The sequence below is a fragment of the Arachis stenosperma genome, chromosome 3 (genome assembly GCF_014773155.1).
Source record: "Arachis stenosperma cultivar V10309 chromosome 3, arast.V10309.gnm1.PFL2, whole genome shotgun sequence".
NCBI classification, from domain to species: Eukaryota; Viridiplantae; Streptophyta; class Magnoliopsida; order Fabales; family Fabaceae; genus Arachis; species Arachis stenosperma.
Genome location: NC_080379.1, coordinates 142,523,459 through 142,595,547, shown reverse-complemented (window position 1 = coordinate 142,595,547; position 72,089 = coordinate 142,523,459). Strand labels below are relative to the sequence as shown.

At 34.6% G+C, this 72,089-nt stretch overlaps 6 protein-coding genes and 2 non-coding genes across 9 annotated transcripts; 6 read left to right on the top strand and 2 right to left on the bottom strand.

Moving 5' to 3' along the window:
* The first annotated feature begins 272 nt into the window (after positions 1 to 272).
* Positions 273 to 3,284, top strand: LOC130969351 (patellin-3-like). Its single transcript, XM_057895025.1, has 4 exons — positions 273 to 1,465; positions 1,542 to 1,666; positions 1,783 to 1,918; positions 2,873 to 3,284. The coding sequence occupies exons 1-4, from the start codon at positions 386 to 388 to the stop codon at positions 3,128 to 3,130; spliced, it is 1,599 nt and encodes a 532-aa protein (XP_057751008.1). The 5' UTR covers positions 273 to 385; the 3' UTR covers positions 3,131 to 3,284.
* Positions 3,285 to 6,566: 3,282 nt separating this feature from the next.
* LOC130969352 (defensin Ec-AMP-D2-like) lies at positions 6,567 to 6,957 on the top strand. The gene is made up of 2 exons (XM_057895026.1): positions 6,567 to 6,621; positions 6,696 to 6,957. The coding sequence occupies exons 1-2, from the start codon at positions 6,567 to 6,569 to the stop codon at positions 6,863 to 6,865; spliced, it is 225 nt and encodes a 74-aa protein (XP_057751009.1). The 3' UTR covers positions 6,866 to 6,957.
* An 8,807-nt stretch (positions 6,958 to 15,764) lies between these two features.
* Positions 15,765 to 15,868, top strand: LOC130972227 (small nucleolar RNA R71). The gene has a single exon (XR_009083419.1). It is a non-coding gene; the product is annotated as a small nucleolar RNA R71 (small nucleolar RNA).
* A 14,020-nt stretch (positions 15,869 to 29,888) lies between these two features.
* Positions 29,889 to 31,337, top strand: LOC130970511 (transcription repressor MYB6-like). Its single transcript, XM_057896624.1, has 3 exons — positions 29,889 to 30,185; positions 30,265 to 30,394; positions 30,477 to 31,337. Exons 1-3 carry the CDS (start codon positions 30,053 to 30,055, stop codon positions 31,120 to 31,122), a joined length of 909 nt encoding a protein of 302 aa, XP_057752607.1. The 5' UTR covers positions 29,889 to 30,052; the 3' UTR covers positions 31,123 to 31,337.
* A 3,234-nt stretch (positions 31,338 to 34,571) lies between these two features.
* LOC130967512 (uncharacterized) lies at positions 34,572 to 40,028 on the bottom strand. 2 transcript variants are annotated; one of them, XM_057892401.1, is made up of 11 exons: positions 39,741 to 40,027; positions 38,182 to 38,708; positions 37,974 to 38,060; positions 37,628 to 37,727; positions 37,349 to 37,456; positions 37,010 to 37,110; positions 35,548 to 35,613; positions 35,365 to 35,452; positions 35,125 to 35,185; positions 34,932 to 34,995; positions 34,572 to 34,800 (listed from the first exon to the last, which is right to left on the bottom strand). In XM_057892401.1, exons 1-11 carry the CDS (start codon positions 39,799 to 39,801, stop codon positions 34,669 to 34,671), a joined length of 1,395 nt encoding a protein of 464 aa, XP_057748384.1. In that variant the 5' UTR covers positions 39,802 to 40,027; the 3' UTR covers positions 34,572 to 34,668. The 2 variants fall into 2 exon arrangements, with proteins under 2 accessions (XP_057748384.1, XP_057748386.1); XM_057892403.1 differs by lacking the exon at positions 35,125 to 35,185 and having other exon boundaries at positions 39,741 to 40,028.
* Positions 40,029 to 42,075: 2,047 nt separating this feature from the next.
* On the top strand, positions 42,076 to 45,237 carry LOC130966795 (uncharacterized). The gene is made up of 10 exons (XM_057891617.1): positions 42,076 to 42,225; positions 42,336 to 42,603; positions 43,125 to 43,209; positions 43,318 to 43,453; positions 43,520 to 43,549; positions 44,103 to 44,266; positions 44,369 to 44,483; positions 44,576 to 44,770; positions 44,876 to 44,956; positions 45,052 to 45,237. The coding sequence occupies exons 1-10, from the start codon at positions 42,076 to 42,078 to the stop codon at positions 45,235 to 45,237; spliced, it is 1,410 nt and encodes a 469-aa protein (XP_057747600.1).
* A 13,048-nt stretch (positions 45,238 to 58,285) lies between these two features.
* Positions 58,286 to 59,695, top strand: LOC130966793 (ATP-dependent DNA helicase PIF1-like). Its single transcript, XM_057891616.1, has one exon. The coding sequence runs from the start codon at positions 58,286 to 58,288 to the stop codon at positions 59,693 to 59,695; it is 1,410 nt and encodes a 469-aa protein (XP_057747599.1).
* Positions 59,696 to 63,553: 3,858 nt separating this feature from the next.
* LOC130972693 (small nucleolar RNA R71) lies at positions 63,554 to 63,661 on the bottom strand. Its single transcript, XR_009083857.1, has one exon. It is a non-coding gene; the product is annotated as a small nucleolar RNA R71 (small nucleolar RNA).
* Positions 63,662 to 72,089: the final 8,428 nt, after the last annotated feature.

Here is a 72,089-nt window from a genome sequence, read left to right as displayed (position 1 = left end):
TGGATAATAATTTGATGAGCAGAAATGATGTGTATGTAACTTGAGTTTGAATATATTTTATAAAGTGGTGACACAGATACAGATTTGTTATTTCATTTCATGACTTTAAAAAATAATCGGAATATTTGTTTTAAGAAATAAGTTAGAAGAAAAAGCATGATGAGAAGTGGGTAAGCGGCAATGGCGCCGTTGATTTATGAGATAAGTAACATTGCATTAGAAAGAGAAATATAGAACGTGGGGTGTGCTGCGAAGACGAAGAGGTCCCACGTTTGTGAATGTGGGTCCCATATCATGTTCCAAGCTGGCACGTTCTCCTCTACATAAACCCTCGTTCTCTAACCCCTTTCCATCAAATTACTCACCATCTTAAACATCTTCATTGATGATGGCCGAGGAAGCTCCAAAGAACCAAGAGGCGGTGGTGGTTACACATGTTCCGCCGCCTGAGGCCGAGGAAGAGAAGAAGCAGCCCGTGACTTTGGGCACTCACCTCTCCAAGCTTCCGGAATCCGGAACCTTCAAGGAAGAAAGCACCAAGCTTTCTGATCTCCCTGACACCCACAACAAGGCGCTACAAGAACTCAAGAGCCTCGTTCAGGAAGCTCTTAATAACCACCAATTCTCTGTCCCTAACCAACCCAAGCAACAACACAAGCCTGAAGAAGCTGTAACTGCTGAGAAAGAAAGTGAAACGAAAGAGGAAGAAAAAGCTTCTGAACCTGCCACGAAAACAGACAACGAGGAGGAGGTGGGAGAAGAAGTGAAAGAAACCGCAGTGGTTGAGGTTGAAGAAAAGGTGGTGGCTGCTCCATCCATTGATGATGATGGTGCAAAAACTGTTGAGGCTATTGAAGAGACCGTTGTTGCTGTCTCTGTTTCAACAACAGAGAGTCCACATCCACCGGCACAGAAAGTTTGCCAAGAAGCCAAGGAGGACGTGCCATTGCCACCGGAAGAGGTATCCATTTGGGGGATACCACTTCTTGCAGACGAAAGAAGCGACGTCATCCTCTTGAAGTTCCTTCGCGCCAGAGACTTCAAAGTGAAAGACGCTTTCGCCATGATGAAGAATACAATCCGGTGGAGGAAAGAGTTCGGAATTGATGAGCTAATGGAGGAGAATTTAGGTTGTGATGAACTGGAGAAGGTGGTGTTCATGCATGGATTCGACAAAGAAGGACACCCTGTTTGTTACAACATATTCGGCGAGTTCGAGAACAAGGAGCTGTATAAGAAGACATTCTCTGATGAGGAGAAGAGGCAGAGATTCCTGAGATGGAGGATTCAGTTCTTGGAGAAGAGTATTAGGAAACTGGACTTCAATCCTGGCGCCATTTCCACCATTGTTCAGGTCAATGATCTCAAGAACTCGCCTGGTCTTGCCAAGTGGGAGCTTAGACAAGCTACCAAAGAAGCCCTTCAGCTACTTCAGGACAATTACCCTGAATTTGTGGCCAAACAGGTTCATCTTTTTTGTTATTCTCAAATTGCATGCAAATCACTAGTCATATAAACTATCCTCTTTGCCTTTGGTTCAGGTGTTCATCAATGTGCCATGGTGGTACCTTGCTGTGAATAGAATGATAAGCCCTTTCCTTACCCAGAGAACCAAGAGCAAGTTTGTGTTTGCAGGGCCTTCAAAATCAGCAGACACCCTTTTGAGGTTAAGGCCAAAAGATTCAAACTTTGCTTATTCCTTGTCTTTTCCGTTTAGTTTTCTGTTTGGATTCTGCATAGCTTTTAAAGTGCCCTCTTTGTACTTTTATTTGGTTATTTCAGATACATTAGTGCAGAGCAACTTCCGGTGAAGTATGGTGGACTAAGCAAAGAAGGGGAGTTCGGAAACTCCGATGCTGTTACGGAAATCACAGTGAAGCCAGCAACGAAACATACGGTGGAATTTCCTGTTACTGAGGTGAGTTTTTTTCCTTCGTAATTTTCGGGATTCGTTTGGTTTCGAGAATCCAAAGAACCAAACATTGGAACGTGGAATATTGCATTGGATTCCTCTGTCTTCAACCGTTGAACACTATCTACTTCATTGTTGGAAAACGTTTTTTCAAACATTTTATAATTCCGTATATTAATGTCAGAGTATGTATACGGAAGAGCCGTATATAATATTTGAGTAATACTTAGACCTAGAAACAAACAACATATGCATTTTCCAATGGCAAAATAAATAAATAAAACAAGCATAGAAAAGAAAACGTCTAACTCTAACTTCCTTTGTGGTAGAGCTAGGAGGCAGGATTAATTGTTGAATTTTAATTTGAAATTATTTCTTAATATCGCTAAGAGCCAAAATATTCCCTTTGTCCAAGTTATGTTGTATTTTTCCACCGTTTAGTTAACCTATAAAACATGCGTGTGGACCACTTTGGTGCTTGATTAGCCCGATTGTATATTTTGTACAATACAAACAATAATATGAATTTGTCAGATACTTATGTTGCATATCCGGCGTTTGACAAGGATTTATGAAATGAAACATGAAAAAAAATACTTACTGAAAAATAAAAAGGCGTTATGTTCAAGAGTAAGAAAATAAGTCTCTGCAAGAAAAAAGGGTTTTCAACACAAGCTACTATAATATGATCTCTTTCTATCTAATGATGATAGTGATGTTGACATTGATGCTGATCCATTTATGGAGGCTGCATACTTAAACCCTACACCTCTTTTTTATATATGTAAAAAAATATTAGACTATTAGAAGCCAGATACAGTGTAAAGGATGAATCACTTTACAAAAGAAAACCTCGTGCAGTGGTTAAATGAATCATTCACTGCATAGAACTGTTATGGTATTATTATAGTCTTATAATTTTATCAATCCAAAGTTTAATTTTGTTTTGGGAACATGCAGAAATGTTTGCTTTCTTGGGAGCTGAGAGTTATAGGGTGGGAAGTAAGCTATGGTGCTGAATTTGTTCCAAGCTCGGAAGGTAGCTACACGGTGATTATTCAGAAGGCTAGAAAGGTTTCTTCATCAGAAGAACCAGTGCTTTGCAACAGTTTCAAGGTTGGTGAGGCTGGAAATGTTGTCCTCACCATTGATAATCCAACCTCTAAGAAGAAGAAGCTCCTCTATCGCTTGAAGACCAAGACTTCCCCTTCTGATTGAAGAGCAGCAGTGCCTGAATTGAATGCATGCTCTTTTTGTTATTTTTCCTTATATATATTTTGTTTTTGTTATTATTATGTGTTCAATCAATTATATATAAAAATACATATATATCTTCTATATATAATGCCCTTTCTGTGGCTTTTCTGTTTCATTATTACTATTTATTATTATTATTATTATTTGTAGCTGTTTGTCATTATTGAAGATAAGTATCAAGGTGCATAATTGGTCTTGGAGTTATATAAGAGTGAGTCCTTTAATTTCTTATTCATATTAGGGATGGAATATGGCTCTATTTGTAATGTATACGTATGTGATGTTATCCAAATCATGTAAATATATAGGTGGGGCCTATATCTATTTGTATGTCGCTGGGATTGTAATCAAGCATGAAATGTGCTTGAGAGGAGTCATGATCGATGTTCCCACTTGAAAACAGGGATGAAAAAGTTGATGTGAACATCTATCTATTATTACTATCATGGCCCAATACCCCTTCTAAAATGTCACATTATATTGCAGTTTGGAGTTTGGACTCTACACCAGTCACCCTAAACCTTATAATACCAAGCTACTAACAGTCTGTACCCATTAGCCTGACAACCACATATTGTTGTAAACTTGTAATATAATCTGTTTAATTAAATAATAATTATGGTTATGCATACTGTGGCTATCATGTACATGCTGTATACTGCTTTCTTTTCATAGTCCTTAAGGCTTATCTAAGCTTTAATAACCCTAGAATCTTTGAGTTCCATGTATATACCTAATACCTGTTGAGTGTTGTCTTAGCACAATGTGTTCTACTAAATTGATGAATGCGAGGGTATTATTTAAGGGACCCTAAAATATTCAAAATATTCAATTTTAGTGTCCCAGCAGTACATTGCTCACTTTAACAACCTCCTCCCCCTCTTTCTCTCTTTATTTTCTTTATTTTTTTGCACCGAATTTCATCATAAAACCCACTGATTAGTACACTAAGTCTATAACATATCTAGCTTCCTTTTTGTTTTTTAATCGGATTTGAATAGAAATGCTTTTATATCTATATAGGTACCTGTGTGTAACCTTTTGATACTTTTAAGGCATGAAGTGCTGGACGAGGGCACCACCATCATTCAGACCAACGAGGCAACAAAGTTACATAAGTGTTTTTTGTTTCCTTTTGCTAGGTAAAGAAAGGCATAGAACAATTGGTACTTTTTCATCATTCATCAACCCTGTAAAATAACTAATAACCTCGGTTATATTAATGAATAATGACTATACACATTACATTAGTGAACTTCCTTTAAACCTTATGTTAAATAATATATCAGATCTTCTGGAATAAACGAAGCAATCATTTTTCTTGAGATGACAACTACTTCTGTTATTTATATATGTGCAAGTGTCGAATTTAATTTTTTTTTTATTTTTAGTTCTTTTGGTCAAGTTGAACAAAAATACTATTTCAATCTAAATTTTATGCCTAAGGACTACTGGAATGATGATAAACCGGTCCAATGTATATATAAAACCGTTAAAGTTACGAGTGCGAGGAGAGTCTAAAAAATGAATCTCATATCAATAAAAATAAGAAAAAATAAGAGTTTATAAATTAAGATATCCATTAATTTGATGTTTTAAGATTTGAAATTAGTTTGATATCTTTTAATTTTATATTCTCTCAACTGATTTTCCCTTAAAATTTCTTTTATGGTTGAGAGTTTTTTATGATGATCTCACAAAAATTAATTTTTTATTATATATTAAAATTATTAATTAAGTTTTGTATAAAAGTATTCAAAATTTAAGATTTTAATATATTTATTGAAATAAAAAATTTAATAATTTCTACTAGTAATAATTTAAATCTTACTATGTCCTTTAGGTAAACCTACATATATAAATCTACGACTTGTCTAATTTTGCTGTTAAAAAGTGCGAATGAAATGACAAAAAATGATTTCTGTGATGAGGGAAAGTATAAAAGTTAAAGGGCTTAAGAAGGCTAAAGCCCAAAGGCAAGTTTATGTTAATTACTTCATTGTTAAAGGGTAAAGAGGATCGACCAAAAAAAAAAGGGTAAAGAGGAGAGTGAGTAGGGTCTGAATGTTGGAACTAGGAAAGAAAGAGGGTGAAGGGGGGAATGGATCCTCTTAATTTTTTTAACACTTAAGAGAATAAATTATAATTTTTTATCTTTAATTTTATAAGTGAAATAAAAAATAAATAGAAAAGAGAAAAAATAATAAAAGGTGAAGTGAAATTAAATACTTGACATCATCCATTTTTTTTTTTTTTCACTAGAGAAAATCTACTCCTGGATGAAGGTCCCATTCAGCGACAAACACTTCCATTTCACTAATTGCCTTTGCTACTGCCAATATAAACTCTTTTTTTTTATGATCAATATAAACTCTTCTATGCTCCTAAAACTAAAACAATTAAAAATAGTAAAATACCACCTTTTTTTATAGAAAAAATACAACTTTTATTTGGTCATGAAAAATACATTTATATAAGGACAAAATTCTGGGCCGTCTATAGTAATGGGCCAGAAATAAAAACCTTGTAACTTAAAAGACTTAGTTGGGGTTACTGACAAGGAAAAAAAGGGTGAGTTGGGCGAAGATAAATAAAACAAAACTGGGCTTCCGAGACCAACACGAAAGTATAGAATTTACCCTTATGTTTGGGTAGGAAATATTTAACTCCGGCGTCTACAACAACTTTGGTCTTTGTAGAAGGGGCTCAGTCATATTCATATGTTTCAAAGCCCCAAATTCGTAGTAGTTGCTACTGTTAGTGAGATCCCTTTTCCATTTCCATATCATAAAATTTAGGAAATTTATCTATTTGTTTTGGTTTTGTTAATGAATAAATGTTGTAATAATATTTGTTAAAGATTATTTTCAAGAGAGATCTAAAATTTCCAATACATTTTTGGAGAGTCACAAGAGCACTCTAAGTCTCTGTGCACCATTGCAGTTGCACGTGAAACAGATAGCATGCATGTATTGCATTTGCATACGGTCCAGTGAAGACAAGTGTAGTGTGGTCGCCAATTCATGACAAATGCACAATGATCCAACACACAGGTTTCAGTTTCATCACCGCTGCTTCTGGCGCGCTTTTCAATAAAATTTATATCCCTGGCCCTGGTTGTTGGTGCCGTGCGTGCCACAGCTACGCGTTTAATTACCATCTAATACTACTACATAAATTAAACTTAACAAATTAATTTGTAATGAATATCACGGTGCGTACGTACGTGTCCTATAGCCACCACAGGACAAAATAATTGAGAACCTATTGTTGCTACATCTGGACAATCCCGTGATCCACCAGCAACACTAATTCCTTTTAATTTTCCAAACCCCCTATAAATAGAGGAGCACTCCAGCTCTTGAAATCAATTAACTAGCAGCAGCTGAATCAGGGGATGGAGAGGGCACGATTTGGGCTTATCCTTTGTTTGGTTCTTCTCATCGCTTCTCGTAATATGTCTCTACCTCTAGTTTTCATATATAATTTCATTTCATATGCATGTATTAATTAAGTATAAATGCAGAGGAGATGGTGGTGCAAAGCGAGGGAAGAAAGTGTGATTCACAGAGCCATCATTTTAAAGGGAAATGCTTTAGCGACACAAACTGCGCATCCGTTTGCCATGGTGAGGGCTTCACAGGTGGCGAATGCCGTGGCTTCCGTCAGCGCTGCTTTTGCACTAGAAATTGTTGATCCAAAAACACACTCCTGTTCACTTCTGTTTTCTACTTTGCTACTTTCTCCTGTGGTGACTATATGTTAGACTCTCAAATAATGTAATAACAAGTGGCAATAGTTTCGAAAATTAATCTCTTTTAAGTAAGGATAAATTAGTGTCTTAATTAACAGAATCTAGTAAATTGGTTGAAATTTTACTCGAAGCGGTAAGAAATTTTATTTTATATGCTTTAATTTTGGTTAAATTATCTAATAATTTTTAATTATTATCTTTACATATAAAAATGATGAAATGGTTAAATATTATTTTGCTTGGTTTTTGGTTCGATTTCTGCACGATGTGTCTACTAAACTTGTATCAAGATCCAAGATATAACCTTTTTAGGAGATTCAAGATATAACTTATTTTAAGAGAGTTCGATCTTGGGACTTATCAATTATAGGCGTCGAAAATAGACTTTGCACGAAATAAAAAGAGAATGTAAAACTTGTATTATTGAATAGACACAATATTACGAAAAGAATTTCTCAAAGTATTTGAATAAAATAAAATCAAACATCAACTTGAAACTAAAATCAAATGCTTGAATGCTGGAAAAATAAATGATCCAACAAAGAACAAACCTTAAAAATTGAAAGTGAAACTGGAAATAAAATGAAATAAGAAAAACAAAGAACGCACTCGCATATATATATATATATACACTCCATTTTCTTCTTTTACATAAGCGTGACTAGGAATTTTTTCAAAGTTTGTAGGAATTTTTGCTTCCTTTATTTATAGGCGATTCTTTTTAGTTTAATGTCTATTTCTTCATTGTTAGGTAGCTTCATCCACGTTTTCGTTGAACTTAATCTTCAGAGTTTTGAATTCACATCCTGCTCCAGCTTGGAGATTAAGAAATTCAGCTCACGTTCAGGGCAGTTATTTTAATAGAATTATATGTTAATCTTGTAAGCATGTTTTAAATGGGATTTTTTTACCTTTACTTTTCGACTGCCTTTGTTCCACTTACTTTTTTAAGAATCCGTTAAGTGTTTCTTTCATAGATTTCGACGTCATAATGCTTTTGAATCAGTTAAGTGTTTCTTTCATAGATTTCGACTATTACTACTCTCATCATCAAAATACCTTTTACAATCAACTCCTTTGCCCCTTAACGTTAAGTTTCGATTTACATTTATTCAGGGGCTCATTTAGGAAGTCTCAGCATTCTCTTTCGACTCTTGTCAAGATATAAACTTCCATCTTTGATATGAAATCAAGAAGCGCTGCTACTTCGACTCTTTCAACTTTCGATATTTACACTCAGCTTAGCATGTTTATGTTGAAATGTCTTCTTGAGTTTTTTCCCTTATTCAAGAGCCACTCTTCATTCTTTAATTTGAGCTATGTCGAACACCATTATTTGGTCGAAGTTTATTTTGCACCAACAGATACCAAAAGTCTAATACCATTTTATTAAGGTGGATACTTTCACGACATCTTCACATAAAAATAGAATTATAAATTATTAGATTATTTGATATATTTGATTGAATTATCTAACTATTTACAATGTCATTTTCATGTGAAGATATCTTTATAAAAATATATCTTTTTTAAAAAATAAACTATTGTGCAAAATTTCGGTAAAAATAGTCGACGTCTAAAAGAATTCGACACTTAAAATCGAAGATCAGATATATATGAAACACATTATGGTTGAAGAAAATAAGAATGAGTTAAACTTGATGGTCAAGTTTCTTTATGCTTGGTGTCCAAATTTTCTTGAGAAACTACTTGAAGTCCATATTTACTTGAGGTTTAAGGCTACTTAAAGTTCAAGTTTGCTTAAGGTCCAAGACTACTTGAAGTGCAAGTTTACTTAAAATTTAAGGTTATATCAATTAGTTTAGGATGTTTTCTCTATAAATAAAATTAGTTTCAATAAACTATGGGAGCTTCCATTCATTCACATACTCACTCACTACTCACTCACTACTCACTCTAAAAATTTATAGTCACACTGACACACAAAAACATGAGTCACAAGTCCATGTAAGCATTGAGAGACTCCAATTTCTCTTTTAGTCATTTCAATTATGTTATTTTCTTATTGTTATTTAAATTTTGTTATTTTCATTCAAACCCTTGTCAATTTCTACATATTTTAATACAGGTCTTGCAATTTTCAATTCTTTATTGTTTGCATTTGTTCTTTCTTACTTGCTTTTTATAATTATTGTTCTTTTTTACACTTCTATTGGATGTGATCTCTAAATCTTAAGAGCAACTCGCAAGAGGAGTCGTATTTGCTTCTCGAATTGAGATCTTGATACAAGCTTGGTTGACACCTCTTGTCAAGGTCGAAAAAAGCAAAATCCAGGCGAAACAAATTGGCACATTCGATAAGACCTTAGGTAAGATTGGTTACCTAAAGTGGTTGTTGTGTATGCGTTTGTGAAGTGATAAATTTATACCCTATAATGGTCCAAATGCATCTATTTCTATGTCATCTCAGTCGTCCTCTCTAACAGAAGGGTCAGACCACAGCTCTGAAGAAATAGTACTATATCCACAACCACAAGTCATTGAATCGATACAAGTGTCTATGACTTTTACTAGAAGTCCGACTAGACATATGAACAACATAAATGTGATTTTAGTGGCTTCTCCTAGTGTAGTCGAAGTAAATCCAACTACTTGGCATATGTATAGGTTGCATCAATATTCGTTATTTTTTATCTAATCTACCTATTCCGGAGTATATACAAATGTTCAGTCAAACCCAATTGTTGGAATAAATCCACAAGATTTTGTATAAGAATACAACATGTACTTATATCAATATATAATGTTCAATCTTTTCTATTTGGGGCTGATGATATCGAGACTCAATGTAACACCTGTCACACAGAACTTTACGCTTAAGTCATAAATCAAAGATGGTGAGATATTGCGACACCTAAAAATAAAAACACGTACATATATTCGAAAGATAATTTAACTAGGAGCTTGTGAAAGAAGGATAAGCAAAACAGGAATTGTGTCGCACTCGAAAATGTGTAGGATAGAAAGCGTTGGCTACAGAAACAAAAGACACATGCAGACACACAAACAAGTACTAGTCTCGACCTGCGAAAAAAAGGCCGACTAAAAAATATATTACAGAACCAGAAGGATAACCAAAACATAATCCTATTTCTCCAAAATTAACCTCTAAGAGGGATATTGGTGCGGTAGTTTATAACCCACAGACTAACCGGCAAGTGCACCGGATCGTACCAAGTAATACCTTACGTGAGTAAGGATCGATCCCACGAGGATTGATGGACTAAGCAACAATGGTTAAGTGATTGGCTTAGTTAGACAAACGGAAAAGAGTATTTTGGTATTCAAAGAGCATTAAACAGTAAATTAAGAATTTCAGAAAGCAAGCAGCAATGAGTTGGGAATAAAATATGGAGAAAACAGTTAAGGCTTCAGAATTATCTATTTTCCGGATTGATTTTTCTTACTAACTATTTTAATCATGCAAGATTTAATTCATGGCAAACTATATGTGACTAGATCCTAATTCCTTAGACCTTCTTAGTCTCCTCTAAAATTCATTAACTGCCAATTCCTTGGTCAATTAATTCCAATTAGAAGGTGATGATCAAATTCCAGTTTATATGCCACAAGAATCCTAATTATCCAAAATTTAGGGGATTATATGTCACGTATCCTGTTAAATACAAACAATTAGAAATTCAGGATAATATGTTTTCAAGCTGTTGTTCAAGCAAAGAGCTTTTCCAAGTTTTACAAGAACTCAATTAGAACATGGGTCATACTTCCGTTCCACCCAAATTCATAAAATAAAGAACGAAAACAATTATTGAAATATAAATCAAAACATGAATTAAATTAGAAAGAGCAAACGAATCAATCCATACAAATAGACAGAGCTCCTAACCTTAACAATGAAGGATTAGTTGCTCGTGGTTCAGAGAAGAAAACTAGGATTCTGGTAAAATGTACAGAGTTCCAATATGATGGCATCAGATCCCTTTTTATAACTAATCCTAATAAATTTAAAATCTAATTATCTAAAATTAAAAATAATATCTTTTCCTAAAAATAAGATTTTGAATTTAAATTCGAATTAATTAACAAGTCTACAGTTGATGGGTGGGGACCACATGATTTGTCCATTCTGCAGCTTCTAATCTATGTTTTCTGGGCTGGAAACTGGGTCAAAACAGCCCAGAAATCGCCTCCAGCATTTTTCTCCGTTTTTTCTGCACGTGGCGCATGTCACGCGTACGTGTCAGTCACGTGTACGCGTCGATGGTCTTTTTCTCAAGTCACGCGGACGCGTCGGTCACGCGGACGCGTCGGTCACGCGGACGCGTCGCTGAGCAAATCTTCAATTCACGTGTACGCGTCAGTCACGCGCATGCGTCGCCATGGATACCTCCAAATCACGCGCACGCGTCAGGCACGCATGCGCGTCGCTCCTTGCAGCCATCTCCTTTGATTCTCGTGTTGCAGAAACTCCATCAAATCTAGCCGAATGCTACCTAAAATAAACAGTATTGCACAAAACTCAAAATAGCATCCATAGTGGCTAAAATATAATTAATTCTTGATTAAACTCAACAAATTAGATGCAAATTCACTAGGAAAATATAGAAAAGATGCTCACGCATCACAACACCAAACTTGAACTGTTGCTTGTCCTCAAGCAACCAAAACTAACATAGGTTTAGGATGTGAATTCGCATGAGAATGAGAGTTCGATTAAGCTCATGTCTCTTTTTATATTGGGGTTTATAACTGTAATCCTGGATAGGTTTGGCATCTCACTCTCCTTTGAATCAGGAGGATGTCATTGTCATTCAGAATTAGAATCTGGATAATATTATGAATTCTTAATCTTTACATTTCAGTTTAATCCTTGAACACAGCAAAATTGACTTTAATTTATTTTTTTCTTTGGTGCTTTGCACCTTGAGCCTAGCCGTGACTTTAAATGTTTTGTCTCAAGGATTGCTTGACACAGAAACACCACAAGCACTTAACTGGGGGACTCTCTTTGAGTCCTGATTTTTCTTTCAGTTACTCCCAAACAGTGGTGCTCAAAGCCTTTAGCATACTCTGTTAAACGCACTTGGTCTCGACTCTAAGTGTTCTGTCTCAAGGATTACTTGACACAATCACACCACAAGCAATTGACTAGGGAAACAACTCTTTGAGCTTTTAATCATGTCTGACCTCCCTAGTCATTGATGCTCAGAGCCTTGGACCTTGCTTTTATTATTATTTATTTATTTATTTATTTATTTATTTATTTATTTATTTATTTATTTATTTTGCTGTTTCTTTTGCTTCAAGGATTAAATTTTTGTTTATTTCAGATAAATCATAATAATTCTCTAAATTCATGTTCCTTATACATCAACATCCCTTGATTCAAATTCAAATATGCACTGTTCATATCATGCATTCAGAATTACAATTAATACCACCATATTTAAGTAAATAAGACTATTCTTCAATATAAACTCACTTTCTCATGCAATACATCACTTTTGTATTTTTTTTATTTGAATTCAAGCTCAGTGGGTAATACATGAGACATCTTTTCAGAATTAAAGCAATTAAGAGAAAGCTAAACTAGTCGTAGGATTCTAACTAATAAAGAATCATGCATTAAACAAAACAAAGTCGCGGAAAATTGGAACATAACATAATAAAAGCGGGAGGGAATAAAAATTGAAAGAAACTCAACCACCTTAGTTATCCGAGCGGTCATTTTATTCTTCAAGTTGTGCTCCTTTGTGAAGATGATTCGCCTCCCTTTTGTGCCAGAAAACCCATAAGCACAGCGTCAACACCAAACTTAAAGGTTTGCTTGTCCTCAAGCAAAGAAGAGCTGAAAATAAAAACAAATAGTGAGAGGAAAGAAAAATATAAAGATAAAAGAACAAGAGAGAATTAGGATTGGGAGAGAGAGAAAGAAAAGTGAAAATTGTGCGGCGAACAAGTGTAGTTGTGCGGCGAAGGCGACGTGTACGCGTGCAGTACGCGTACGCGTGGGTTGCGAATTTTCTCAATGATGCATTTGCATCAGGCACGCGTCCGCGTGCCATGGATTTTGTGCAATTCGAGCGAAGCCAGCCGCGCGCACGCACAACTCTCTGTTCGCGTGTCTTGGGAACCAATATTCTTAGACGACGTGTGCGCGTCATGCACGCGCACGCGTGGAGGACCATTTTTGCAAATGACGTGCTCGCGTCAGGGACGCGTACGCGTGAGTAAATTTGTGCCTCTAGCACGCTTCCAGCCCCAAGCTAGCACAATTCTCTGCCTAAACACTCCTTTACATCGATTTTGCAGGTCACGCGTACGCGTCAATGACGCGCATGCGTGGATGGCGATAAGTGCAAACGACGCGCACGCATGGGGTACGCGTACGCGCAGTCATGTTTGTGCACCAAGTATGGGTCCAACGCCACTCCCGCGCAACTCTCTGTCAAATTTTGTTTTTCAAGCACACATGATTGACGCGTTCGCATCAGTGACGCTTGCGCATCGTGTGCTTTTTTTTTTACTTGAGGTGTTCAGTTCCTGGGATAACATAGCTGCATGATCAGAAAATTAGTAAGAACTCGATAAAAATAAAATAAATAAGAAAACTACTACTACGAAAAATAAAAATAGCTAAGGATACAAAATTATCGGGTTGCCTCCCGACAAGCACTTCTTTATCGTCACTAGCTTGACGGTCAGCTCCTCTAAGGAGGAGGATCATAGGGGCTCAGCTCTTCACCCCTTACTTTGAACTTTTTTCCTGTGTCTCCATAACGTAACTCAATATGCTCTAGAGAGAGGATTCTGATTACTGTATAAACCCATGCTGGATTGCTGGTCAACACCACCTTCATTTCTGGGGAGAAACCTTCAGTGGGAATCTTTTTGTTTCTCCATCCTCTGAATACTTTCTTCTTTTTGGGAACCTCCTCCTTGGTAGATGATGCATTCCTAACACCAAACTTATGTTTGATATCAGGAGAAATTTTATTGATTGTTACCAAGGGAGGTTTGAGCTAAAGATTCTGCTGTGTATTATCAGGAGATTTTTAAAGGGTTGGATCAATAAGCTCAGTCTACATGCACATCTCTTCTTCACCTGTTGAATGTATATCTTTGAAGACATGAAAGACCAGTTGCTCATTATGCATTCTAAGCACTAATTCACCTACTTCTACGTCAATCAGAGCTCTTTCCGTGGCTAGGAATGGTCTTCCTAGAATTATAGAGGCATGCTCATCCTCCCCCGTGTCAAGAATCACAAAGTCTGCTGGGAGGAAGAACTTACCCACTTTGACCAAGATATTCTCCATTAATCCGTATGCAGGCTTCATAGATTTGTCTGCCATCTGTAATGCTATCTTTGTGGGTTATGCCTCTTGGATTTGCAGCTTCTTCATCACAGATAAGGGCATTAGATTTATGCTTGCCCTCATATCACATAGGGCTTTCTCAAAGGTTGTGCTCCCAATGGTGCATGGAATTTGAAAGCTCCCTAGATCTGGCATCTTTTTTGGCAAGTTATTCTGAATTACAGCACTACATTCCTTAGTCAGGACTACTGTCTCATCTCCCTTTAAACGTTTTTTCTTTGACAACAGCTCCTTCATGAACTTTGACATAGATAGGCATTTGCTCCAAAACCTCATCAAAAGGAATATTGATTTGTAACTTTTTGAAGATTTTCAAGAACTTTGAGAACTGCTTGTCCTTAGTTTTCTTTTGAAGTCTCTGAGGATACGGCATCTTAGGCTTGTACTCAGGAGCTTTTAGCAGTGTAGGATAAGCGTCAAGAGAGTCTGGGAATGGGTTGTCTGCACGCTTTGGAGGGGCGTGCTCTACTTCTCTTTTCTTCTCCTCTGGAGCTTCCTTTTCAACTAACTCTTCATTGACCTTGGTCTCAGAGCCAGCTACTTTACCACTTCTCAATTGAATAACCTTGCAATCTTCTCCTGGGTTCACCACTGTATCACCTTAAAATGTACTTGCAGACCTCTCAAGTATTTGCTTGCTCTGTTGGCCCACTAGCACTTCTAAATTTCTAATGGAGGCTCTGGTTTCCTGCATACTTGTAATTCTGTACTTGCCACTTGTCCACTTATCAAGGTGATAGCCTTGCATTCCTCTCTTGGATTAGGAATTGTGTTACCAGAAAGGCTATTAGTGGTCCTCTGATCAATTTCAGTGACTTTTGTGGTTAATTGACCCATTTGAATCTCCAGGTTCTTGATGGATGATCTGGGTTCCTATCTAAAACCTGTCAATATTGCTTCCAAATCATTGTTCTGTTGGAAACCGCCCTGAGAACTATTGTTGAAGTTCTGAGGTCTCTGAGGTTGATCCCTCTATCCGAAATTTGGGTGATTCCTCCACCCCTGATTGTATATCTTAGAATATGGATCATTGTTGGGATTTCTAGGACCACTTCCCATGTAATTCACCTGTTCAGAAGAGGGTTGAGCATAATCATAATTATCATTTTGTACAAAATTACCTGCCATGTCATAGGAGATTTCTTGTGGTGAATTTTGGGTGTTGATAGCTGAGACTTGCATGCCACCCATCTGTTGAGTAAGTAGATTTATTTGCTGAGACATCAGCTTATTCTGAGCAAGAAGAGCATGAACAGCTTCTACTTCCAACACGCCTCTCTTCTGAGGGGTTTCAAAGTTCACAGTATTCCTGTTAGATGAATATAAATATTGGTTGCTAGCAACCAATTCAATAAGCTCAATAGTCTCCCCCGGTGTCTTCTTCTTGTGCAATGAGCCTCCTGCAGAATTATCTAAGCACATTTTGGACATTTCACCCAAGCCTTCATAAAAGATATCTAGTTGAGTCCATTTGGAGAACATGTCCAGAGGGCATTGCCTGGTCAGTAGCTTATATCTCTCCCAAGCTTCATACAAAGTTTCGCCATCCTTCTGCCTGAAGGTCTAAACCTCCACCCTGAGCTTAGTCAGCTTCTTTGGTGGGAAGAATTTAGTGAGAAACTCAGTAACCACCTTATTCCAAATATCCAAACTCTCCTTGGGTTGGGAATCTAGCCATAGCTTTGCTCCATCCCTCAGAGCAAACGGGAAGAGCATGAGTTTGTACACCTCTGGGTTTACTCCATTTGTCTTCACAGTATCACATATTTGCAGAAAATTAGAAATAAATTGATTTGGATCTTCGTGAAAAAGACCGTGATACTAGCAGTTTTGTTGTACCAGGGTGACTAATTGTGGCTTCAACTCAAAGTTGTTTGCAGCTATAGGAGGCACCACAAAGCTTTTTCCATACAGATTTGCTGTAAGAGCGGAGAAAGAGCCAAGTACTCTCCTTTGTTGTTCATTCCCATTCGGGTTAGCCACATTGGCATTATCAGCATCATTAGGATCCATAGTGGATTCTGCAGCCTTGTAAAATCTTGCTTGTTGTAAACATCACCTGAAAGTTCTTTCAGGTTCAGGATCAAAGTCTAAGAGATGTTCTTTGTCTCTATTCCTGCGCATAAATAAACAGAAAACAAGAAAGGATGGGAATCTCTACGTCAGAGTGCAGAGAATTCCCAGTGAGGTAATCTGTGTAAATATATAAAAATACTAAATAAAATAAATAAATAAATAGAAAATAATAAATAGGTTACACCAAACTTAATTTCAGAAATTAAGAAAAATATTGGTGCTATTTATTTATTTAAATTTTTTTTCGAAACTAATCAAATAAAATTTAAATAAAATTAAAATTAGAACGCTTAATCTAAGCAATCAAACAACTGATAGTTGTTAATCACTATCAATCCCCGGCAACGGCGCCAAAAATTTGGTGCGGTATTTTATAATCCACAGACTAACCGGGAAGTGCACCGGGTTGTACCAAGTAATACCTTACGTGAGTAAGGGTCGATCCCACGAGGATTGATGGACTAAGCAACAATAGTTAAGTGATTGGCTTAGTTAGACAAACGGAAAAGAGTGTTTTGGTATTCAAAGAGCATTAAACAGTAAATTAAGAATTTCAGAAAGCAAGCAGCAATGAGTTGGGAATAAAATATGGAAAAAACAGTTAAGGCTTCAGAGTTATCTATTTTCCGGATTGATTTTTCTTACTAACTATTTTAATCATGCAAGATTTAATTCATGGCAAACTATATGTGACTAGACCCTAATTCCTTAGACCTTCCTAGTCTCTTCTAAAATTTATTAACTGCCAATTCCTTGGTCAATTAATTCCAATTAGAAGGTGATGATCAAATTTCAGTTTATATGCCACAAGAATCCTAATTATCCAAAATTTAGGGGATTATATGTCACATATCCCATTAAATACAAACAATTAGAAATTCAGGATAATATGTTTTCAAGTTGTTGTTTAAGCAAAGAGCTTTTCCAAGTTTTACAAGAACTCAATTAGAACATGGGTCATACTTCCGTTCCACCCAAATTCATAAAATAAAGAACGAAAATAATTATTGAAATATAAATCAAAACATGAATTAAATTAGAAAGAGGAAACGAATCAATCCATACAAATAGACAGAGCTCCTAACCTTAACAATGAAGGATTAGTTGCTCATGGTTCAGAGAAGAAAACTAGGATTCTGGTAAAATGTATAGAGTTCCAATCTGATGGCATCAGATCCCTTTTTAAAACTAATCCTAATAAATTTAAAATCTAATTATCTAAAATTAAAAATAATATCTTTTCCTAAAAATAAGATTTTGAATTTAAATTTGAATTAATTAATAAGTCTACAGCTGATGGATGGGGACCACTTGATTTGTCCATTCTGCAGCTTCTAATCTGTGTTTTCTAGGCTGGAAACTGGGTCAAAACAGCCCAGAAATCGCCCACAGCATTTTTCTGCATTTTCTGCACGTGGCGCATGTCATGCGTACGCGTCAGTCACGCGTACGCGTCGATGGTCTTTTTTGCAAGTCACGCAGACGCGTCGGTCACGCGGACGCGTCGCTAAGCAAATCTTCAATTCACGCGTACGAGTCAGTCACGCGCACGCGTCGCCATGGATACCTCCAAATCACGCGCACGCGTCAGGCACGTATGCACGTCGCTCCTCGCAGCCATCTCCTTTGATTCTCGTGCTGCAGAAACTCCATCAAATCTAGCCGAATGCTACCTAAAATAAACAGTATTGCACAAAACTCAAAATAGCATCCATAGTGGCTAAAATATAATTAATTCTTGATTAATCTCAACAAATTAGATGCAAATTCACTAGGAAAAGATAGAAAAGATGCTCACGCATCAGATATACATATACATATACAAAAGTGGATAAATAAACAGCACTAAACACAAAATACAAAATATAAAGGATTCTTCGCCATCCATGAGAAACCAGCACGCTCAGCGAGGAGTATCATGTCATGTATCTGAAAAACAGAAAATTCTCAAAACCGGTGAGAATTCGAAGGTTTCCAGCAGGGTAACGGTTCCAAATAGAGACGATGTAAAACTATACGAACCCACTAAGCAATTCTAAACTCCAACAAACAAAATCCAATCCTAGGGTCACACTAATCCAAAACAGGGTAATTAATCCAAGTCCTCCACTATATCAGTAATTCATAATCGTCCTTCACAATGTCTCTCAACCTTTCTCTTTTTAATATCACAGTCAACCAGCATATGATTCAGTAAATATTCAGTAGTAGCAAACACAAATAATAAGGTACAAACACAATCAAGAGCAATTACAATATATATAACAATTATCAGATAAACAGAGTTATTCACTTAACCAAACCAAACACAATATGCACACTCAAGTAATTGCACATAGATGCACATGTTGCATGCTTGTCCTACTGGTCATGACCTCAAGTATCGGTTAAACTGCCAGAATCCGACACATCTGGCAGCTAACTCTGACATCATCTCTCTTTTATGCATCCACAGGAGGCATATAGTTGAAGGATTAGTGTCTTACCACCTTCTCCTAGAGGCAGACATTAGGGCGCATAAACCGGTAGATGAGTGCCATACCGATTTTCCCTGGTGAGGTCGTGCCATACAGATTGAGGAATTAGTGTCCTAGCACCTTACAGACAGAGAAAACTACGAACAAACGGGATTTACCACCATCCTTGCTTTGGTATAACTTAACTCAGTGTGCTAGCAGAATTTATCGCCGTCCTTACCACGTCCTTGCCAAGAGTACAATAAATATCAGTTCAGTATGCAAGCGGGTTATACTACTAACCTTGCCACAAAAGTAATTTTGACCACAATCAGTTATCATTACTCCCGTCTTTAATTAATTTAGTATTCAATAGCTTCATTAACCACATGCTTCCTTTAATTATCATTAACTTAGGTTCTCCAATTTGCAATCTCACTCAAACATATTACTTTAATCCATTTAATGTACTCACACTCATTTTAGAGCCTAAAAACTAGTTATCGAACCTTAATTGGAGTTATATGGGTTAAAAAACTAGTTGGATAGGTTAAAACAATTAAAATAATCATTTTCTAAATAATAGAGCAATAATGCGTACACACAATTCTCATAACTCTTCAAACGTTCATAACTCTTTTGTTTAAAATTGTTTTCCGTCTGTTCTTCAAACATCATAAACTAAACAAACCTAATTTTCATTTAAGTTCTACAAAATTTAAAGGTTTGAAAGCCAAGTTATGACTCATCAAATTTGGTTAAAAATTGGTCTTTTACCAAATTTTCACAATTGTCTATTTTTACTAATCCTCAATCCAACTTAGTTCAAATCCAATCCAGTACCATTTCTAAACACTTCAAACACTCATTTATCAATCCTTAACTATTTCAAGCCTAATCAACCCAATTATAACTCATTTAGCACATTCTATCATATATCCTTTCACAACAATAACACAAAACACTCCTATATCCAAAATCCATAACCAAACTAAAATCAATCATTAATTTCAACAAATTGCAACAGAGCAACAACACCGCTTACCTCAACTTACCAAGTAGGAGATTTCTCACCCTATCACGATTTCCGACCCAAATTCTACATCAATACCATTTAGGCAATCATACTAAAATCTCATATTGAAACTCATTCGCATATAAACATTTATATCATTCAACAACAAATACAACTCATAGATTACAACTAATTAATCATAGCTGAAGGATTACCATGTGTTCATAACACGCAGCGGAAGAAAAGAAAGTAATCATAAAGATCTATTTTGTGCTTAAACTTTATTCCAATAAACAATATATAATATAGATCAGACCTTTAGATACTTTAGTAAAAACTTTATTCTTCGATTGTACGAAGACTCTATGCGTATCCACACCGAAATCAACTTTTGCTGTCAACTCCTTGACCAATGGACATCTGATCTAAATTGAGAAACCTCTTGCAACTCTTTGCACGCCATAAAATTCTTCTCCAAGAATTAGGCTAACATACGTTTATGTGTGTAGAGGTAAAGGAATAAAACCCTTGTGTTTTATTCTCATCTCCGTCACATTCCTCTACTCTTAACATACATATATATAGTATGAGATTTGTTACTGATTTTAAATTTGAATCTCAATTCAAATTTAAATCATATTTTAAAATTCTAAATCTAAATCCTTCAAATTTATGAATTATATCATAACTCAATTTGAAACAGAATCAGTTAGGATCTCATCCAAATTTAGAATTCAAATTTAGAAATAAAATAACTAATTATTCTCAAATCTCATTTAACATTCTCAATTATCATACTATTATTATATTCTTGGTGCTAGCAAAAAATATAATAATATTCCATTTGAATTAATATAATTATTTATTTGATCAAATCAAAATAATAATTAAATAATTCTACAGCAAAGATTAGAACACTCGTTAGTGTGTGACCCCATAGGTTCAATACTAAGCGGGTAGTAAATTAGTCATACTAAATTTACTAATCAAGGTTGGCGTCTAGCAACACTCCTCAACGAATCGATAGTATGAAGTAATATATTTTTACGAAGAATCTTAGAAGAACAAAGTATAATTCCTTCCATCTTCCAGCTCTTGGTTAACCCTTAAAGTGTGGTTTAATTGTCAAACTCTAACTTGTTACTATTATTATAATGAATTGTGAATGACTCAAGAAACTCATTTCTTCGTTCATTCGATCCCCTTGACCAAGGTTTTATTCATCTCAATCATTATAATCATAGAGCTCAAACTCTTTACCGAGAGTTGACGGATTCCTTATTGACTAATCATTAATTCTACAAGTATTTAAATCATATCCAATGTCCATTCAACTAGCACACTAGGGTATTAGGTGTCTGGAATCAAAGTATAATAAATACATTGTTAATTACTATGACAGTCGCAGGTCAAAGGAAATTCTATTACTATGTTCATCTTGAGAATATCCTATTGACAAATATGCAGTAATTATAACTATTAGGAATTCTCAGAGTGAGTCAGTTTAATGGTCATATCCATATATGCATCATCTATATATATAATTTAATAAATGAGATCTATTAATCTTCATCCAATGAAAATCATTATATATATATATTGATCTTTTCGGATTATTAATGTCTTTTTTAATAATCCTATGACCAAGAATAATTTAAATTAAATTATAAAAGATTTATCTCTCAATATTATGATCACTATCACAATGATAAATCTCTAAATTTAATCAAGGACCTTATTATATTAACATTTTAATATAATAACAATAACAAATTATTTGACACGTGATTGATTGGATTGTGGTCATACTACTTATTCCCAACAATAACAACTACCATTTTCATTCAATCCTATTCTAGGAACAATTAACTTAGGTTTTCATACAACTTTACATAATACCTACTCGAAACTGAAATCTGTACCTCTTAAACGATGGTTTCAAATCCTTGAATCCTGCCTCACTAAATGAATGGACCCAAGCTTGATCAAATCTCTTCCAACCAAAAGCTCCACAATCAACTCAAGCTTCCACCAATCAATGAGGCACCAACCCGCAACAATTAACTTAACAATTAAGCTATTCACAACAAAATTTATAATTTTCTCAACCTAGGGTTCATAAAATTGGAAAAATCCAAAATAAAAAAGCTTCTTTACCTTAACTCACTCGAAATTAGGATGGAACCCACTTGAAATCCATACTATAGTACTCCTAAAGAACCAAAATTACAATATTTCAACACCATTTATCCAAAAATACAAAACAGTGAAGAATTCAAAAATAGAGCATAGATTTCGAATTTATTCACCAAATATTTACATAGAATTGAAGAAGTTGAGAAGAGCGACTCGTGGCTACAAACGGCTCATTAATAGGAGCTATGATTTGGAAGTTATGTGGATTGGAAGATTGGGATGAATAGTAAACTTAGGGCATTTCACTTTCTTCATTTCTTCTATCCGTGGGTGTCTCTCTCTCAATGGCAAATATAATGAATTTACTAAGTGAAGGGAGAGTTTTGGTGTATGGGCTTGGGCTTTAGGCCCAACATGGGCCCGTTTTGATTTTTAGTTTCCTTTAGCCCAACTTTAGGTCAAAACTATTAAGATAAGTGTTTTAATTCGTATCCTAAATATTTTTATCTCTCCTAATTATAAATTTAAGTATTTAACATTCTGTACTTATAATTAATTTATTATTTATTATTTAACTGGGTTTCACACTCATGATATCACAACTACCTTAACAAGGTATTTTGTCAATGTTGACGCAACCATATGTAAGGCCAACCTCAACTCAGATTGATTTGCCAATTCAATCATCGACACAAATGGAGGTGCCTTGTTCGACCCCTGTTATGACTTTAACATCTATTGAAATGCATAAAGGCCTATTGTTCTCAGAAAGGTCGAGAAAATTACCAATGTCAGGGACAATTCTGCCTAACACTATTGATTTCTTAGCAGATTTTAGACAATAAATAGCAAAAAGTCATCATAGTTTGGTTAACACACTGACTTAGCAAATGACAATTGTCTTAAACCCTTTGATAGAAAAAAATAATGCTAAGTTTGAACAAGTAACAGGCAGAAGAATGAATTGATTGGAGCAATCTAGGGTAACTATAAGGTAACAAATCCACTAGGAGGTAATCAACCTCACCTGGAAGGTCGTCAATCACCTGTAATAATTAATAAGGGACAAAACCCTGATGATCTAGTGAATGGTGCCCGACAAAATCAATTTGTCCAATGTGACATTGTGTAACACCCTACCACTCGAAACCTTATGCTTAAGTCGTAAAGTAGATGTGGTGAGGTATACGATCTCTAAAAGAAAAATAGATATATAAATATAGATAAAAAAATTTAACTAGGAACCTTGAAGAAAAAGTTAAACAAAAGCGTAACAGAAGCTGCATCGCATTCGTCTGGATAAGCATAAAACATATAAACAAAATCGTAAAGAAGGATAAATTATATATAAAGAATAAAGTTCCAAAGGTACAAATATCAAGCTCCAGACTCGACTTACGAAGCTAAGGCCAGTCAGAGTATATATATATAAAACCCAAAAGACACCCCAAAATACTGAGATTTATATATATATATATATATATATATATATATATATATATATATATGGCAGAGAATATATATATATATTTATATACATAAACAAAATACAAAACATCAAGCTCTAAAATAGTTCTTCGCTTTCAAAGGATCTCTAGAATGCTCAGCGAGATGCCTTTCGACCTGCATCTAAAAAATAGCAGAATATGTATGAAATGAGAAGCGAAGATTCTCAGTATGGTTAAGGTGTCCACATAGATAATATATAAGGTTTAAAAAAGGCAGAATCATTTCTAGAATTCTAACACTTAGATTTTAACTTAAAGGTTATGCTAAACCAAAAATTCGGTACTCTATCCATGAAATTCTAATTCTAATCTAACTTTGTCCCTTTTGTTTCCTTAAAACTTTCAAATCGTTAAAAATAGAACAACCCTCGATACTCCTCTACTACTAAAAATTTTCTCAAATACAAATACATTCTAATCAAACAAAGAAAACACAAATAAAATATAAATATAACAAATATTGCAATTAACAAATAAGCATGAAAAAACAGTTAGGCAATCTAAAACAATGCACCCTCAAAATTTACGACCACATGTGAAATTTGAATACATCACACACCCTTACAATTTGATTGATTCCTAAATATATATATATATATATATATATATATATATATATATATATATATATATATATATCGGATGGTCCTACTACAGTCATAAAGTATACTTTTGATATATATCAAAGTTGAATAGACCTTAATTTTTAAAAAAATATAGTTCATATAAAAGGTTATCTAGGGCTTACAAATATGATTGAGACTAGTTTTAGAGCTATGCTTTATTTAGATCAGTTAAGAAGTTACAATTTTTTTTCTGATCAAGTTCATACTTAGCAATATTACTAGCCACTTAAGCCTTTCCGAAATTAAATTTGATAGAGAACGATGGGCCTTGGAGTTTTTTAATTTCAATCCATTGGTGTGGGAAGCGGTGAACAGAGTTGAAGCCCAGATCAAGGCTCATTAATTGCGGTTGGGTCCAGTGCAGTGTGTGGGTGTTTGTTTGTCCCAATTCCAAACCCTAAAGAGCCGAATGCCACCAATTCTATGCCGCTATCATGAATGCATGTCACCGAATCTCCCAAAAAAAAAAAAAAAAGACCCTGCAAATGTCACATGATCACATCTTGTTTTTATTAAAAAAAAAATATTATTTTTATCCTAAACATTTAGATAAATCCTATTTGTATTCTTAACGTTTAAATCGTCCTATTTGTGTTTTTGACGTTTGTAAAAATGATTCAATATTATCTTGCCGTCAATTACACATCATGAACGCTTTAGTTTGAGTTTTAAAAATCTCTTCTTAAAGTTAAAATACAAATGTTTGGGATAGACTTGATAATTCACTCTGAAAAATAGTTCAAAAGTTGAAACTAATTCTTACAACATTTACATAATTCATTTTTCTAGGGACATAATTGAATCTAAACACAAATAGTGGTATAATATTAAAATCGAACACATCCAAGTGAGACCTAATTAAAAATGAATATATTCAAGTGAGAATAATTGAAAAATATAATTTAATTTGTTAGTATAATTGATAGTAAGATAACATTAAATCACTTTTATAAACGTTAGGGATACAAATAGAACGATTTAAACGTTAGGGACATAAATATGACTTACTCCAAACGTTAAGGGACAAAAACGATACTTTACTCTAAAAAAAGACTTAAGCGAACGGCAATTTTATTAGGCTAGATTTTGACAGTTTTTACTCTTGTAATTTCAATTAATGGAGCTTAGGGGTTGAGCCTAATTTGTTTAGAGCATTGCAATTCTTTGGAATTACTTGAATTTTGAGTAAAAAATGTTGGTAATGTATGGAGATAAAAAAGTATTTATCATTGGTTTATGTAACCGGTGCAATAGGTGATGACTATTCAAACTAAAGACATTTTTATTTTATATAAAATTTATAGTTAAAGATTATTAGATAATTCAATATATTTAGTTAAATTATTTGACTATTTTAGTATAAAATTAAAAAGATGATAATGAGTAACTAACCAGCTATAAAAGAAAGGAGAGAAAGAAAAGTTATACTGATATACATTTCTGATAAAATAATATGAAAAAAAAAAGAGTTGACACAAATTCATTTCTTTGAAGTCACCAAAAAAAAAATTCATTTCTTTGAAGAGAGAGGGTTGAAGGGTTTGAACTTTGAATGAATGGACTAGTCTACTTGCGCTTGTAAGAAGGAGCTAAGGACCGTGTAGTTAATGTAAATTATTGGCCTCTTGATATGAGACGACCGCACACCTTTTTCTTGTCTTATATAATTAAACTTCAAGGACAGATATATGTAGGCAAGGACCAAGTGAATTTTAGGGCAGGTAATTGTATAGCCTTGAAATTTTGAGACATCACCATCACTTACACGTAAGCCTCTATCTTCCAGATTGGATACAATTATATACACTATCCACAAATTAAATATACGAGTTTCCTTCTCCTTTTTTCCTTGGTTCACGTATACAGATCACGGCACATGATAAATTGAATTCGACCGAACTTGATCTAATCTGTTTTTCAACAAAATGGAATCCGATTCTGCGTGTTGGGTAAAAAAGTAAAATGCATAGCTATACATGCAGTTACAAGAGTAGTGAAATGGAAGGTTCGAATTAGAGGCACTTGATTATTCATTCAGAGATAACAAAACAAAAAGCCGAGAACACACTCTTGGATTTGTTTGTCAACGTGGATGAATGAGTCAAACAAGATAGGATGCCTCAGCTATTAATATAATGATTTTGGTAATTATATGGAATATATGCCACATGGCGTTGAACAACTGCATAATTATATATTGGTCCTCCACTTTTTCGGGTCCATCTTAATATAATCTTCTCACATGGTCCCACCCCAGAAAAAATCCATACGTGGTCATGAATTATTAGACTAATGCCAATAATCAATTTTATAAGTAAATGTGATGATTTGGTGCAAGATACAAAGATGAATTTAATTTGGTGAACTTTGAGGTATTACCTTAGTAAAAGTAATTATTTTTAAATTTTAATTGTATAAATAATTATTTTAAAAAATAAATACGATTAGATAATTAGATTTCAAGTTGATAAGAATAATTAAAATAAAAGATGAAAAGGAAAGGAGAAATTGCTTTGAGAAAGAGGATATATGAATGAATAAGGTGAGGAAGTTGAAAAGCATGGGATAGATAGATTGGAGCTAGCTAGATAGGAGCAGAGTAGTAATGAATGAAGGGGCCACTTTGAGTGGAAATACATGAGGTGGGAAATCCATGGAGGCAAGGAGGTGGGTCACCAACCACACAGATTCTTTTTCCCTTAATTTAATGCAATCTTGCTACCCAGTGCTTCTAGAACCAACAAAAAACTAAGGTTGGAGGGTGAGGCTTACCAACCCTGTTTGTAGGAATTGACATGGCCGGCTCTAAATGACATAACTGTGTTGGATGTGGTTGAACTTTGAAAGTGACAAATACTATTTCTCAAACAACTTGTTTTATCTACACATTCATTATGTGTCAAAAAAATTTGGTAAAATTTACACATCATTTAATACCAGATAAAAATGTTAGATTAGTTTATATTTTTTTTACAATTTTGAGAAGATACAATAATCATAATGTAGTATCATGTGATGCGATGTATGTTGCAATGGACTCATACTACTATTACTGCTGCCATAAACGATTTTGGTTTCAACTTTCAAGTAACGGTGGAAATAAGTCAAGTGGCCGTAATCTAGTCTGGCCAATCATAAAATAATTTCAGACTTATTTAAAAATTTAATTTTGTTAATAGGCTATACTCAGCTCATAATAGATTTGTCAGGTTTATTTGAATTTTTTAAAATGTAAATCATTTTTTATAATAAAAACTTTAAAATTTTAAATATTATTAAAAAAAAGTAATTTCAAATATTTTTATTTTTTATTTTAATAAAAATTTATATATATTATGTCTTTTATCAGACTTTAAATCAGATCAATCTCAATAACAAGTTAAATTTAATACTTAAAAAATTTTATAACAAACTACAAATCAATTAAATATATTATAAATTTAGTCTATTAAAGATAAAATCTGATATGATCTAACCTGTTTCCATCTCTACAAACATCCACTGAAAGAACATAACACGACGCATGAATATAATGAAGATTGTATATATGTTGGGACCACCCCCATAAAGGCGAATCAATTTAATTTCTTGATTCTTTTGTGCCATAGTACTGTTTAATTTACTCCTTTTTTCTTTAGTCATGCAATATTGTTATTATTCTTAACTACTATTAATAAATTTTCGACCAATTAATTAGAATTATTAATATTAGGGCTCCATGGCTATAATAAGAATCGTTAAATAAAATAAAAAGTAGAAATTGCAAAATAACATAAGATAAAGACATAGATTAGTTAGGCACTTAATTAGCGAAGCAATTGACCTATGAGCCAAATTGAACAATGCTGCTGTGCTTGTTGAATTTGGTTATTCTTTATTATTGGGTGAAAGAATCGAAAGAAAAGGTGAGCAGTATTAATCCCTCAATCATGGATGGTAGGGGAAGTTAGTTACTCAAATCAAACCCGAATTGACAAGAGTAAGTGGAGTAAGTTGAGGAATGCATCTAGAAGCAATCTTTAATTTATTAAGAGAAATAAAAATACAAAAACGTAACAAGTAGTTAGAAAGAAAGTGGAAAGGTGGAAGACCATAAACATAAAAAGTTGTGAAAAAGAATCATCAAATATAAAAGCGATTTTATTTGGAAGTGTACCCGAAAAAAAGAAAATGCTTGGTACGCATAGCCAATTTGATACTTCTAAATCAATGTGCAATGTAGGCAAACATGCTTTTGCTATGGTAGGTCTTCACAGCCTTTTATTTTCTTCTCAGACATTATTATTTATTTATATATATTCTCTCTCTTTAATTTCAAGCTTTGCAATATAGATCGTTTATTCGAAGGCGGTGTGATATTTTATGCTGAGATCATGTCCAACTAAACTAATTGCATGAGTGAAGCTGCTTTAACAAATTAGTAACAATAGTCAAACCACAATAATGCATTTTTTGGCTAATTGGCCTAACAGAAAATAAGAATACTTGTGAGGAGGGTGGAGAAACGAAGAGAGGAAGAGGGAGAGAGAGAAAGAGAGAAGAGGGGGAGGGTTGTTATGCAATTTTATTAATGTTTAGGGATGGCTGATAGCTAAATTGTAACCTTAATTAGGGTTTATTTTTATCATCACATAAGTAGTAAATAAAGTCAATAAGATCAAATATATAGTTTCAAATTTCTTTGTTAAGGAAAAAGTTAAAAAGAAAAAGATATATGCAATTTATTGAAATTAATTACTACTTATACTTGGATAATTTTAAACCCGAAGAATATTAGAAAACCAACAAATTTTATGATTTGTAGTCATTATTTAATTATTAATAATATTTTTAATAATATAAAATTATATATAATAATATAAAATTACTTATTTTTTTAATGATTAAATACTAATCAAATTTTAATAAAAGTATTCACCTTTAAACTTTCTCTTTTGAACACCTATGGAGAGTAATTATGACTTTGAAAACATAATCAAGATTCCATCGCTAGCTCGGCTTGTATCACCATTCTTTATTTGTACTAATTTGTATAAGATAAGAAGGTGTCAAATTTTATATATTTATATGTTCTACGTATTATTTTAATTTTAATACATTAAACATTATAACAAATTTTACATAATCATCTAATAGAATTATATTTATATATTTTTTAAGTGATGAATTTATAAATTAATTATGTTTACTGATATAATAATATTATTACCTATAGAAAATTTGTTTACAGTAATAGTGAATAAATTAAAAAATTAATTATATAAAATCGGGGAAGCCTATATTATTGGTTGCACTGCTTTAATTGAGAAATATTTCTTATAAACAACTACAGTAACGAATAATACATTAGTTAATACGGAATGCATATATATATTCAGCGTGAAAATTCTATTAACAGTAGTAACTAACTAATATAGAAATGAAAAAGAGGAGCAACCGTTATAAGTTATAGATCCATTTAACAGATATTGTGTCTCTAATAAGAGTAATTGGAAGCCGAGACACGACTGTTGACAACCGTTGTGACGTAGGCAAAAAATGATTAGGAAGAGAAGGACACAATGAAATGAAGAAGAAAGAAGAGGGGTAGAAGTGCAAATATGGGAAAAAGAGGGGGTGTGGGGGACGGAGATGAAAAAGAAGAGAGAAGTTGAGAGACATGAAAAGTAGAGCTACCTACCCAATTGAAGCACAAACTTAATTGTAACCACTCGTCTTTCTCACCAACTCGGTCAAATACTCTCTCTCTCTCTCTCTTTGAGAAAGAGAAAAAGAAGGTACCCGAGTCAATTGCACCCCCTCTCTCTCCACCACCTCCCATTTATATTCCCTTCCTACCCTCTTTTGTCCCCAATCACTTTCTTCCTCTTCTCTCTCTCTTTCTCTCAACAAGTTTCAGGTTCCATTCCCACACACACACACACTCTCTCTCTCTCTCTAGCAATATACACATGGGTAGATCTCCTTGTTGTGAGAAAGAGCACACAAACAAAGGAGCTTGGACCAAAGAGGAAGATGAGCGCCTCATCAACTACATCAAGCTTCATGGCGAAGGCTGTTGGAGATCCCTTCCCAAAGCTGCAGGTACGTGTTATTCTTTAATTTGCCATATATATCCTCCTCACACAAAATACATGACGATATATATTGTGTTTGTATTCAGGGTTGCTTAGGTGTGGGAAGAGTTGCAGGCTGAGATGGATAAATTACCTAAGGCCTGATCTCAAGAGAGGCAACTTCACTGACGAAGAAGACGAGCTCATCATCAACCTCCACAGCTTACTCGGTAACAAGTAAGTTTCTTCATCATATATAGATATAGAATCAAAGATGGATGATGTTAATTGATACGTGATTTCTTGAATTGTTTGTCAGATGGTCTCTAATAGCAGCGAGGTTACCGGGAAGAACCGATAATGAGATAAAGAACTACTGGAACACCCACATAAAGCGTAAACTTTATAGCCGTGGAATTGACCCTCAAACCCATCAACCACTCAACGCTGCACCCGCACCTTCCACCAAAACAATAACCCCACCACCACCAACAACAACAGTTCCACCTACGGCCACAAACAACAACGACAACAAGAAGAGAACATACAACAGCAGCGACAACAGCATCAATTTTCGTCTATTTGGTGTTGCTTGTGCCAAGAATAATAATACTGATGGAACAGACTACTACTCATCAGGAGGGGGTGATGAAGATTCAAACAGCAGCAGTGGCGTCACAACGGAGTTAGAAGCATATCCTAAACTCAACTTGGACCTCTCCTTAGGCCTTCCCTCTCCTCTTTCTTCCATAATCCACACACAAAACCCAAAACGACACCGTCAACAACTACAAGCTGCTTATTCCTTTTGTACGTGTCAAACTCTAGGGTTTCAAAAAAGTAATAACCAACCTTGTGCCTGCAAAGCTAAGCCTGGTGCTGCTACTGGAAGTGCTGGTGCTGCTGCTTCGAATAATAGTAGTAATGATAATAATGTGTATAACAGATTTCAATTTACAAGCTAATTAATTAGTCCATAAAATAGATATATAAATATATAGAGAGAAACATTTCTTTTTGGGGAGGGGGAGTTAGAGAGTTTAATATATGGAATGGAGTTGGAGTGGTTTATTCCATGTGATATGTTGTTGCGACAGTTATTGACAGTCAGCAAGGACGACCAGTAGTTGTAGATTTCGAAACCCCCTTCTTTGAGAAAATTTCACATGATTTTTGTTGAGGCTATTTAGTATATATTATTTATTTTATCTTTATTCTTTGGTTTATTAAGCTTTCAAAAATACCATTTTATTCTCAATTAAAAGCAAATGTAAAGTTTCCATGGTAAAAATAATTAATTTTTTTACAAACATCTAATTTTAATTATATTATTATTAGAAAAAATAGAATTAAAAATATAAAATATTAGAGGATCAATATAATTTATTATTTTTGTCAGTAATTAATTAATAATATTTAAAAATATAAATTAAAAATATATTGTTAAATTAATAAATTAAAAGAATTAGATTGATAACTAAAATTGTTAGCCAAAAATAATAAGTTTTATTGGTTTTTAAATTTTTCTCTTGAAAACAATTAAAAATATTTGAAATTTTCAACTTTATTATTGATGATAAATAAAAAAAAGTATACGAGTTAAAGTAATTTAAACTTTTTCTTTTTTTAATGTAACCATCTTAAAACAAGTTTGGTTAATGTTAGGGTTTTTCTTATTATCTAGAAGGAAGGAATTACTCAACCTTCATCATTAACCTACTCTTCTATTGACTAGATTGTTAACCCGCTTGCTTCCCCTTCTGATAGCACATATTCGGGTGGTTGCTGCTTAATTTTTTTCATTGTTTACCATATGCGATGTACTCATGTATTTATACCTTGGGTAAACTATCGTAAATGCTAAATAGTACTATCGATCCATGCATTTTTATGTAGCTTACTTTATTCAGAATTTTGAATATTTTCAAATATTGCTATATTGATCGGTGAAAGTGGTCAATTGGTCACCTATACGCTGAAGTCCTTGACCAGACTTGGTCCATGATAAATTGAATTCTTTTTATTTAATATCTTTGTAGTTCAACAAGTTGTAGAATAACCAAAACAACTCATATCTCAGATATTTAATTTAAAAATTATAAAACTAATTAATTGATTAGTAATTAGACCATTTATCCTTCCTATACATATAAAGATTAATTTCGAGCTTGGAACTTCAGAGTGAAGACGTCCTGGTCTTAATTTTGGCATATAATTTTATATTTCAAGTCACTCTGCCTTTTGTATAGATAGAATCCTATTAAACTCTTATCTTAACTAAATGTTAGTATTTCGTTATGTTTACACGTAGAATAGAGCTATCTATTATTTAACAAAAATACCAATATTTATATTTTATTTTAATAATATAAATGAAGGTAGAAAAGTGACTCTGGTCATGTGGTTGGGCAGAATGTTAGTAACCACCCAAATTTTGAGAGAGAGAAGACAAAAAAATAAGATTGATTGAAGAAGGGGGATGTGTGATTTATTGAAGAGGAAAGAGAGTGTTTGGTGAGGAGTGGGGCCACGTATGTTCTGCCCTTAGCCCCCTTAATTACCTTACCTTTATGCCTATGGGAGTATGGGTCATGAATGAGACTATGAGAGAGAAAACATAACGGAACATATATGATAAATTGATAATTGCACCAAAGGAAAATTAAAATATGAAATTCAAATTAAGAGACATAGTAAAAACATCAAACATGCATATGAAAATGAATGAGACATCTACATTGAACACTGAGCAGGTTAGGTACGTGTGTAGATGGAGCTCACGTCACCAATTTCACCTACCCCTCTGTCTTTTCTCATAAATTCTCACTCCCTTCCACATTTTCCTCCAATCTTAATGTATAGCAAGTATATAAAAATTACTTTGTTTAATTAATATTGAAAGGTAGCTGTCACCTATATCATGCAGCTAACCATTATGATCCTAAAGTATGATACATTAATCTATAAGTTTATCTATGTGGACACTTCTGAATTACTATATTACCTTATACTAATCATAGGGACGTGTCAGAATTTGAGTTCCCAGATATATATTATTATATTGCGAGGACTAATATAAAGAGGCAATTAGGCAAATACATAATAATATAATATATGTAGGTGTTCTAGAAGGTTTAGGAGCTAAGTCGCATGTTACTCGCATCACCCACCTAATTCTTTCGTTTTCGTATCCACGTGAGCCTTCCACGATTGGAAGGAACTCTCTCTCTCCACGATTATTGTGGTTTGGTCTAAATCTCAATTCTCAACCCTCTTATGGTTTGTCATCTTCAGAAGAGGTAGGGCTCAGCACCGCACCATACGTCGTTGTTGTTGTTAGTTAATGTTCAAATGCAATAATAACTGTATGGATAGATTATGCAAATTAAAGGAGTCAATTAAGCTCAAATCCTACGCGGTTGAGCTTCGTTCAATGTTCCGTAACACTAATGGCGAAAATATTCGAGCTAAGTTAACAAATTATGGTTGGAAAGTAGTTGATTTATAGATTAATAATTTTGGGGGAAGGGGGAATAAAACGTAGATCTTTCAAAAGCTAACGTCTTGTTTTCAGTCGCTCTCATGTTATATTAATGCATGGTTTATTTTTAAGACTGCAAATTTGACCAAGTTTTGTTCAAACATCTTCGATTGCTTTCCACCATATCCTATTCCGTTTGTAAGGGACTCTTTTCCTTACTTTAAATGCATATACAATAATAATACGACAACGCAAGACGATTTTATGAAAGTTGGTAGGCAGAACCAGTAGCCTACTGCTAATCCACGTAAATCCTTCATCAATGTTTCGGATGAAGTTCAACAACGTTCTTTTACCACACTACCTATTTATTAAGTACAGTAAAAACCCATTTTTATGTGAAGTTAATGTGGAAAAATAAAGGCATGCTCGGTAGACAAGGTCATAAAAGATATCTAGGATTAAGGTAGTAGCTACATCGCACATATTTAAATCAATTTAAACGGAGAGTATAATTCAAACCTCACTCACTATCGCCTTTATAAAAAATCTTGCAATCATCTGATCATCACCCAACAAAAAAAAGGAAGAGTAGGTAGTGTTTGCCGCCACGAATTTTGCGGGTCACTATTAAAAGATTATTATAAAGCAATCCACATGCTAGTATGCTACACACACAGTCTTATTCCATTTTGTGACGAGAGAGAAACGCATTCGTTTTAAAGAATGTCAAATGATTGATGATATTATCTTATTTTAATGTCGTTAACTCACAACTATTTTCATCATGTCACTCTTTCTTTTAACAGTTTCTTAAAACACACAACACCTCACCATTAGAAATCATTTCTTTTTTCTTTCAAGAAATGGGCGTTTTTTTTTCGTTTTGTATTTATTCTGAACTAATTGAACCCAACAAGTCATGTCAGTCAATACTCAACAAAGTTATTTTCTAAAATATTACCAAAAAAAAAAGTTATTTTCTAAAAGATTAAAACTAAAAATGAATGTACATGAGAGAAATGGAGAATTAGGAGGCATTGCCTCTAGTTGGACGGCACACATGGTTCCTTTTACGAGCATGGTCTTCACTGTGGTGTTGTGTCCTACACGCATATCCATACCAACAATCTTGCCTTGCTAACGCTGCTTCCGAATAATACTTTTTGCAATAATACATTAAAGAAAAAAAAAGGGTCAACTTAGTAAGTAGACTGTAAGTTCAAAATGAGTTTTTTTTTTTTTCCACCTGACAAACGAATGAGCAGAAATGCTGTTCTTGAAGGGACTTACATTTCTGGGACAGGATATTCGAAACCAGTACAAGAGAAAAGACACCAACTTCTCATAACAATCACTGCATCAATGAATATAAAAGAATGCATTACGGAGATGCCAAGATTGTTTTAAGTGACACCGTCAACATAAGAAAGTATCATGATTCAGAATCCAATCTACCCCCTGAACAATTGAGGACCAAGCTTACCGACATACGATAGTCCTAGCAGTAATCATCTCGGCATTATTTAGCGTTAATCTAGTTCTATCTGACAAAGATAAAAGTAGAAGAGGTTGAGATAATGCTATATGATCTGTATAGCAATCGTATGATCTCATGATGAACGAGTATGTAGACTGAAATTTTGAAATCTATGTAAGTCAAGATTGTTAACATAATTGGTGTGCATCAGATCAACGGTTAGAACAGGGAAGACAAGTTTATTACCAATAAGTCTGTTGTCCAGATTCACTATCCATTCTGATATAACATCCTGCAATGTCCTCCCCATTTGTCGAATGCAATTTTCAGTGATCTAGAACACCAAACACAATTATCAAAGTTAATAAAAAAAGAATAGAAAATAGCTACGACTGGACAAAATAAAATACAGGGATAAAAAACCAGTACAATATGCTCATGCAGATTCTTTTCATGTGCTATCAAAGGGATTCTAGAGATGGTGTGTTCTGAGATCTGCAAAAGCAAAGCACAAGTAGAGCATCATGACTAAGTGAGAATTATATCATATCTATGACCTTTAACAGTGTAATAACCAATATATTCACCCATTAATGGCATGAATATTACAAAGTTCACACTTTTCAGGATAACTTCCACTATAGCTAGCAATTGTTTTAAAAGAAGGGTAAAGTATACACTTTTTGTCTTTGGTGTTTTCGAAAAATTTCAAAAATGCACTTAAATGTTTAATTTGTTTCAATTTTGTCTATAATGTTTTTGATAAGCCTGAACTCTACCTTTACTGTTAATTTTTTGATAGTTAGTCAACATTTTCTCCCCAATTTTACCCTTTTCCCTGTACCTATATCATCATTGTCACCATCATCACACTCTTCTCTCTCGCCCCTTCTAACTCTATACCCCCAACTCCAACTTATTCCCATCTCCCATCCAATAGCATCACCCTTAACCTCCACCCTTACTGTGCCACAGCCCCCAACCCTAACTGCCACCATTACGATTCATGCATATAGATACAAATGGTTCAATGGGAGCAAAAATTTCCAGGAACCTTTAGAACTTCTCAGTTCTGAAAAGAATAGCCTTATCCCTCATTCTATTAGTGAACTGTCTCTCTAGAGATTGTGAAAGATGTCCCACTAGAAATACTCTTGTTAAGTTGTTATTGCTTCTACTCATATTCCCCCAAAATGTGGATCCCACTCTAATAGCTCCGAATAAATTAGGTACATGCATTAAGATACGAAGGCTTCTTATTCTACACAAAAGCACTTTTTCACTCTTTCATATGCTATGGGATTTCACTTGGAAAAGAGAATGTTCCACACTAATGGACTTGGGCCATGACCTTCTCCCTCCTCACCCCAACCCCTGGCCCTACAACCCCAACTTCCACTGTCACCAACACTTTCTCCCTCAACATCCTAACCCCAGCCCCACAATCCCAACCTCCACCATCACCAACACCTCCCTCAACAACAACATTCAGGTTGAGAGAGAGAGAGAGAGAGGCGGGGGAGGAGAAGGTTAAATCACTGTGAGAAGGATTGCATAGCGAGGGGTGGTGGAGAGGAGGCACATGGCATGCAAGTGCAGTGCCGGCGATGGAGGTGTGGCATAGGCGGTTTGAAGGTGATGACAGTGATGGTGTCGATGTCCCGGCAGAGGAGGAGGAAGGCATGGCGCAAAGCGCAGAGAGAGAGAAGAAAAGGGGGTTTGGATATGAAGATGGCGATGAATGTTTTTTTGAAGGGTAAAGTTGGAAAAAATGTTAACTACATGTTGACTGCCAAATTTAACAGTATGGATGGAATTTGAACTTATCGAAAACTTTAGGTACAAAAAGTATAAGTTTACCCTTAAAAGAAAGAAAACACGTGTTCCATACAGGTTTCAAAGTATCCTGGGAGCAAATGGGATAAGAACCACTCCTGGCTACCCCTAAAGTATGCCAGTAAGCTCCACAAAATGGTCTATCACATCCTGAACCTACAAGAAAAATATTCATTGACAGACATTATAAATGAACTATTAAAAGTTAAAACTAACCATAAAGAAAATGGAGAATATATAAAATAGTTTGATTTATCATATAACTTTGAATGACCTTTATCATGCTACAAGATAGCGTGAAAGCATCTTGACCCTTGAGTGATGCACATTTCAAAGGAAAACAAAATTCTAGATGGAGTTGTGCAGTAAGCAAAATCACAGGTGATGAACTTACAATGTTGAGGAATGCCTAAATCAGTACGGGAGGGCATCATTCCTCCACATGCTTGACATTGGAGATGATCAGTGCTGTGATTGCAACGAAACCCAGCAACTTCGGTAACTGAAAATTACAAGTAGCAAACTCAGTGAGTATGAAACATGGAAATCAAGATAGAAATCTGAATTAGATTTTCATTTCCTATATTAGTTTCAGCCAAGTCTTGCAAATTGCAAGAAGCAAAATTGCATAGGACCATATTCCATATCCGATATTTAATCGCAATGATATTACCACACTGTGGGCATCGAAGGTCTGAGCCATCATCACTATGATCATTCGGTGGTGTGGATGTCAAAGCCCTTTTTCGGCGATTGTTTCCAGACCTAAGGACCTTATAGTAAACAAAGAAGTTAGTAAAAGGTTCATCTCATAGAAAATGTCAGACAATAAAAGCGTGATACAAAATCATAAATCCAACCAACATGGTGTCAATCACTGTTCTTAGGTTGAATTAAAGGACATGATATTTTACGCTACCTAGGCACTGAAGAAACTTATAAATAGTTTGAAGATTGGACAAAAAAAACACAATTTTACAGTGATAAATTAGCTCTGGTTGAAGAATCATATTACTCACAAGGTTTGATCGTATTGATGAATACGAATCTAATAGTGCAATATCTTCATCCGCACGTCTTAGAGAAGAATCAGCTTTTACCATATCCTGATTTTGAAAAGTAAGATTAAACAAAATGTAGAAGATGAGAAGTAAATCAAACATGCTTATCTATTTCTGATATAAAATTCAACTCAATGTCAACAGAATGCTTCAGCACAAAACTTACATCTGCAATGGCACGTAGGAAGTGATTTTTTCCAACAAATTGAACAACTGCTCTGCATTGAGGACAAAGTACTGCAGAACGTCTTTGCTCTGACCTCCTTAACCACTCTGATAAACAACCGTTGCAAAAGTTATGAAGGCATGGGGCAACAGTAACAACATCATGCCATAAGTTCAAGCAAATGCTACACTTTGCATGCTCAACATCTATGCATATCTTTAGCTGCCTCTGGCATGTTTCTGGGCTTGACATTATATTAAATCTGTAGTTAACAAACCCTTCTCCATCAGGACCTGGAACAATTTCACTTCCATCCTTGATAACTATGGTATCTTCATTACATAACTTGGCCCCATCAACAAGAATTGTATTTGATCTCTTGTTTTCTATTGTGGCAGAACATAGATCAGAATTCCTTACTATCTTGCACCAGTTATGTTTGTCACTAGAAGTAGATGATATCTCCGAACATATAACTATTTCATCTGACCTTATTTCTACATCTGAATATCTTGAGTCTGATGAAACTGCAAGAAAGAAGGAATTTGACCAAATAAGAAATTAAGAACCTTAAAAGAGATACAAATTCTACACTAAATGTATGCCTTGGCAAGCTCATAAAAAAAGAGTCCATTTAGAATCCTCTACAAACTGAATACAAAAAAATTGGAATAAGAAGCACCGAGGCCCGTCACCATCCTTTTTACCATTGGATTGGAAGCCTTCATACTTCATAGCCATGACCTGTTTTATCTTTTGGTATGATGGTTAAAATGAGAGTGAATAACCATCGCTGGATCATTCATACAAGGTCGAGCATGAACAGACCCTATGGAACGCCCGCTGAGGCACTGATCTTAACTGTTAACAGCATTGAAATTCCAACCATTACACTTACTCAAGAAACACCATAGACCATCACTTGTATAAGACCACTTAAAGAAAAATTGAGCGATGTAACTGCTCTAATTTCCAGAACTGCCACTACTCACCGGTATCTGCATTCTACCAGATCACATACCCAGCCCGGAACATAAAGGCACTCTTCCTAGTACTTTTCTACCCATTGCCCTTCTGCCAAATACACTGCAGAGCTACATAGATATTGTGTCTGTTAAAATACTCTCATTTTTTTTTTTTCAAATTAATCAGACACCAGAAGATGGCATCCACAACAGCCCATTATTCTAGGTAGTTACTAACCACTGGAACACAGAGGGAACAGAGAACGAAGCATGAATTTCTGGGTGCAGCATATAATGCAACAATATAATGACTATACAACCAAACAGTAAAAATGGAGGCTTTAATAACTGTGCCGTTATTGGGTTCTAAAACAAGAAAGATCGAGTCTTTTCACACACCCAATGTTCTAATTTCATTCAATATTAGAATAACTACAGCGAAATCCAGTGAAAGGGGAGTGGTAAAAGAAAAAGGGAAAAAAAAGGAAGAATGACCCAGGTTTAAAACCTTGAATTGGTATAATACAGTAGTATGCCAGATTGTTGCTGCGCACAAAAAGAAAAAAGAAAAGAAAAAGAGAATGTAATCCTCACCAAGCTTAGCCCATATTTCATCACGGGGTTTGGCTCCGGAGCTTTCTGCCATTTCTTCCATTGTTGATCAGAAAAGAAATGCCTTTTCTTTCTTGGAAAATGAAAGAGGGTTTTATACAAAGATTTAGTCTTTTTGTGAATGTAAGAGGGTTTATACTAAGATTGAAAAGGAAGGAAAAGCGTGCAAGGGAAGAATTACATTTTGAGAATCAAAGAAGGACGTTTGTTTGAACAAAGAAAACTAGAAAAGTGTTAACTATTGTGTCGCTGTCAGAACTCGGAACGTTGTTGAAGTTGCCGGTTTTTTGATTTTTCAGAATAGATAAACACCCATGTCTCTTTTTTTTTATATCTTCTCAGAAGACTCTGTTGGGGACTTTGGTTTTTTTTGGGCGGGGGGGGGGGGGGGGGGGGGGGAGAGGGTAATATCGCATCTTAATATTGGGCTTATATCTTTTGAATCCATAACTTCATAGGTCTTCTTATTTATGGGAAAAAAACAAAAGTCCAACCCACCAAAAATGCAGAGGTAAACTAGCGTGATGACCCGGGCAACTGCACCGGATGTCCGGATCAATGTATTTTCAAAACTTTTAAATAAAAAATATTAAAATATAACTAATATATGTTGAACAAAAATATATATGTTGTATTAATATTTTAATAACAAAAAATATCTCTATGTTAAAATAGAATAATAGAATATAACAATCATTCAGTATGTTAATTAATATTGTAACATAGAATTTAAGACATTCAATAAATTTATTATCAACAATAATTTTTAAATATTCTTATTTAATGAATAGAGAAAAATATATGTTTTTTTTATATTTATACTTAAATTTATTGCAATTTGTAAACACAATATAGTGTCGAAAAAACATATTAACTAAACTCATTTCTTAATTATTTTTAGATAATGCTTAATACAATTAAACAAAAATGAAAGACTTAACTTTAATAATTATATTATACTATTGTTGTTGAATTAATTACAAAAAAAATCACATTAGTTAAAAGCCAAATAGATCCTGGAAGCCAATAAGAACAATAGATGATGATATCATGATCTATCTAAAAGCCAAATAAATCCTCGAAATCCTTAATAAAATAAATAAAAATTGAAAATATGATTGGTTTAAAGAAGAAAGGTAAAAACTTTTACATAGGGATATGCATGGGACGGATGAAATCGGGTTTGATGTGACCCAAACCCGACTCGAAATATATATCGGGCCTATTTATTAGACCCGAACTCGGTCCTAGACCCAATGAAACCTATACACTTTCGGACCACGATTATACCGGATAAAAACCGGGTGAAAACCGGGTCATTAACATTACATTATCTTAATACCTTCTTATAAGCTAGCATGTAAAAATATACAAATTTTCAAGGTTCCAACTATTATTTGACATGGTAAAATTCACTTAGAAAAATATAACAAGAACCAACTCTTCTCTAAAATTAAAGCATAATCATAATCAATACTAATATTGTATAATAACACCAAATATTTAAATCAATACAAATAACACAACATTATACATTAGTCTAAAATCTTATGCATTTTAAATATAAAACATTAACTTATAGTCTTATAATAACTAATAACACAAAATATTAAGGTTTACAATACTTAAATTCTACATAAGAATAGCCATCATCCATCACTAATAACACAAAATATTAATTGTGTATGATGACTGGGCCACCGGGCCAACTTCGGGTGACTCGAGCCATGACCCGAACCCGACCCGAATTAATGACCGGATCTATTTTTGAGACCCTTACCCGGCCTTAGACCCGATGAAATCACACCAAATTATCCCTAAAGTGCTCGAATCCGGGCCGAATTTTCGGAGCGAGTCGGGTCATGCACACCCCTACTTTTACAAATGCACTAATCCTCCACCTTGGCAAGAAAAAGAATATCAACTATAAATGATTCTCATGTTTCTTCTTTCATTGTCTGCAATGGGATAAACATATATCTTCTTATATATAATACGTAACTAGTGGATGTCTAAGCTCTCGACAAGTGGAACAGCTATTTACTCGACACCTGTCCACTAAAATCAGTCTCAAAACAAGATCAATTTATCTATTTTTATAATATTTAAAGATAAGTAGCCAAACAGTAACTCCCATCCAGATATCTCACCTGTCCCCTTTTCTACTATTTTTTATTTTTCTCCAATCAACACGTATTCTTATTGCTGTCTCTTTATATATAAACTCTATATAAAAGACTTCACATCCGGTCATATTTTCTCACTAAAAGTTAGTATGCTTCCCTTTCAAAGTTTCTCCAGCAAAATCTTAGACCCAATGGAAGAAATATATGATTTCTTTGCTAATGTGAAGGCGAAAAAGCAAGCATGGAACTTTAAGGCATATATCGTTAGAAAATGGAAAGTTCCTAGCAAGTTTAACCAGAAGGAGATTTTCTCCATTGAAATGGTACTTCAAGATAGCAAGGTATGTTAACTAACTGAAATGGGTTTTCTATTATTAGTTATTCTTTAACACTATATCTGGAACATTGGTAACAAATACTGTATTTAACATGTTATTTGGGAAAATTGCAGGGGTCAAGGATGCATGCCTCAGTTCCTACGGCTATTGTTAAGAAATGGAGTCATGTCATAACTGAGTTTCAAATGTACACCATGAGCAACTTTGTTGTTCTGCACAGCAAAAATAAGAAGACGAGCCACTTTAAGTGGATCTTGATTTTTACCTATAGGACGGTTGTGAATCATGTCCAAAACCCAAGTTTTCCTCTGGTCGCATGGCACCTTAAGTCCATTGCAGAGCTGTTGACAGCTGAGAAGGTCGACGACTCTGAACTATTCGGTGAGAAGTTTCTTTTCTTTTAAATCAAATTTATACTTGCTCATTCATTGTAAAAGAACTAACATGTGGTATGTCCATGTTGAAATGAAACACAGATTTAATAGCTGAAGTTGTTGGAAAGGAAGACCCAAGGAATTTGATTACTACCAAAAGGATGGAGACTAAGCGTTTGGTGGTAATCCTTCAAGACTTAGAGTATGTTGTGAAAAAAATTTAATATATTTTTACATTTTAACTATTTAGATCCTATGGAGAGTAATATACCATGTGTTGGTGTTCATCAAAATGTCCGGAACAACCGTATCAACTGTATTTTGTTTGGTGACCTGGTGGACCACATTCTCCCTCATATTGAAGATGGGAGAGTAGAGCCATTGATTGTGGTGTTTCAATACTTTAAAGCACATAGGTGAAATGGTAAGAGTTAATAAATTTAAAAAGCTGACAACTTATCCTAACATAATATGTACTTTACAAGTTATAATATACAAATAATAACTAACCTCGATGTTGTGAAATAGGTACCACGTCGATGCAGAGCCATTTTTATGTATCAAAGCTACATTTTGACCCTGAAATTAAAGAAGTTGCTGTGTTTAGAAGCAGGTACCCTTATACATAACATGTGTTTTTTATTATTTGTAATCATGCATGTTAAAGTAACACGGCATGGTTTAATAATTTTGCCTAAATCGATATCATGGATTTTTGTAGGATGTTATGTGGTGCACCATTCAGTTCTCCTAGGATCAGTCAAGTATCTTCGCAAGGCCGGTGGTCAGGTGTTGAGGATCTAAACCAGGGATCTGTAGTTGCAAAGACCATCGAGGAAGTTTTGAACTCTTCTGAGGTGACCCTCTCCATGTCTCATTAAATTTAGCTGTTCATTAACACGGTGCATTATCTATTGATATAGACATATACTAATGTTAATAAATTGCCCATGGTATAATAAGATGTGTTAATTAAGAAAACAAGATATATACAGTGTACTATGACTTTTAAAGTGCATAGACAAATTGTGTTGATAAAAAAATACACAGGTAGTCAATTGTTGTTTTAATTAAATAGTAAGAAACTATAAAAGCAACCACTCGAAAGAAAACCATTACAAGGGATAAGTTCAAAGACTATTGTAATATTTTTAGTAGAACTAATTTCTACTTTACGTAAGTGTTGCTCATGCTATTATTAGCCATGACTAAGTTCAAATACTGCTAAAAAACTATAAAGGCAACCATTCGGAAGAGCACCATTACAAGAGATAAGTTCAAATCACCATTACAAGGGATAAGTTCAAATACTGTTGTAATATTACCAGGTATAGCTTTTAGTAGAACTAATATCTGCTTTACGTAAGTGTTGCTCATGCTATTATTAACCATGACTAAGTTCAAATACTGCTGTAATATTACCAGATATAGTTTTATTAGTAAATATTACGGTTATGTGAATGAATTGTATCAAGGTTCATTTTTCAAATGGGTGCCAATTTTCAGGAAGGTCCCGTCTGGATTATTGCAACTGTAGTCTCTATAAATGCAAGCAAGAGCGATTGGTACTACAAGTCATGTAGGAGGTGCCCAAAGAAAATTGACATTCCTATTGGGGAAAGATATGAATGCACTAAGTGTGGACGCACACATGGATGTGCCGCTATTAAGTATGTGAAATAATAAACTATGAAGTTTGATAACTGTCGACAAATTTTTCAATGCTTCCTGTTATCACTAATGCAACCAATTTATTTTTCACCTAATAATAGATACAAACTTGAGGTAATGGTATGTGATGGAACAGGGAGCATGACTTTGTTATTGTGGGACAGGGAAACAACACAATTGGCTGGAAAGATTGCTGAAAAAATTGTGGATGAGGAGGTAACTTTACAAATTATTAAATTATGTATAATCACCTTTAATTTTTTATGTATGTAAGGCAAAACTCATCATAAATTATACTTTACGTAAAGGTTGGTAATGAAGAATACCCTCCCACCCTCGATAATATCATGGATAAGAAGGCACTATTTAAGATAAATGTTAAAATGGCAAACATCAAGCAATACGATCAAGTTTACACGGTTAGCAAGGTATGCGATGATGAGGAGCTTGTGGAGAAGAACATGCCCAAAAAAATGCAGACCAATCCATCCACAAACATCACAGTATGGTCTCTTTGTACACATTAAATATTGTTTTAGAATTTGACATTTACATTATGAATTGGTAAGCATAGTATGTAAACAAATATGTGTATGTTACTCGGGCAGAAAAATGGCTACAGCAACTCAGTGGATATGTCAGGCCATGTTGTCAACCTTGAAACTGATACTGATCCTCATTTTAGCATGGTAAAAATATATGTTAAACTTTTTCGTTTCATTGGTCGTCCATAAATCACTTTTGTACTGTGAATAATTGACTAATGAGGGTTAATTATGTATAGGATGGCCTTGAAGATAGCGTGTCAAGTGGCAAGTGTAAAACTCCAGCTAAAAGTGCTTCCAGTGGGATAAACGATGCTGTGAAAAGCTTGCCTCAACATGAAGAAGAAGGTCAATTTTTCACTAATCGTTTCAGTAGGAGAGTTGGAAAAAAACAGAAGATTCAGTTAATTGATGAGGAAAGCTAACTAGCGAGTATAATAGTGTGCAAGATTTATCCAAGACTATGTTGTTAACTTCTTTGACGATAATTAATTGAACTATGTAGTAGTAGTATGTGGATTATTTTGTGAAAATTTCCTTGAACTATATCGTAGTACTATGTGGCATATGCTAGCCATGTTCTAATTTGAATTTATCAACATTACGTTGTCTCTCTATCTATAATTAAAAGACTTATTACACTTTATATGCATATGCTAGCCATGTTATAATTTGAATTTATCAACATTACGTTGTCTCTCTATCTATAATTGAAAGACTTGTTTAACTTTCTAGGTTAATATGCAGCGATAAAGAATTCTACTACACCATATAGTAAGAGATAGGTCTTTACAATTCCGTGGGCATCAAACTAGAAAAACTCCCTGGTAAACCTGTATATGACTAATTTAAAGTTAAATAAATAAAAAGGATTGACAACACCAATTGCAGTAATAGTAACACAAAATATAGCTTAGGTTTTTGAATGTCAAAAGCAAATGTGAAGGAAAGAAAGTTATACAAAATCTTGATAAAAGTAGGGTCTTTATCTTAAATGGACAGATGTCACTATAATTAGTTTTACTAGGAGTGACAAATCTATGTGGATGATATCCCAAAAAATCTTAAAGAAAAAATCACGAATCATTACATAAAAGATGAAGAAAAATCAAATTAAAAAAAAATATTTTGGACAAGATATTTTATTAAGACAAAAAGAAATATTCATAATATCACAAATAAATAGTGACATTATTAATATTCAAATCCGTCTATGATAAAGTAGTACATTACAATGTCAAGGCTATAATATAAATATAGTCAAAATTAGTACACATAACTAGTATCCGTGAATAGTGTGTATTAAATTACAGAATGCATGAATATCTTTTTTGCTTTTCTAAATATTGAGAAATGCATGGTCTTGAAATAATATTCATTAATATAGATTGGTGAAAAGAATACATGAACATATTAAATTGCAATGAGAAATTAGAAAGTTTTGTACTTTTTAATCAGCGTGTTTCATTATGCAGAGGTCTAGGAGTAGCATGTGAATAAGTCCACATATAAGTGACTTATGACAATGAAAATATTTTTTAAAAGAACAAATAAAGAATATAATCCTCATTGAGAATAGCAATCTTGATAGTTATGAGGCAGATATACATATGATGAAACAACTATCATACTAAATCTCAAGCTTTTGGGTTGGTGTCCCAATATCGAAAAATGCTATCATGGAGAAGGTTAGGTGAGTATTTCAAAAACTTTCATCAACTCAAAAGCCATCGATCATGAAAATAAACTAAATGTAAGTAAATTGCATTCAGACTGCTAATGCTAAGGTATGTAGTAATAGGCTAGGAAATATATTTAAATAAATATAGGATGTTATAGAATTTCGGAATACACAACTGTCTTAAATCAATGAAATTTATTAACATGGTAAGTGAGATGATATCCCGTGTTGTTCACGCACACATAATTTGTTTGGATGGTCAAACATTTTGACTTAGAGAGGAATAAATCCAAATGATAACACTATTGATCTACTAGGTAAAAAGGTATATTCATAAAATCATAATGAACAATGAAAGAACCATGTATAAAAATGGTCAAAGTTTATTTATAAGTCCCGTCACAAATATAAGGGGTAAGACAGTTCCGTGTGATGTTTAAAATAGGGTTACTAATATAATACAAAAGAAAAAGCTGAAAAGAAAACAAAATATATCAGATCATATTATTTTTAAATTTTTTAAAAAGAGAGAGTAAATCATGATGTAAATATATCACTCAATAAAAATAGTATTTCATGAATAAATAAATAATATAAGCTTAATTGAGAATAGTAATGAGGGATAATGCAGATCCATGGGAGGTTTAGAATAGGGTTACTTATATTATTTAAAAGTTAGATATGAAAAGAAAATGAGATACATCAGACGGGTTATTTTAGTATATTAAAAAAAAGACAATACAATTGAATAAAAATGTCACAGTTATATTTTTTATAATTTGCAAGTAAATAATTTTACTATATCAGATTGTATGAGAGAGGTATTTACAATTAGGTGGGCATCAATAAGTAAGAAAATTCCATGGTAAACCTTCCAGTTGAAGTTTAATAAATCAAAGGTATTGACAAGACCAATTGTAATAATAGTAAGACAAAACATGACTTAGTTTTTTGAGTGTTAAAAGAAAATGTGAAGGAAAAAAAAGTTATACAAAATCTTGATAGAAGTAGGGTCTTCTTTTTAGATAAACAGATGTCAGTATAATTATGTTTACTAGGTATGACAGATCTATATGGATGATATCCCAAAAAATCTTGAAGAAAAACTCACGAATCATTTCGTTAAAAATGAAGAAAAAATCAAATTAAAGAAAGAAGTATTTGGAAAAAGGTTTTTATTAGGACCAAAATAAAGACTCATAATATCATGAATAAACAGTGAGATTATTAATATTCAAGCACGTCTATGATAAAGTAGTACATTGCAAGGTCAAAGCTACAATATATGTGTAGTCAAAATTGGTTTGAATGACCAGTATCCGTGAATGGTATGTAGTAAATTACGGGATGTATGAAAGCCTTTTTTGCTTTTTCTAAATATTGACAAATGCATGGTCGAATGATATTAATATATTTTTGTGAAAATAATATATGGACATATCAAGTTGTAATGAGAAATTAGAAAGTTTGGAATGAAAAATTAGGAAGTTTACAATGCAGTCAACGTGTTTCATTATGCAGAGGTCCGAGAGTAGCATGTTTTTAAGCCCACATATAAGTAGCTTATGGCAATGAAAATAATTTTTTAAAGAATGAATATAGAAGATAATCCTCATTCAGAATAGTAATCTTGATAGCTATGAGGTTGAGATACATACGATGAAACACCTATGACACTGGTCCGGGAGAAGCAATTTTTTAGACCCACATATAAGTAACTTATGGCAACGAAGATATTTTTTAAAAAGAGTAAATATAGAAGATAATCCTCATTGAGAATAGCAATGCTGCTAGCTATGAGGTTGATATACATAGGATGAAATGTCTATGATACTAAAGATATTTTTGTGTGATTAAATATGATACTTTTTGGTTGGTGTTCCAATGCCAAAAAATGCTATTATGGAGAAGATTAGGTCAATATTTCAAAAAATTTCATCAACCCAAAAGTCATTGATTATGTAAACAGACTAAAAGCAGGTAAATTGCATTCAGAATGCTAATGTATATAGTAATAGGCCAAGAAATGTATTTAACTAAATATGAAATGTTATAGAAATTAAAAATGTACAACTGTCTTGAATAAATAAATTTCATTAACATGGTAAGTGAAATAATATTCCGTATTGTTCACACAAACGATATGTTGTTTGGATGGTCAAACAGCTTGACTTAGGGAATAATAAATCCAAAGGATAACACATTAATCTACTAGGTAAAAAGGTCTATTCATAATAAATAACGAAAAATTCGTGTATGAAAAAAGTCAAAATTTATGTGTAAATTTCAATGTGTTACAAATATATGGGATTATGGGGTACATCAGTTGTGTTTGATGTTTAGAATAGGATTACTAATATAATGCAAAAGAAAAAGCTGAAAAGAAAATAAGATATATCAGACAATATGAATCAAAAGTTTTTTAAAAAATAAAATATAGAATGGTGAAAAGAATACATGGCCATTTTAAGTTGCAATGAGAAATTAGAAAATTTATAATGCAGTCAGCGTGTTTCATTATGTACAGGTCTGGGAGTAGCATGTGAATAAGCCCACATATAAGTGATTTATGGCAATAAAAATATTTTTTTAAAGAACAAATAAAGAATATAATCCTCATTGAGAATAGCAATCTTGATAGCTATGAGGCAGATATATATATGATGAAACAACTATCATACTAAAGATATTTTTGTGTGGTTAAATCTCAAGCTTTTGGGTTAGTGTCCCAATTCCAAAAAATGCTATCATGAAGAAGGTTAGGTCGGTGAATAATGATGTAAAAATATCACAAATAAAAATAGTATTTCATGAATAAATAAATCATCTAAGCCTCATTGAGAATAGCAATGAGGGGTAATGCAGATATGTGTGATGTGGTTATTTATATAATATAAAAGATAGATCTGAAAAAAAAACAAGACACGTCAGTTGATTTTTTTAAATATATTAAGAAAAGAGAGGAAATAACAAGAATAAAAATAAAATATGGAAAAAATAAGCTTCAATTACCGGATCATGTTCATGGCCTATCAGGAACCACTCAGGTGGCAACTATCATTGAAAAAAGCTTAACATTTCTAAGCCAGTGCTTGGCCAAATTTACTAGAAAATTTTTCAGTAAATATATTACAATTACACCTGGATAAAAAATAAAAAATTAAAAAAAGTATTTCATAATTTCTCGATAAGCTAAACATGTATACCGTAACACACCAAAAGATATGTACACGTTTGTGAAAGCAAAAAAGACAAATTATTTAAGTCTAAAATAATGATCATGAGATAATAAGACATTTAGATATCCATATTGCTGTTGAAACTAAACACAAAATGAAGTTGGAGTCTATATTAGCAAAGAGGCACAAATAGCCAGCTTTATAAATACATGTTGATATGAAATGGAAAAAGGCATGGACAAACACATCAAATGTTCACCAAACACCATATCTCAAACACTTCTCCATTTAGTTTCAAAGATGAGTGGTATATTGCCTAGAAGGGCAGAGTTACCACACATTGTGGATGATCTTCTATAGAAGATCTTTGTTAAAATTGACCCAAAGACTGTTGGTAAATGCAAGACACTGAGTAAGGCATGGAACTTCCACTTATTAACCCCAATGTTTATTAAGCAGAATTGGAAGGAGAACAAGGCTAGAAAACGGGATCTGATTGTTGGGATTGGATATCCACCTTCCGACCAAAACTCTCAATGGTTTGTTAGGGCACATGTTGAATCTGGAGCAGAGCACCAACTTTCCATACCAGTAGCCATTAATAACTTTGGCTTTTACTCATTGGTTGGGTTAGATCATGGTGTTATTTGTTTGAGGTTCTCTCTGGATGGACTTAATTACCGTCTTCTAATATGGAATCCGCTCACCCGAAGGATGAAGTTCGTTCTTGATGAGGCAAGAAAATATCGGGCCCATGCTATATCACTCTATGCTTTTGGTTACACGTACGATAGCATGGAGTATCGTATATTGCACGTAAACAAAAAGCAGTTACAAGGGAAGAGTATGTCATGGATGCTATATAATTCATGGGACACTGACTGGAAAGATTCAGGTAGCTTTGAGAGTAATGTGAAAAAGATGGGTCCTAAGTCTGTTGTGAATAATGGTGTCGTTTACTGGATTGGATGGGATGGACTTAGCCTGACAGATCCATCGTCAATCATAACATTTGATCTGCGACAGAAGTTGGCTTACGAGGCGGAAGTTCCGGATGGAGCAAAGTCCACTTATCACTTATTAACAAACTTCAACGACAACGTTGCTTTCATTTCCTACAAGAATCTGGGTTACACAAGAACTGTTGTCGTTTGGCGCATTCAAAGCAATGGGCAAGGCAAGATGGAATGGGAGAAAATGATCAAACTTTTTGGCCTTGAGATTCCATACAATCCAACAATGTTTGTTGGAATGGACATTGTATCCATACTAGAGTCTCGGAGCGGATTGGAGGGAGATGCGGAGAGAACTGACATTGTTATATCTAAGATCAAATGGAAGTTAGCTATAAGAGCACACATTCTGCATCGTGTTTGGCAAGAGATTGTCTATGTTAAAACTTCCACTTTGCACTCGGATGGGCTTTATATTGTCTAAGTTTTAAATATTATGAAAGTGTAGCTAACTGTTATTTTCAGTGATCTATGATTAGTCACTTAGGAACTATATCAGTATATTTTATGTCTAGAGTATGTTTTAGGATTGCAAATATTTTTTAATGTTTTATTATTGTGTGCTTAGAGTTTTGATCTCAAGGAGTTTGAAATTAGGCTATTTTGCTACTGTGTTTTGACAACATGTTTAGAGTGGAGAATCTTTGTCTTTATCCAGAATAAAATGAGATAATGCAATGTATTTCTTATTAATGTCAATGTTATGTGCTTTAATCTTTATTTACTAAACAAATACACAGTTAACAATGAATGTAGTATACTAAACCAAATCATGCATATGTGTATAAAATATTCAAAAATTAGCTGTAGGATTAACTAATAATAAGTCCTAAACAATCACAAAGCCTGAGTAGTCTCGAGCATTCACTAAAAACACATAGTATACATGCATTATGCATGTTCATAATTAGTAGTTAAGTTAATTGGATGGTTATCAAGTATTAAGTGTATATACGGTGATAATATATACATTTTATAGGTGTACTAAAACAAACTGATTATGAAAAAACAAATAAATTATGAAAAATAAAATAAAATTAAGGTGCGCAACTTAATACATTTTGGGAGACGGAAAGATAGACACCATGCATCCAAAGATAATACATTTTCAAAAAGAAATAATAAAAACGTGTAATATATATATATATATATATAATGACAAGGATTGTAACAAACCAAATGAGTGGACAAATTTGATTATATTATGCATTATAACATATCTAAGATTCTCCAACCAAGTATGCACAAAATCTACATCAACCCATTATTTTTTGGAGCCTTTATCGCTGGCTAATTTTTGTAGTTAGGAGATAAAAATGTGGCTAATTTTTGTACTTAGAAGATAAAAGGAGGACGCTGATACATATTTTAGATATCACAGCATTTGTATAACTAATTGCACTATTAAAGGCAAAAAAAATTTGTGTTATATATAAGTAAGGGAATAACACCATTTAGATAGTGTAGTCATGTGTTACAAGGTCTACTCAATTAAAGAAAACATAAAAGAAATATGACAAAGATGAGGCATATAGAAATATGACACAAGAGATTCTAAAAGATAACCTAGATATGTAGAAGTTCATGAAAACTACAATAAAGAAACCGCTAATCAGACACACTGAAGATGGAACAATCATCCACTGCGAATGCAAGATGCAAGAGAAAAAGTATTCTGAATGACAAAAGGAAAAGGAAGTGCATATTGAAACCACAGACATCGAATCAGCAATTCAAAAGACAAGCATTACAAGGAATAACTACTGCTGTAATATCGCCAGGTATGATTTTCAGTAGAACTAATTTCTATATATTTAATTGTTGCTCATGCTATTATCACCCATGATTACCATTGTCGAACTATGTATAAGGTTATTGTAAATAGTTTTACCAAGTAAAGTTTAAAAACTTTAGCTATTATTGACTCAGAAAAAAAAAAGACATTATGTTTAATTTTTTGCATAACCTAAATTAACTAACTAGAGAATGTTGCCATTTGTAGATAAACATGACCAAGCAAGCAGGTCGTCACCTTTAACTAACAACGGGAAGGCTGATGGAAGAGCGACAAGTTTTAAGTCAAGAATGGGAGCAAGACAAGATTTCATTAGTTCTGCATTACCGTTTAACAAAGGTACCTTCAATAGTAGTGATCAACAAGGCTTTTGAATTATGCCATGATTACCAATATTTTTTGCAAATATACAGAGCAATGTATTGTTGATCTACAAGAACAACATACCAACATGACTAATTTCAATGCAAATAGAAACCGAATGATAAAGAAGCACAATGATAGCATTCAAAGTTACACCATCAATAGAAGTGCAATCTCATCATCAATTCAAACATTCAAAAGACAACCGTTACAAGAAATAAGTCTAAATACTATTGTAATGTCGTCAGGTATAGTTTCCACTAGATCTAACTCTTTTTGCTTTAAGTGCTGCACATCTTATTATTAGCAAAACAACTTTTAGTGGTAAAAGGAGTGGATTATTTATAATAGTTTTTTCAAATTAAGTTTCAAAATATTAGGTATAATCTACTCACAAATACAAAAGACCTTATATTCAGGAATGGAATATATTTGTGGTAAAAAAAATTAACATAAAATTCTTACTTATTTGTAACCAAGAATATATATTTTGGGAACGCAGTTTTTATGTCCTTAATATGAAGAGGGATAGCATTTATTGTACATTTTTTGGATTATACAGGTAGAGAACATATCCAGGGAACTCAACTAACTATGACAGAATCTCAAATGCAACAAATGATGGTATTACAGAAGTTAGCTCACATGCCCATAGTAGGATGACACCAGGTACAATTTTTTATTCAATGTAAAATACACCTATTTAGGAAAAAAGAATTTTAAGATACACGAAGAATTTTGTATTACTTCTTTTCTGATCTCTAGCATAAGATTATAGAATGTGATTAAGGACGATGCACTGATGATTTTTTTGTAATCAGCTACACTTACGAGTGGCATAGTGAGAAGAAAACAACCAAGTAAAGTACAAAGTGAAAATAACGAATGTATGGTGATGATAACATTATTAATAATACTAGACATACAATGATATAAACTGAAATTGTCAATGATGATTACAAGATTTTCAAAATATTGGCACATGGGAGATGCATCATATGCGTGTGAATACTGTCATGCTTTATTCTGGTATGATGAAAGAACTCAGAAACATTACAACACTGATGATCCAAAATACACTAATTGTTGTCGTGGAGGACAAGTGGAAATATCACCATTACAAAATGCTCCTAATGTGTTGTATGATTTGTTATACGAAAATGATGCGAAAAGCAAACACTTCCGTGAGAATATTAGATGTTACAATAGTATGTTTCAATTCACATCAATTGGTGCAAAAATTGATCGAAGTATAAACACGACAAGAGGGCCACCAACCTTTATATTATGTGGAGAAAATTAGTATTTGATGGGCAGTCTCATTCCATCAGAGGGGAGTATTGCGAAACTTGTACAGTTGTACATTTTTGACACTAATAATGAGATACAAAATCGTATGTCTGTCATAAGGTACAGTATTAAATTAACCTTTTTTGTAAATTAGCATGATACTTTTAACAAAATATTGTAGAAAATAATTGGACAATATAATAAATCACATATTTGACCCCTTTGTGTCTATTTCCATGTTACAGTTGTGAAGAAAAGAGAATAGTACATGAAGAGATTGTTAGAGCGTTGAAAAGTATGCTAGATGAGCATAATGTTTTGGTTAAGGTATTCCGAATGGTTAGGCAATCCATAGCAGATGAGCCTAGATCAAAACTGAAGTTGAGATTAATGGACAAAAGAGGTAAGGATGGTAGAAGGTACAATCTACCCTCTGTGAATGAAGTTACTGCATTAATTGTTGGGGACTTTGATCTAGATAAAAATGATAGAGACATTGTGGTTGAGACTCAGAGTGATAGATTACAACGTGTAAACCAGCTTAATCCAACATATTTGGGTTTGCAATATCCTCTATTGTTCCCATATAGAGAAGACGTATACAAGGAAGATATACAACTTAACAAGAATTGCAGTGAGTCTGTCAAAGGAAGACATGATGTATCAATGAAAGATTTTTTTGTATATAAGATACAAGAAAGATATGCAGATGGGTGCCCATTACTCTATTCAAGGTGATTATTCCAATAATTTGTGGTCGATGCTTACTCGATGATTGAGTCTTCTAGACTTAACTTTATTCGCCTTAAACAAGACAAGTTTCGGTGCGAGATGTACAAAGGTATAACAGAAGTAGTTTTGAATGGAAAGACAACGACATCATCACGTGGGAAGTGTATTATCTTGCCGTCATCATTTATAGGAGGTCTAAGGTATATGATACAAAACTATCAGGATGCAATGACAATATGTAGAATTATGGGGTATCCAGACCTCTTCTTAACATTTACATGTAATCCTAAGTGGCTAGAGCTAGATGACTTTCTCAAGACTAGGGAGTTAAATGCAGAAGACCGATCCGACATGGTTTGTAGAGCTTTCAAAGTTAAGTTGGACCGATTCATAAAAGACATAAGAACTAACAAGATGTTTGGAAGTGTCATCGTAGGTAATTGATTAGTTTTATTAATTGTGTTCAAATATACCCAATCAGTTTTATTTTAGCCCGAAACAAATTGTCAAACTAATAGTAATTTTTTTCTTTACTTTTACAGTGGTTTATACTATTAAATTTTAAAAACGAGGATTGTCGCATGCCCACATTTTGTTATTCCTTCACCGAGATGATAGATATCCAACAGGCGAAGACATAGACCGAATTATCAGTGCTGAAATACCAGACAAAGAAAAAGATCCAGTGTACTATGAAGCTGTTGGAAAGCACAAGATGCATGGACCATGTGGTAGTGTTCGAAAATATTCAATGTGCATGGATAACGGCAAATGCATATGCCATTTTTCAAAGAAATTTGTTGAAAGTACAACTGTTGATGAGAATAGCTATCCAATTTATAAACGAAGGGAAGATGGCAGAATAATCAATAAATTAGGTGTCGATCTTGACAATCGATATGTTGTCCCACATAATAGGGAGTTGTTATTGAGATATGGAGCACACATCAATATTGAGTGGTGCAACCAATCAAGATCTATAAAATATTTGTTCAAATATGTGAACAAAGGACATGATCGAGTGACAGCTTCATTTTATAAGAGTGCTGCAGGAGATGCAGAAGATGATGAATGCGATGAAGTGAGCATGTACTACGATTGTAGGTACATCTCATCATGTTAGGCAGCTTGGAGGATTTTTGGCTACAACATCCACTATAGAGACCCTTCGGTGGTTAGGCTAGGTTTTCATTTACCTGATGAGCAACATGTGGTCTTTGAAGATCATGAAATCCTAGATGATGTTGCTAGAAAAGATTCAGTGAAAGAGTCTATGTTCATAGGATAGTTTGAGGCAAATAAAAAATATCCAGAAGCGCGCAACCTAACATATGTCAAGTTTCCAACCAAGTTTGTGTGAAAGCCTCAACCATGGAAGTGGTTCCCACGCAAGTCACACTCCATCATTGGGAGAATTTTCTTCGTTCCTCCAGGATTGGGTGAAATTTATTACTTGAGGTTGCTACTTAACTTTGTTAGGGGACCTACGTCCTACGAAGAGATTAGAACAGTTGATGCGGTTGTATATCCGTCATTTAGAGACGCATGTTTTGCACAAGGTCTATTGGATGACGACAAAGAATATATTGAAGCAATTAATGAAGCTAGCCATTGGGGATCAGGAGAATACTTAAGAAAACTGTATGCGGTGTTACTGTCATCTAATTCAATGGCAAGGCTTGAGCATGTGTGAGAAAATACATGAAAGTTATTGTCCGATGATATTGTGCACAGGCAAAGAAGAATTCTCGATAATCAAGATAACCTTAAATTGCTAACAGGACTTTGACCGGTAATCTTTTTGCATAAATCAAGTACATCTAAATTCCCATGATTTGTTAAAAGAAAACACGGTGTTTTAGAAACTACAACTTCACCCCACCATCATAATTATAGCATTCACACTATAAGCACTACTTAGTCTTAATCAATACAAGAACTACAACTTCACCACACCATTATAACTATAGCATTCACACCATAAGCACTGCTCAGTCTTAATCAATACAAGAACGGAGATCTACTTAATTGAGTTAACATTCTTATATTTTTTGAATATCCTAAACATTTTTTTGAATATCCTAAACATGTAAGAAATTTTTTCACTCCTTTAGGAAACCAAAAATTAGATCTATACACAATTTAATTTTAAGCATTTTAACATTAATGACTTTTGAAGTCTTACTGACCAGTTATGTTCAAGTTATATGCACAATATATATGCAATTATTTTGTGCAATTAAATGACTATAAATCCATGTTGGTTTGTTTGAATGAAAATACAATACAATGTTTAGTAGTTATAGTTATGGAAAGATGTATTACCTCTGAAATTCTTTGTTGTGGAATTTGGATGATCCTTCTAATGAAATATAGTCTAAAATGGACAGACGTGGTTGTATCAATGAAAAGCCTTACACAATTGTCCCTATTATGGATACAATATTCCAGCTTTACCCAAATTCATCCCATTAGATGTACCTGTCAACATGTGTAGAAAATTGGGTATTTTACAGAGTCCAATAGCATGCACAATAATAGTAGTGATAATTAGTTACAAGAAAAATACACTAGAGCACATGATAGATAGGAGCTTGAAGAAATATATCATGTTATAAAAACTACAGCATTTACTCCATTGTATAGTAGCTATGGAGGGACTAACTAATCAAAACAAATCGAAAAATATATATACAAAATAATTTGCAGAATATCTTCATCAAAAACCTTATGTTGTAACAAATTGATTTGTATGAGCATATGATTCAAGTATATTTATTATAAATTAACACCTAATCCTCATACCTAATAACAATTTATAACTATTAAAAATGTTGTTCAACCATATTCATGATGTCAACGTACTAAAATACAAAACTTTTAAAATAAATTAACACGTGTTTCGAAGAACAAAGATTATTAATTCTTTTTCGAGAAATTCTATTTGGAAAATTACATCAACAAACAAAAACAGTTATATATCATTACCATAACCGCACAACAACACACACATTTTATGTATAAATAGTAATTTGATGTATATGAAAAATCTAATATAGTAATAGATATCCATGCTGTTTCTGAAACAGTGGCATGCACGTAAGTTGATAGTGTTATCATAGTTTCAGCTGATCACAACCTTTTAATTCCAATGCAGGTTTACAAGTAACAGATGAAGAGCTACAGGACTTGATTCTAATTGAAATTGAGGACTTATATAAAGCTTACAACAAAAGCTTAAGAGATTACCATTCTATGCCATACCTAAACATGGAAATATCTAATCTGCTTTTAAGGCACACTGGGATTAATAGACTGATACACGATGAACTTCGATATGATTGACGCAATCTAGCGGTGGAATACCCAACATATTTGCAACAACTAACAGAAGAACAATGATCAGTATATGAACAAATTATGGAAGCTGTGAACAATGGGAAAGGGAAGGTCTTCTTCTTATATGGATACGGTGGGACTGGAAAGACATTTGTCTGGAAGACACTAGCCGCTGCAATTAGATCAAAAGGAAAGATTGTTATCACGGTTGCATCAAGCGGGATAACATCCTTATTGTTACCAGGTGGTAGAACGGCACACTCACGTTTTGCAATCCCACCAAACCTTGATGAATTTTCAACATGCAACATAAAGCAAGGCAGTGCATTGGCTGAGTTGATAATAAAGACTCGGTTAATAATATGGGATGAAGCTCCTATGGTTAATAAACATTGCATTGAGGCGCTTGATAGGACAATGAGGAATATCTTGAGGTTTAGTAATCTAAATAGTCAAAATCAGCCATTCGGAGGAAAGACAATTGTATTCGGTGGGAATTTTTGGCAGATACTTCCTGTTATTCCCAAAGGTAGTAGGCAAGATATTGTACATGCAACGATAAATTCATCTTACATTTGGAAGAGCTACAAGTTACTTACTTTGTCAAAGAACATGCGTCTGAAAGCTACACATGATGATGAAAAAATAGAAGACTTAAGGGAATTTGCAGAATGGATTCGAAAGATCGGTGTTGGGAACTATGACACTCAGAAGGATGGTGTTAACAAAGTCAAAATCCCAGATGATATCATGATAAAGGATTGGGATGACCCCATTGTAGCTATTTGCAAAGCAATATATCCAGATTTGTTTGATGGGACAAACTATCTATCTAACATTCAAGATCGGGCCATACTTGCACCCACACTGCATATTGTTGATGAAATCAATAATTATATGATGAGTTTGAACCAAACCGAGGCGCAAACCTTTTATAGCTCAGACAAAGCATGCGAAACAGAACCTGCTAATGATATCTCTGCATCAATTCACACACCTGAGTTCCTAAACACGATTAAATGCTCTTTGGTGCCAAACCATGAATTGACACTCAAGGTTGGGACACCTATAATGTTACTTCGTAACATTGACCACTCGGTTGGGTTATGTAATGGCACTCGCTTAGTCATAACCAAACTTGGTAAACACGTATTAGAAGCAAGGAGCCTATCAGGAGCAAACAGTGGCCAAAAGGTTTTCATCCCAAGAATGACTTTAACCCCATCTGATCACATGATACCTTTCAAGTTTCAACGTAGACAAATTCCTATAATGGTATCATATGCGATGACCATTAATAAAAGTAAAAAATCATTGTCTAAAGTTGGGTTGATCCTAAAAAAACCCGTCTTTATACATGGTCAGTTATATGTTGCAGTATCTAGAGTTACAAATAGAGCTGGGTTGAAAATATTGATATGCCACGCGGAGAATAACTGCACAGAAATGGACAACGTGGTATATAAAGAAGTGTTTAGGAATGTTGGTTAGAAAACTAAACGGAGACTAGGCCAAAAAATTTTGTATAGCAACCTGTTCTAGCATGCATAATTTTACGGACTATAAGTATTTTTAATTACCGAAGCATGATGAGCGGATAATTTGTACGCTTTTTGGCATTGTTTTTAGTATGTTTTTAGTATGATTTAGTTAGTTTTTAGTATATTTTTATTAGTTTTTAGTTAAAATTCACTTTTCTGGACTTTACTATGAGTTTGTGTGTTTTTCTGTGATTTCAGGTATTTTCTGGCTGAAATTGAGGGACCTGAGCAAAAATCTGATTCAGAGACTGAAAAGGACTGCAGATGCTGTTGGATTTTGACCTCCCTGCACTCGAAGTGGATTTTCTGGAGCTACAGAAGCCCAATTGGCGCGCTCTCAACGGCGTTGGAAAGTAGACATCCTGGGCTTTCCAGCAATATATGATAGTTCATACTTTGCCCAAGATTTGATGGCCCAAACCGGCGTTCAAAGTCACCTTAAGAAATTCCAGCGTTAAACGCCGGAACTGGCACCAAAATGGGAGTTAAACGCCCAAACTGGCATAAAAGCTGGCGTTTAACTCCAAGGAGAGTCTCTACACGAAAATGCTTCATTGCTCAGCCCAAGCACACACCAAGTGGGCCCGAAAGTGGATTTTTATGTCATTTACTCATCTTTGTAAACCTTAGGCTACTAGTTTTCTATAAGTAGGACCTTTTACTATTGTATTTGAGATCTTTTAATCATCTTCTGATCTTTTGATCATGTTTTGATGATTGAACCCTCTTTGGGAGGCTGGCCTCACGGCCATGCCTAGACCTTGTTCTTATGTATTTTCAACGGTGGAGTTTCTACACACCATAGATTAAGGTGTGGAGCTCTGCTGTACCTCGAGTATTAATGCAATTACTATTGTTCTTCTATTCAATTCCGCTTGTTCTTTGTCCAAGATATTCATTTGCACTCAAGAACATGATGAATGTGATGATTATGTGACACTCATCATCATTCTCACCTATGAACAAGTGACTGACAACCACTCTGTTCTACAAGCAAACAAGGCTCTAATGTTTATCTCTTGGGTTCTTTAACCGGAATCTTCGTGGTATAGGCAAGAACTGATGGCGGCATTCAAGAGAATCCGGAAGGTCTAACCTTGTATGTGGTATTCTGAGTAGGATTCAATGATTGAATGACTGTGACGTGCTTCAAACTCCTAGCAGGCGGGGCGTTAGTGACAGACGCAAAAGAATCACTGGATTCTATTCCGGCCTGACCGAGAACCGACAGATGGATAGCCGTGCCGTGACAGGGTGCGTTGAACATTTCCACTGAGAGGATGGGAGGTAGCCACTGACAACGGTGAAACCCTTGCATAAGCTTGCCATGGAAAGGAGTAAGAAGGATTGGAAGAAGACAGTAGGAAAGCAGAGAGACGGAAGGGAAGGCATCTTCATACGCTTATCTGAAGTTCCTACCAATGAATTACATAAGTATCTCTATCTTTATCTTTATGTTTTATTCGTATATCACTATACCCATTTGAGTCTGCCTGACTAAGATTTACAAGGTGACCATAGCTTGCTTCATACCAACAATCTCCGTGGGATCGACCCTTACTCGCGTAAGGTTTATTACTTGGACGACCCAGTGCACTTGCTGGTTAGTTGTGCGAAGTTGTGTTTATGCCATGGTATTGAACACCAAGTTTTTGGATTCATTACCGGGGATTATTTGAGTTGTGAAAAGTATTGATCACAATTTCGTGCACCAAGTTTTTGGCGCCGTTGCCGGGGATTGTTTCGTGTATGGACAACTGACGGTTCATCTTGTTGCTTAGATTAGGTATTTTTCAGAGTTCTTAAGAATGAATTCTAGTGTTTCAAGGTGATGTTCTTATCATCACCAAGGCTGATTGATCTTCATCAATTTAGCTCTTGAATGCAATGTCCTGCTGAAGCTTGGCTAGCCATGTCTAATTCCTTTAGACTGAAGCTTTAGACTAACATTGCATGATTCCTGGAATTCTCATTAAGAATTTTGATACCTTTATTTTCTCTTCCATATAATTTTCGAAAAAGCATAAAAAAAAATTACAAAATCATAAAAACCAAAAAAAATATTTTATATTTCTTGTTTGAGTCTAGAGTCTCATGTTAAGTTTGGTGTCAATTGCATGTTTCTGTTCTTTTTGCATTCATGCATGTGTCTTCATTAATCTTCAGGTTGTTATTGATGATTTCTTACTCTAATCTTTAAATTCTATTGACTTGAGTGTTTTGTGTTTTGTCATATGCATTCTCATTTTGTTAGTGTCAGTAGTATACAAACTGCTAAGTTTGGTGTCTTGCATGCATTGTTATTTGATTTTAGTTGCATTTTGATTATTCCTTATTATTAAAAATCCAAAAATATTTTTAATTTGTGTCTTTTCAAGTCAATAATACAGAGAATTGAAGATTCAGAACATACTGCAGAGGAATTATACAGAAAAAGCTGGACGTTCAAAACGCCCAGTGAAGAAGGACAGACTGGCGTTTAAACGCCAGCTAGGGTGCCTGGTTGGGCGTTTAACGCCCAAAAAGGTAGTGCATTGGGCGTTAAACGCCAGAATGTGCACCATTCTGGGCGTTTAACGCCAGGATGGCACAAGGGGGAGGATTTTGTTTTCAAATCAATTTTTTTTCAAGTTTTCAAAGTTTTTCAAAATCAAATCTTTTTCAAATCATATCTTTTCAATCAAATGTTTTCAAAATCAATTTCTTTCCTTTTTCAAAGATACTTGCTATCAATTAATGATTTGATTCAACATTTCAAGTATGTTGCCTTTTCTGTTGAGAAAGGTTTAATGTTTGAATCATATCTTTTCTTGTTAGGCAAGTCATTGATTTTTAAAATCAAATCTTTTTAAAATTGTTTTCAAATCATATCTTCTCAATCACATATTTTTTAAAAAAACCAATCGTATCTTCTTAACCTCATCTTTTTCAAAATAGTTTTCAATCAAATCTTTTTGACTTCTAATTTCAAAGTCTTTTTCAAAAATCACTTGATTTCTTTCCCACTCTTATTTTCGAAAATTAATTAATGTTTTTCAAAATGTTTTCAAATTCTTTTACTTGATTTTCGAAAATTACCTTCCCTCCTCTCACATCCTTCTATTTATGGACTAACACTATTCCTCAATGCACAATTCGAACTCCATCTTTCTTGATAAGTTCGAATTTTCTACCTCTGTCTTCTATTTTTCTTTTTCTCTGACACCTCAAGGAATCTCTATACTGTGACATAGAGGATTCCACATTTTCTTGTTCTCTTTTCTTTCATATGAGCAGGAACAAAGACAAAAGCATTCTTGTTGAAGCTGACCCTGAACCTGAAAGGACCTTGAAGCAAAAGCTAAGAGAAGCTAAGGCACAACTCTCTACAGAGGACTTAACAGAAATCTTCAAAGAAGAAGACATGGCAGCCGAAAACAACAACAATGCCAACAATGCAAGGAAGGTGCTGGGTGACTTTACTGCACCTACTCCCGATTTCTATGGGAGAAGCATCTCTATCCCTGCCATTGGAGCAAACAACTTTGAGCTTAAGCCTCAATTAGTTTCTCTAATGCAACAGAATTGCAAGTTCCATGGACTTCCACTGGAAGATCCTCATCAGTTCTTAGCTGAATTCTTGCAAATCTGTGACACTGTCAAGACTAATGGGGTTGACCCTGAGGTCTACAGACTTATGCTATTCCCTTTTGCTGTAAGAGACAGAGCTAGGACATGGTTAGACTCACAACCTAAAGAAAGCCTGGACTCACGGGAAAAGCTAGTCAATGCCTTCTTGGCAAAGTTCTTTCCACCTCAAAAATTGAGTAAGCTTAGAGTGGAAGTCCAAACCTTCAGACAGAAGGATGGAGAATCCCTCTATGAAGCTTGGGAAAGATACAAACAATTGATCAGAAAATGTCCTTCTGACATGCTTTCTGAATGGAGCATCATAGGTATTTTCTATGATGGTCTCTCTGAATTGTCCAAGATGTCTTTGGATAGCTCTGCTAGAGGATCTCTTCATCTGAAGAAGACGCCTACAGAAGCTCAAGAACTAATTGAAATGGTTGCAAATAACCAATTCATGTACACTTCTGAAAGGAATCCTGTGAACAATGGGACAAATCAGAAGAAAGGAGTTCTTGAGATTGATACTCTGAATGCCATTCTGGCTCAGAACAAGATATTGACTCAACAAGTCAATTTGATTTCTCAAAGTCTGTCTGGAATGCAAAATGCACCAAGCAGTACTAAGGATGCTTCTTCTGAAGAAGAAGCCTATGATCCTGAGAACCCTTCAATGGAAGAGGTGAATTACCTAGGAGAACCCTATGGAAACACCTATAATTCTTCATGGAGAAATCACCCAAATCTCTCATGGAAGAATCAAGAGAAACCTCAACAAGGTTTCAACAACAATAATGGTGGAAGAAACAGGTTTAGCAATGGCAAGCCTTTTCCATCATCTTCTCAGCAGCAGACAGAGAGTTCTAAGCAGAGCCACTCTGACTTAGCAACCATGGTCTCTGATCTAATCAAAACCACTCAAAGTTTTATGACTGAAACAAGGTCCTCCATTAGGAATTTGGAGGCACAAGTGGGACAGCTGAGCAAGAAAATTACTGAACTCCCTCCTAGTACTCTTCTAAGCAATACAAAAGAAAATCCAAAAGGAGAGTGCAAGGCCATCAACATGGCCGAATTTGGAGAGGACGGAGAGGAAGTGAACGCCACTGAGGAAGACCTCAATGGGCGTGCACTGACCTCCAATGAGTTCCCAAATGAGGAACCATGGGAATCTGAGGCTCAAAATGAGACCATAGAGATTCCATTGGACTTACTTCTGCCTTTCATGAGCTCTGATGAGTATTCTTCCTCTGAAGAGGATGAGTATGTCACTGAAGAGCAAGTTGCTAAATACCTTGGAGCAATCATGAAGCTAAATGACAAGTTATTTGGAAATGAGACTTGGGAGAATGAACCTCCTTTGCTCACCAAAGAACTGGATGACTTGTCTAGGCAGAAATTACCTCAAAAGAGGCAGGACCCTGGGAAGTTTTCACTACCTTGTACCATAGGCACCATGACCTTCAAGAAGGCTCTGTGTGACTTAGGGTCAAGTGTAAACCTCATGCCTCTCTCTGTAATGGAGAAACTAGGGATCTTTGAGGTGCAAGCTGCAAGAATCTCATTAGAGATGGCAGACAACTCAAGAAAACAAGCTCATGGACTTGTAGAGGACGTTTTGGTGAAGATTGAAAACCATTACATCCCTGCTGATTTCATAGTCCTAGAGACTGGGAAGTGCATGGATGAAACCATCATCCTTGGCAGACCCTTCCTAGCCACAGCAAAGGCTGTGATTGATGTTGATAGAGGCGAACTGATCATTCAAGTGAATGAAGAATCCTTTGTGTTTAAGGTTCAAGGATATCCCTCTGTCACCATGGAGAGGAAGCATGAAGAGCTTCTCTCAAATCAGAGTCAAGCAGAGCCCCCACAGTCAAACTCTAAGTTTGGTGTTGGGAGGCCACAACCAAACTCTAAGTTTGGTGTTGAACCCCCACATTCAAACTCTAAGTTTGGTGTTGGAAGGTTCCAACATTGCTCTGAGAAAATGTGAGGCTCCATGAGAGCCATCTGTCAAGCTAATGACATTAAAGAAGCGCTTGTTGGGAGGCAACCCAATGTTATATTTTATCTATTTTCTTTTGTTATTTTATGTTTTTTGTAGGTTAATGATCATGAGAAGTCACAAAATCAATTGAAAAAGCAAAAACAGAATGAAAAACAGGAAGAAAAATAGCACACCCTGGAGGAAGAACTTACTGGCGTTTAAACGCCAGTAAGGCTAGCAGGTGGGCGTTTAACGCCCAGTCTGGCACCATTCTGGGCGTTTAACGCCAGAAAGGGGCACCAGACTGGCGTTAAACGCCAGAAAAGGGCAAGAACCTGGCGTTAAACGCCAGAAATGGGCACCAGCCCGGCGTTTAACGCCAGAATTGGCTCAAAACGTGATTTTGCATGCCATTTGGTGCAGGGATGACTTTTCCTTGACACCACAGGATCTGTGGACCCCACAGGATCCCCACCAACCCCACCACTCTCTCTCTTCTTCCCCATTCACCAATCACCTCAACACCTCTTCCCCAAAAACCCTTCACCTATCAAATCTCATCTTCCTCTTCACCACTCACATCCATCCTTCATAAAACCCCACCTACCTCACCATTCAAATTCAAACCACTTTCCCTCCCAAACCCACCCTCACTTGACCGAACCTTACCCTTCCCCCTCCCCTATATATACCCTTCTTCACCCCTTCATTTTCACACAACCTAAACACCACTTCTCCCCCTCTTTGGCCGAACACAAACGCCATTCCCTTCTTCCTCATTTCTTCTTCTTCTACTCTCTTCTTTCTTCTTTTGCTCGAGGACGAGCAAACCTTTTAAGTTTGGTGTGGTAAAAGCGTTGCTTTTTCATTTTTCCATAACCACTTATGGCATCCAAGGCCGGAGAAACCTCTAGAAAGAGGAAAGGGAAGGCAAAAGCTTTCACCTCCGAGTCATGAGAGATGGAGAGATTCATCTCAAGGGTGCATCAAGACCACTTTTATGAAGTTGTGGCCATGAAGAAGGGTCAACTTTGATCAAAGGTTGGACCAAGTCCTCACAGACATTTGTGAAGAGGGCGTTCAATGGAAGAGAGATTCAAGAGGAAAGCCGGTTCAACTGAGAAGGCATGACCTCAAGCCCATCACTAAGAAGAGGATGGAGCAAACAAGAGACCCCTCTCATCATGAGATCCCTGAGATGCCTCAAGGGATGCACTTTCCCCCACAAGACTATTGGGAGCAACTGAACACCTCCCTAGGAGAATTAAGTTCCAACATGGGACAACTAAGGGTAGAGCACCAAGAACATTCCATCCTCCTTCATGAAATTAGAGAAGATCAAAGAATCATGAGAGAGGAGCAACAAAGACAAGGAAGAGACATTGAGGAGCTCAAGCACTCCATAGAATCTTCAAGAAGAAGAACAAGCCGCCATCACTGAGGTGGACCCGTTCTTTAATCTCCTTGTTCTTTATTTTCTTTTTTTTTCAAAAATTTATGCTTTATGTTTGTCCATGTTTGTGTCTTATGATCATTAGTGTCTTAGTGTCTATGCCTTAAAGTTATGAATGTCCTATGAATCCATCACCTTTCTTAAATGAAAAATGTTCTTAAGTGAAAAAAGAAAGAATTGCATGAATTTTGAATTTTATAACAGTTTGATTATTTTGATGTGGTGGCAATATTTTTGTTTTCTGAATGCATGCTTAAACAATGCATATGTCTTTTGAATTTGTGGTTCATGAATGTTGGCTCTTGAAAGAATGATGAAAAAGGAGACATGTTACTGAGGATCTGAAAAATCATAAAAATGATTCTTGAAGCAAGAAAAAGCAGTGAATATAATAAAAAAAATAAAGAAAAAAAAGGAGAAAAAGAAAACGAAAAAAAAAACGAAAAAAAAAGAGAGAAAAGAGACGAAAAAAAAAGAAAAAGAAAGAAGAAAGGAATAAAGTTGTGATCCAAGGCAAGAAGAGTGTGCTTAAGAACCCTGGACACCTCTAGTTGGGGACTCTAGCAAAGCTGAGTCACAATCTGAAAAGGTTCACCCAATTATGTGTCTGTGGCATGTATGTATCCGGTGGTAATACTGGAAGACAGAGTGCTTTGGGCCACAGCCAAGACTCAATAAGTAGCTGTGTTCAAGAATCATCATACTTAACTAGGAGAATCAATAACACTATCTGGATTCTGAGTTCCTAAAGAAGCCAATCATTCTGAATTTCAAAGGATAAAGTGAGATGCCAAAACTGTTCAGAAGCAAAAAGCTAAAAGCCCCGCTCATCTAATTAATACTGATCTTCATAGATGTTTTTGGAATTCATTGCATATTCTCTTCTTTTTATCTTAATTGATTTTCAGTTGCTTGAGGACAAGCAACAATTTAAGTTTGGTGTTGTGATGAGCGGATAATTTGTACGCTTTTTGGCATTATTTTTAGTATGTTTTTAGTATGATTTAGTTAGTTTTTAGTATATTTTTATTAGTTTTTAGTTAAAATTCACTTTTCTGGACTTTACTATGAGTTTGTGTGTTTTTCTGTGATTTCAGGTATTTTCTGGCTGAAATTGAGGGACCTGAGCAAAAATCTGATTCAGAGACTGAAAAGGACTGCAGATGCTGTTGGATTCTGACCTCCCTGCACTCGAAGTGGATTTTCTGGAGCTACAGAAGCCCAATTGGCGCGCTCTCAACGGCGTTGGAAAGTAGACATCCTGGGCTTTCCAGCAATATATGATAGTCCATACTTTGCCCAAGATTTAATGGCCCAAACCGGCGTTCAAAATCACCTTAAGAAATTCCAGCGTTAAACGCCGGAACTGGCACCAAAATGGGAGTTAAACGCCCAAACTGGCATAAAAGCTGGCGTTTAACTCCAAGGAGAGTCTCTACACGAAAATGCTTCATTGCTCAGCCCAAGCACACACCAAGTGGGCCTGGAAGTGGATTTTTATGTCATTTACTCATCTTTGTAAATCTTAGGCTACTAGTTTTCTATAAGTAGGACCTTTTACTATTGTATTTGAGATCTTTTAATCATCTTCTGATCTTTTGATCATGTTTTGATGATTGAACCCTCTTTGGGAGGCTGGCCTCACGGCCATGCCTAGACCTTGTTCTTATGTATTTTCAACGGTGGAGTTTCTACACACCATAGATTAAGGTGTGGAGCTCTGCTGTACCTCGAGTATTAATGCAATTACTATTGTTCTTCTATTCAATTCCGCTTGTTCTTTGTCCAAGATATTCATTTGCACTCAAGAACATGATGAATGTGATGATTATGTGACACTCATCATCATTCTCACCTATGAACAAGTGACTGACAACCACTCTGTTCTACAAGCAAACAAGGCTCTAATGTTTATCTCTTGGGTTCTTTAACCGGAATCTTCGTGGTATAGGCAAGAACTGATGGCGGCATTCAAGAGAATCCGGAAGGTCTAACCTTGTCTGTGGTATTCTGAGTAGGATTCAATGATTGAATGACTGTGACGTGCTTCAAACTCCTAGCAGGCGGGGCGTTAGTGACAGACGCAAAAGAATCACTGGATTCTATTCCGGCCTGACCGAGAACCGACAGATGGATAGCCGTGCCGTGACAGGGTGCGTTGAACATTTCCACTGAGAGGATGGGAGGTAGCCACTGACAACGGTGAAACCCTTGCATAAGCTTGCCATGGAAAGGAGTAAGAAGGATTGGAAGAAGACAGTAGGAAAGCAGAGAGACGGAAGGGAAGGCATCTTCATACGCTTATCTGAAGTTCCTACCAATGAATTACATAAGTATCTCTATCTTTATCTTTATGTTTTATTCGTATATCACTATACCCATTTGAGTCTGCCTGACTAAGATTTACAAGGTGACCATAGCTTGCTTCATACCAACAATCTCCGTGGGATCGACCCTTACTCGCGTAAGGTTTATTACTTGGACGACCCAGTGCACTTGCTGGTTAATTGTGCGAAGTTGTGTTTATGCCATGGTATTGAACACCAAGTTTTTGGATTCATTACCTGGGATTATTTGAGTTGTGAAAAGTATTGATCACAATTTCGTGCACCAAAGCACATCATCAAATATCACGGAAAAACAAATTTCTCTCACGTATGAATAATGTACGCAATAGTCTCGCTTGGTAACACATGGAAAGAAAATGGCAAACAGATTTTTTCTCACTGCTAAAAACCTAAATATTACAAAAGTATATAGAAGTTTTAAAAAAGGTACCCGATGAAAATTTATGGGATGCATTCATTCTATTTTCTTATTAACACCCACGACAAAATATATGTTGATAATAAAGTGTATTTATTGAACAAATAGCATAATTAGTTTCTAATTAAAAAAGTATATTTTGTTGAAAGAGACAAAATATTATAGTAGTAATTAGCATATCAAACGAATGATGCACTTCTAAATTACCTTGCTTTTTTTGTTGGATGCAAATCATGCATGATTTGGTAGAATATCACCGTATTTCAAATCTTTTCCTACCGCTGCTCCCCGTAATAATGCTAATGAATTCTGTCGTTTTACGTCTTCATTGAATCAGCTCCTCATGTTAATAACACATGTTTCAAAATTAATTTCAGTTTATGAAGAAGATACGCAACATTACTAGCCAAAACAAATCACCAAAAAAATGGCATATAAAGTGTATGTATTCCTTATAGAGATAATATATATCAGTCAAATTTATTATTGTTATAAAATAATTTTACTTTATAAAATGACTAATGATTCGTCGCTATTTCTTTACAGTCTTAGCTGTCTAGGAGCAAAAAGACAGATGAACCAAGTCATCACAGTTCACATTGTTTGTTTCCCTTCTGAATAATTCATAAACTTATAAATGCAAGTTAGTACTACATATTAGGGTTTCTAATTTAAATGCAATTAGTCCTCTATATATATATATAATAGTGTTGGGATTCCATCATAGGAGTAGTTTTCTAGACACTGGTGATAGAAATATATATAACTGTAGCCAACATCTAATGGATGCTTCAAGGGTATAACTCAAGCACAATTTCATCCAACAACGAGACATAGAGATAGAAATATATATGACTATAGCCAACATCCAATGCTTCAAGGGTATAACCCAAGCACAGATTCATCCAACAAGGACACATGTATGATCTAGACCATAATTATATATAGCTTGGTTAGTTGACTTAGTACCTTTATGTCTCTTTTATTTATGTTTAGTACTTATGTTAAAGCTATATTTATTTGTAAATACTTAAGGTTAAAATATAAAGACAATGTGTTTGGTTTAATTTTTTGTTTTTACTTAAGGTAAAAATATAAAGACAATGTGTTTGATTTAATTTTTTATTTTTATTTCAATGTTCTCAAGAAAAGAAGATAACAATAACGTTTTATTTTCTATTTTCATCTATTTTTTCATTTTTCTTTATAAATAACTAAAAAAATCCAGAAAATAAAGACAGAAATAAACATGTAAACCAAATACATGCATATCATCTTTCATTTCTTATTCTTTCAAAAAATTCTAAAACAGAAAATATACAAAATATTTAAAACACAAACTAAGTGCACATATTTTTATTTATAGACATAAAATTCTAATAAAAGTATACCTCTATAATCCCAAAATAAAGGAGTGCAGTGATAAATAATCAATTTTAGAACCTAATAACAATTTATTACTATTAAAATTGTTGTACAACCATAGACATCGTGTCAGATTGTCAGTCCAACGAAAAAAAAGAATATAGTAACACATGTATTTACAAGAACAAAGGTTATTGGGTTTTTTTTTTTTTTTTTGTGAAAGAGCAAGTCCTAGCATCAAATATGCAACACATATATCCAACAAAAACAAAATTCACAGATTCATGATAAGCCTATAACCTATAAAGAATACATATGCAACACAATGAAGTGGAACAATTAGGTTATCAACGGCAAATAAAAAAATTACAATTAAACTCTTACAACGACTTCATGCATAGTAATTAAAATGATAGCAACAACCTGTTAAAAAATAGACATGAAAAAATAGTGTCAAAGGAAAGTAACTATCTACACCTTCTGAAATAGCAGATCTTGTTATAGCACTTATAATGGCAGCCATGATCCACCGTTGTCAACGCAATCGCACAATCCAAGCCAGCAATAAACTCCAACCAGAATTAACCAAGCTGATCGACACCTAACACCATTGTAAACTACAAAAAAAATTTCTTACCGTATTAATAACTATGAAATCCAAAATGATACCACTACAGCTACACAAGTTTATTTTGTAAGAACCATAGAAGTACATGTTCCTCACCTAAGACAGTACAGATCCAGATACACAAACACTCTCAGTCCACAAGATCGCTGCCGCCGGACAAATTGTGAATGCCATGTCTGACTAATGGTCATTCTTTCTATGACAAAGCTTCTTTTCCAACCAATGAGAATGACCTTCTTGCTCGGTAGCCAAATTCAAAATCAAGCAAATCCTCATCAAAACCAGTCTGGATGGATCTTATAATGCGGTGGCTACCATCAACAAAGGAAAATATACCAACGGTAGTCGGGAGAGTAACAATACTATGTCCAATTTGGAGAGTGGGGGAGGGGGGATAACTCATGTTTGTGTAGTGCTATGAGAAGAACGAAGAATTATGGAGTTTTATAGGGGAAGTGGGAAGGTTTTGGGATAAAACGGTGGGTGATGACATTTCCCTTAGTTTGCGACACATGGCCTTGGTGCACGAAATT

What these genes read in the sequence shown, in the direction of transcription:
- LOC130966793 (XM_057891616.1), top strand. Translation starts at nt 58,286, where the DNA reads ATGGAAGCTGTGAACAATGGGAAAGGGAAGGTCTTCTTCTTATATGGA.
- LOC130967512 (XM_057892401.1), bottom strand. Translation starts at nt 39,801, where the DNA reads ATGGAAGAAATGGCAGAAAGCTCCGGAGCCAAACCCCGTGATGAAATA. An exon ending in TCTGGACAACAGACTTATTG is followed by an intron (nt 35,186 to 35,364) that starts GTAATAAACTTG and finishes TATCTTTGTCAG; the next exon opens with ATAGAACTAGATTAACGCTA. An exon ending in GAATATCCTGTCCCAGAAAT is followed by an intron (nt 34,801 to 34,931) that starts GTAAGTCCCTTC and finishes TATTGCAAAAAG; the next exon opens with TATTATTCGGAAGCAGCGTT.
- LOC130970511 (XM_057896624.1), top strand. Translation starts at nt 30,053, where the DNA reads ATGGGTAGATCTCCTTGTTGTGAGAAAGAGCACACAAACAAAGGAGCT. An exon ending in ATCCCTTCCCAAAGCTGCAG is followed by an intron (nt 30,186 to 30,264) that starts GTACGTGTTATT and finishes GTTTGTATTCAG; the next exon opens with GGTTGCTTAGGTGTGGGAAG. An exon ending in CACAGCTTACTCGGTAACAA is followed by an intron (nt 30,395 to 30,476) that starts GTAAGTTTCTTC and finishes ATTGTTTGTCAG; the next exon opens with ATGGTCTCTAATAGCAGCGA.
- LOC130969351 (XM_057895025.1), top strand. Translation starts at nt 386, where the DNA reads ATGATGGCCGAGGAAGCTCCAAAGAACCAAGAGGCGGTGGTGGTTACA. An exon ending in CTGAATTTGTGGCCAAACAG is followed by an intron (nt 1,466 to 1,541) that starts GTTCATCTTTTT and finishes CCTTTGGTTCAG; the next exon opens with GTGTTCATCAATGTGCCATG. An exon ending in TCAGCAGACACCCTTTTGAG is followed by an intron (nt 1,667 to 1,782) that starts GTTAAGGCCAAA and finishes TGGTTATTTCAG; the next exon opens with ATACATTAGTGCAGAGCAAC.
- LOC130969352 (XM_057895026.1), top strand. Translation starts at nt 6,567, where the DNA reads ATGGAGAGGGCACGATTTGGGCTTATCCTTTGTTTGGTTCTTCTCATC. An exon ending in GGTTCTTCTCATCGCTTCTC is followed by an intron (nt 6,622 to 6,695) that starts GTAATATGTCTC and finishes GTATAAATGCAG; the next exon opens with AGGAGATGGTGGTGCAAAGC.
- LOC130966795 (XM_057891617.1), top strand. Translation starts at nt 42,076, where the DNA reads ATGGAAGAAATATATGATTTCTTTGCTAATGTGAAGGCGAAAAAGCAA. An exon ending in TGGTACTTCAAGATAGCAAG is followed by an intron (nt 42,226 to 42,335) that starts GTATGTTAACTA and finishes GGAAAATTGCAG; the next exon opens with GGGTCAAGGATGCATGCCTC. An exon ending in AAAAAATTGTGGATGAGGAG is followed by an intron (nt 44,484 to 44,575) that starts GTAACTTTACAA and finishes CTTTACGTAAAG; the next exon opens with GTTGGTAATGAAGAATACCC.